At 45.0% G+C, this 67,551-nt stretch overlaps 4 protein-coding genes across 10 annotated transcripts; 2 read left to right on the forward strand and 2 right to left on the reverse strand.

The window, feature by feature from the left end:
• Positions 1-12,558: 12,558 nt before the first annotated feature.
• On the forward strand, positions 12,559-14,650 carry gemin8 (gem (nuclear organelle) associated protein 8). 4 transcript variants are annotated; one of them, XM_056431315.1, is made up of 4 exons: positions 12,565-12,592; positions 12,833-12,905; positions 13,176-13,515; positions 13,643-14,650. In XM_056431315.1, exons 2-4 carry the CDS (start codon positions 12,903-12,905, stop codon positions 13,903-13,905), a joined length of 606 nt encoding a protein of 201 aa, XP_056287290.1. In that variant the 5' UTR covers positions 12,565-12,592; positions 12,833-12,902; the 3' UTR covers positions 13,906-14,650. The 4 variants fall into 4 exon arrangements, with proteins under 4 accessions (XP_056287287.1, XP_056287290.1, XP_056287288.1 ...); XM_056431316.1 differs by having other exon boundaries at positions 12,573-12,592; positions 12,836-12,905; XM_056431312.1 differs by having other exon boundaries at positions 12,559-12,592; positions 12,833-13,515.
• A 7,413-nt stretch (positions 14,651-22,063) lies between these two features.
• Positions 22,064-41,425, forward strand: LOC130204588 (neuronal membrane glycoprotein M6-b-like). The gene is made up of 7 exons (XM_056431416.1): positions 22,064-22,166; positions 36,001-36,187; positions 36,693-36,852; positions 36,958-37,126; positions 38,090-38,163; positions 38,245-38,310; positions 39,177-41,425. Exons 1-7 carry the CDS (start codon positions 22,097-22,099, stop codon positions 39,327-39,329), a joined length of 879 nt encoding a protein of 292 aa, XP_056287391.1. The 5' UTR covers positions 22,064-22,096; the 3' UTR covers positions 39,330-41,425.
• A 500-nt stretch (positions 41,426-41,925) lies between these two features.
• LOC130204589 (ras-related protein Rab-9A-like) lies at positions 41,926-45,278 on the reverse strand. Its single transcript, XM_056431417.1, has 2 exons — positions 45,171-45,278; positions 41,926-43,415 (listed from the first exon to the last, which is right to left on the reverse strand). The coding sequence occupies exon 2, from the start codon at positions 43,372-43,374 to the stop codon at positions 42,772-42,774; it is 603 nt and encodes a 200-aa protein (XP_056287392.1). The 5' UTR covers positions 43,375-43,415; positions 45,171-45,278; the 3' UTR covers positions 41,926-42,771.
• A 1,121-nt stretch (positions 45,279-46,399) lies between these two features.
• LOC130204468 (transcription elongation factor A N-terminal and central domain-containing protein) lies at positions 46,400-50,534 on the reverse strand. 4 transcript variants are annotated; one of them, XM_056431219.1, is made up of 2 exons: positions 47,347-49,785; positions 46,400-46,676 (listed from the first exon to the last, which is right to left on the reverse strand). In XM_056431219.1, exon 1 carries the CDS (start codon positions 48,262-48,264, stop codon positions 47,353-47,355), a length of 912 nt encoding a protein of 303 aa, XP_056287194.1. In that variant the 5' UTR covers positions 48,265-49,785; the 3' UTR covers positions 46,400-46,676; positions 47,347-47,352. The 4 variants fall into 4 exon arrangements, with proteins under 4 accessions (XP_056287194.1, XP_056287193.1, XP_056287195.1 ...); XM_056431218.1 differs by lacking the exon at positions 46,400-46,676 and adding an exon at positions 50,255-50,534 and having other exon boundaries at positions 46,944-49,489; XM_056431220.1 differs by lacking the exon at positions 46,400-46,676 and having other exon boundaries at positions 46,944-48,508; positions 49,386-49,785.
• Between the last annotated feature and the right edge of the window lie 17,017 nt (positions 50,535-67,551).

A 67,551-nucleotide genomic window follows, 5' to 3' on the forward strand; every position in this document is an offset into this window, starting at 1 on the left:
GTAGTCCACTGATGTGGAGCCCATTGATGTAGATATTGAATGATTTCACTCTAGACTTGATAATAGTGAAGCTATTGAAAATTGTTTCCATAAATTATGACAAAATATTCATAATAATTATTCCAAAACCACTTTCTTCAAATTAAAGGTGTAGTCCACTGATGAGGAGCCCATTGATGTAGATATTGAATGATTTCACTCTACACTTGATAACAGTGAAGCTATTGAAAATTGTTTCCATAAATGATGACAAAATATTCATAATAATTATTCAAAAACACATTTCTTCAAAATAAAAGGTGTAGTCCACTGATGTGGAGCCCATTGATGTAGATGTTGAATGATTTCACTCTACACTTGATAATAGTGAAGCTATTGAAAATTGTTTCCATAAATTATGACAAAATATTCATAAAAATTATTCCAAATCTTTTTTCTTCAAAATAAAAGGTGTAGTCCACTGATGTGGAGCCCATTGACGTAGATATTGAATGATTTCACTCTACACCTGATAACAGTGAAGCTATTGAAAATTGTTTCCATAAATGACAAAATATTCATAATAATTATTCAAAAACACATTTCTTCAAAATAAAAGGTGTAGTCCACTGATGTGGAGCCCATTGATGTAGATGTTGAATGATTTCACTCTACACTTGATAACAGTGAAGCTATTGAAAATTGTTTCCATAAATTATGACAAAATATTCATAATAATTATTCCAAATCTTTTTTCTTCAAAATAAAAGGTGTAGTCCACTGATGTGGAGCCCATTGACGTAGATATTGAATAATTTCACTCTACACTTGATAATAGTGAAGCTATTGAAAATTGTTTCCATAAATGATATCAAAATATTCATAAAAATTATTCCAAATCCTTTTTCTCCAAAGTAAGAGGTGTAGTCCTGTGGGGCCCTCAGTAACACTGGACATTGATATTTATTTTATTGTATTTGTATTGTTATTGATTGTTAATTGTGTCATTATTCTCCTGTGTGTATGCATGTGTGTGAGGTTAACAATGGTATGGTCAGGTCAGCTCAGTCAGGTCAGGGTCCTGATGGAAAAAGGAAAAAAAAACCGCTAGTAGTTAGCCAGATAGACAGCCTGCAAGTCTGTCTGCAGTGATGTTGCTGAGTGTTCTGTTTCTGTGCTTTTAGGTCAGTAAACGTGATTAACTATATAAAGGTAGCGACAGGGATCATCGTCAGTAATCCGAATAATATGTGTAGTATGATGTGGAGCCTGCAGTGATGTGATGTGAATGATGTGTCTAACTTGATAATAGTGATGCTAGCATTGAGGAAAGTTGTTTCAGTGAGTTGATATAAACCATTCAAAAACCATACACACCTGGATGTCATATGTCCAAGTGTGCAACAGTCCACTCATGTGGAGCCCATTGATGTAGATGTTGAATGATTTCACTCTACACTTGATAACAGTGAAGCTATTGAAAATTGTTTCCATAAATTATGACAAAATATTCATCATAATTATTCCAAATCATTTTTCTTCAAAGTACGAGGTGTAGTCCACTCATGTGGAGCCCATTGACGTAGATATTGAATGATTTCACTCTACACTTGATAACAGTGAAGCTATTGAAAATTGTTTCCATAAATTATGACAAAATATTCATAAAAATTATTCCAAATCTTTTTTCTTCAAAATAAAAGGTGTAGTCCACTGATGTGGAGCCCATTGACGTAGATATTAAATGATTTCACTCTACACTTGATAATAGTGAAGCTATTGAAAATTGTTTCCATAAATTATGACAAAATATTCATAATAATTATTCCAAATCTTTTTTCTTCAAAGTACGAGGTGTAGTCCACTCATGTGGAGCCCATTGACGTAGATATTGAATGATTTCACTCTACACTTGATAACAGTGAAGCTATTGAAAATTGTTTCCATAAATTATGAAATATAATTCATAATAATTATTTAAGATGAGTTTTTTTCCAAAATAACAGCTGTAGTACAACACATGGTGGCCATTTGACGTACGGTATCAGTTGTGTCAGCCTAGACAATCTTTCAGTGGAGCTATTGAATATTTTTGGAATATGTTTTTCCTGGATTGCTTTTTGCAGACGGTCCCTGGGCTTAGGTCTCACATCTGATCGCACATTGAGACCAACGTTATTTATCGATCTCGAAGACCGGCTTGTTTTGGTAAAATGAAGGTTGTAGCTTGTTGTCGACATCACTCCGGTCACAGACAGGTGTTTTTTGTGTTTTAACTCCGTGTCGTTTGAGAGCTATTGAGCCGGGAAGTCCGAATCTGTGAATTAGCCCAGCGGCATAGTAAAAAATACGAAACCAATTGTTCAAATTGTTCTAAAAGCACCAAAATTGGCACACATGTAGATTAATACATTCTGAACAATTTTGGATATGGAGGCATTCAAGATTCTCCCCGTAGCACATTTGGCGGCCATTTTTTGAAAATGGCCGCTATTTACCATTAGCGTCATTGAATATGTACCATAATTTGTCTTTTTGTGGATGCTAGAGGTGATAAGTGTGCTAGAAGTGATAAGTAGTGTACAATTACACATACTTGTGTGCTTACCAAATAAAATGGCTACCATTTTACAAGAAAAATGAATTTTACTTTGCAGCGGTGGTGGCAGTGATGGCGGCTGCAGTAATAGTATAGTGTTGATAGTCATGGTACTTGTAGTAGTAGCTTGTGGTAACATGGTGGTGTTTTGTGTCTTTGCAGGTGAGGCTTTGATAACCATTCAACTGGTGGTGGATTACAGCAGCAGCAGCAGCACCACCTGACATCAGAGACGCGTTGTTCCAGACTGCAGCCATGGCAAAGAAGTTCCAACTGGTCGATACTTTTGAGCAACGTACTCCCACAACACCTCCTGAGACAAACTGGAAGCTGTGTCTTGTATGTCAAGAGGAGACAACAGAGTCACTTGTGTGCCCAGTACTGTCTAAACGCCGAGACCCTGGGAGTGGATACACGACAATGGCTGCAAACTTGGTCAAGTTTGATGAACTAGGAAAACTGCCAATAACTGTTCAGTTACAGAGACTAGATGAAGGACAAGGTGTTGAGGCGACAATGGTTGCCCACCAGGCCAAGTGGCATAAAACATGTATGCTCCAATACAATAACACAATGCTACAAAGAGCAGAGAAGAGACTCATCGCAAGCAGCTCAGCATTTGGTAGTACTGACAATGTCCCAGGCAAGCGCGCCAGAACACACTTCAGAAGCCACTACCAGCGGCACCTCCTGCTTTTTCTGTGGAAAGTCTGGCACAGAGACCCTACATGAAGTAGCAACCTTCCAGGTGGACACACGCGGAAGTGTGCAGCGCAAGTTGGGGACAATGAACTCATGGCCAGGCTCAGCATGGGTGATATGGTGGCTCTGGAGGCCAAGTACCATTCCAAGTGTTTGTTGGCTCTTTACTATCGTGCAAAGACCACTGTAGAAGCCGAGCAGAAAACTGACCATGAAGGTGTGATGTCAAGAATCGTACTGGCTGAACTGGTCCTGTATATCGAGGAAACCCACCTAGAAGAGGTCACCGCCCAGTCTTCAGACTCGCAGATCTTGCAAAGCTATACACGACAAGAATGGAACAGCTCGGGGTTGCTTTGTGCAAGAAAGTTAATAGCACAAGGCTGAAAGAGCGCCTGTTAGCCCAGTTACCAGGCCTGAGATCCCAGAGCAAAGGCCGAGATGTTCTACTAGCGTTTGATGAAGACATTGGTGAAGCGCTAGGCAAAGCCTGCGAGCAAGACTGTGACACTGAGGCAGTTCACCTTGGCGTGCTGCACAGATAGTTCGGCGATATATGTTTGAAGACACTGACCGATTCCGTGGATCATTCCGGGCGGTTGTCAGGAGGACTCTGTGCCAAATGTACTAGTTGCAATGGTAAATATGGTGCTGGATGGCCCCAGCATCAAGAACCAAAGCCATTCCTCTTGAGACAAGCAGCTCTTTCCATTGCGCAGCTTCTCAAGTTCAACAGTGTCAAGCAAAGTCGGAAACAGGAGGGAGCAACAAGACACAGGAGCCTCCAGCTGTCAGACACAGTACGTCTCAAGAAACTCCTCTTCCAACCTATGTTGGGCTGATGCTGCATGCTGAAACACGCAAGAGAGGACTTGTGGACAAGCTCTTCTCTCTGGGCCTAAGCATCTCATATGACAGAGTCCTCGTCTTTCTGCCCAGATGGGAAACAGCGTGTGTCAGCTGTACCGCATAGAGCAAGTGGTCTGCCCGCCTACCCTGCGTAGCAATGTGTTCACAACTGCGGCTGTGGACAACATTGACCACAACCCAAGTGCCACCACAGCCAAGAATTCATTCCATGGAACAGGAATCTCGCTTTTGCAACACCCAACGTGTGCAGATGAGGGAGTGGATCGTAGCATTGCTCTCACTGGGCGTGATACTGGATCAAAGACGGTTGAGCCTCTACCAGAATATTACACGGATGAACCCCTAGCCAACATTATGATCTGTAGACATTCATAATCCTGGTGACCAGATTTGAAAAGTTCAGAATCATAATTAACATAGTGTGGCAAAATCTACGTTATTGTATTACATGTATGTACTGCAGGATTACACAATACTGAAAGTTATTTTATTGGCAACTGTTTATTGTGTCCTCTTCTTGAAGCCACTTAGATTTGTTCATTTATATTAGATCTATCCATAAATGTATAACTGTAAGTACTGTGCCTAGAGACTGGGCTTTTTGGACTATATAACTACAATCTGACCATACTGTAAACTCCCGTACTCTGTGTATTATTTTGACTACCATTCCATTGCAATTTTGCCAGCAATTTGAAATAAAAAGCAACTTGAGCAATTAAAGTGTGTTCCTGAAATCATGTACTGGTTATTAGAGGTATTATGTCATTGAGTATTGGAATCTTAATCAAATGTCCACTTTTTCCACAAAATGGCGGCCAGTTTGGGGGCCATTTTTGAGAAGATTCATCTAAATATATGTTAAACACTTATTGATGTTAATTCTGATGTAAAAAAAAGGAATTTTGGCCCATCTAGCACCATACTAACGACACATAATGAAGTCTATGTAATGACGCTAATGGTAAATGGCCGCCATATCTTCCACAGGGCTAATCTTGAATGCCTCCATATCCAAAAATGTTTAGAATATATTAATCTACATGTGTGCCAATTTTGGTGCTTTTAGAACAATTTGAACAATTGGTCTGCTATGCCGCAGGACTAAATATCTTTCTAACTTTACTGAACTGTCTTGAAGTGCAGTCTCCTTTTGCGTGAAAGAGATCGAAACCAGGTCGGGCGATCTTTTTATTTTTATTTTTTCGAAAATGTATTTCTTCATACGTGCCTGTGATGCACTGCTCACTTATACAATCGTAATCGCCGAAATGGATATGAACGGTGGCTTGAAGATCTCCAGCAATATGTTTGTGAATGTGTGACGAATCTGGTGAGCGAGACAGAGCCCCGCTGCAGATGTTAAGAGAACACAACGCACGCACGCGTAGGGAAACCAGTAGGTTTGAAAACCAGTAGGGGTGTAACAACGGCTACAGACACAGCGATCACAGCAGTTAGAATGATCCAGTTAGTATAAATGATGGTCTCTCCCTCCTCTAAAACATTGTAAAGAAAAAAACATACGTCAAATAAATCCTCTGCAAGTCGAATGCATTACAATTGATTAAAAACACAATATCTAGAATCACACGTGGGGAGAGCGGGGTAATGTGATACACTTTTTACATTTGCTCCCCTCTAGGCCAGCTTAAATGATATATCAGTAAAACGTACTCATTTCCCATTAATTCAGGATGTTACCTAGCAATGTACGTTATCAGAATGTCTTTTGGACAAAGGGCAGTGAAAATATGATTGTTTCAAAAAAAGTGGTCTTGTGTCTCACTTTACCCCTAAGCTGGGGTAAAGTGAGACAGACCTGAGAAATCAAGGGGGTAAAGTGATCCACTTACTTTTTCCATTTTAAAACTACCATAACAACACATGTTGTAATAGTTACAATCCTGACAGCTAGATTGACAACTACACATTCCAAAACTAATATCGGACTAGTAATAGAATCATGGAGATTAAGATCAATTAAGCACATTTATTTAAACACTTGAAAGTAACTCCGAACAAAATCCTATAGCTACAACAAAATATAATGCAAAATGTTTTAATTAACAATCAAATGACAGCTAGAACCAGTTAGATTAGAACTCATATGCCAGTTCACGGCAATCAACTGGAGCAAGGCCATGGAACTGGTCAGCTCGTTGTTTCAAGTGTTTGCTCCTCCATCTCATCTGTAAATATTCTCTTTGCCTCAGCTACTGCACCCCAGGATACTGATTTTACTTCCCCTTTCTATTTTTCTTTGTAGCACCCCAACACTTTGAATTAGAAAGATGGGGTGGTTGGGTTCATGTCTCCATTATTATTGAGCATGATTTTAGTGATCAATTGGATCGACCATATAGGAAATTACCAAACTGACCCCAGATGACCGCTTTTAGTGAACACCATTTGTTTACTGATATAAATGATATATCCAATAATACAATCAAAACAAACAAAACAATCAAACTAAGAAACCGGATTTCTCCAAACAAATTGATAACATTGATGATGATGGTGATTAATCACTTAATTTACCCCCCCCATTGGGCCCACATACACGCTCACACACACTCACGCTCCCCAACACGTTGCAGGCCTGTTGCAGCTCTTTCCTTCCAGCGCCGTCCTTCTTTCGGGTGCAGTGTCTTTCCGCCGCCGTGTCTTTCTGTCGCAGTGTCTTTCTGCAGCCGTGTCTTTCTGTAGCAGTGTCTTTCTGTCGCAGTGTCTTTCGGGAGCAGTGTCTTCCTGCAGCAGTACGCACCTTCACCCTTCCTTCACCCTTCATCTCTCATCTCTCCCACTCTCTCCTTTCACCTTTTAACTTCTAAACCCCGCCCCCACCAGGTGAGACCAATTGACACCTGTGTGCCCAATCAATCAATCAAGACAAGATATATATTGATCTTTGTGGCTTATTTATATTCTTATTTGTATTTCCCCCCAGGGCTACATCTTTATAAATCTTTCGAGGGTTGTCTTGTCAATATTTCTATCCCTTCCAGCTTTTCTTAAGGACTTACACTACCGTTCAAAAGTTTGGGGTCATCCAGACAATTTCATGTCTTCCATGAAAACTCACTTTTATTTATAAATGAATTGAACATTTCATAGAACATATAGTCAAGACATTGACAAGGTTAGAAATAATGATTAATATTTGAAGTAGTAAGGAAAGCCAGTTGTATAGCTTATATCACCAGCATAACTGTTTTCAGCTGTGCTAACATAATGTCACAAGGGTTTTCTAATCAGACATTAGTCTTCTAAGGCGATAACACAATGTACCATTAGAACACTGGAGTGATCGTTGATGGAAATGGGCCTCTATACACCTCTGGAGACATGTCATTAGAAACCAGACGTTTCACCTAGAATAGTCATTTACCACATTAACAATGTATAGTGTGTATTTTTGATTAATGTTATCTTTATTGAAATAACAGTGCTTTTCTTTTAAAAATAAAGACATTTCTAAGTGACCCCAAACTTTTGAACGGTAGTGCATGTCCTTGCATGACCTCAGCGGCTGCACTCTCCACCTCTGCAAGGGGTGTTTGGCCCCATGTTGTCTTCGGTGTAGTTTCTTGGCATGATGGCTTTTCTACAATGTTTATGATATTACAAATACAACATAATTAATGTAATATTACACTCAAATATCTTTAAGACTAAACTTAACTTGGGGTAAACTGTCTCACTTTACCCCATAACATTTGTCTCACTTTACCCCACAGCCACTATTTTAGAAAAAACAACATATCTTAGCCATTCAGGCTAATCTTCAGCTCGCATCAATCACATGGTTGTATATGTTAGAGGTTCATCGACATGTATGATATATGGTTTTCTACCTAAATCAATTTGTTTTGACACAAAAGTTGATTTAGTTCACAGCAGGAAAATTTACTTTTACATGCAAAAAACTAATTTTTGTGAAAAAACATACTTAACACAGCACCAGCACCACTTCTTTTTCATGGCAAGGGGGGAATGGGAGGGGCTTGAAAACATAATTCTCACATTACCACAAATGGGTTCCTTTGCCTAGATACAGGGGGTGTCTCACATTACCCGATGTCCCACATTACCCCGCTCTCCCTACTACACTGTGGAACCTGCATTTCACATATTCGGACATTATACGCCATAGATACGTTTTACTCTTTAAACAGAGCCTAAAATTAGTCTAATTTCATATATAGAAGTGCAGGTATCACAACATGTTTCTCAATGCAGTGGAAAAAGAACATTTTATAAGCCAAAGTGTGAGAGAGATGCATACAGTTGAAACCTTTACCTTCCACGGTGATACTCAGATGGAGAACATCCGTCCCACCAATATGGGAACACTCACAGGTGTAGTTCCCACTGTCCACTGGTGTCAAACTGGTCAGGTGGAGAAACACAGTGCGGTTCTCCGTCATGAGTGTGAATCTGGGGTCACACCGGTTCTCGAAGCCTTTTCCGTATTCATACAGCAGACGACAGCCTCCCCCGGTCCTCTCCGTGTGGACCTCACACATTATGAGTGAGATGATGTGCTCCGTGGTGTTGTTGCAGATTGGAGTGGCGTCCGCTTCTCTCCCGACGGTTTTCATTTGAATTACTGCAACAACAAAAAAAGAAGGAACAATTTGGGAGACTTATTAAATGCACACTGCAAAACTGTGACGAAAAACCGTACCTTTAGAGGCACAACACAGGCCCGGTGGCAGAAGAAGAAGCCAACACAGTGTCAGCTGTTGCATGATGGCTGCAGACTGTAAGCTGCACTGCGAACCTCACCCTGACCACATTCACCTTGAACCACCTCAAATATCTTCACAGCACGTGAGCTGATGGTGAAGGGGTCCTGGAGAGGAAGTGCAAGACATGGCGGCTCCTGAAATGCAGCGTCCTGGAGCACAGACGCTCACTTTTTATTGTTTATAAAAGCGAAACGTTCCACATAATTCAGATCAGATTCCAGCAGAGCTTCAATAGAAATATGTTATTTAGTTTTGCTGGAGCATAAATATCTAATATCATAAAAATCTTCACCAGGAACAACCCCATCAACAAACTATAGTTCTGCTCGTCGACAAGTTTAAATAACCGTTGTTGTTGTTTTGGGACATGAATAAAACATGAGATTTTATTGAGGGATTAATATTGTCAAAATACTTTCTGGAGTTCAAATGTTTTCATAGATTTCTACTCCCTGAACATCCAAAGTCAGACTACAGGAGGTTAAATCCTGATAATTAATAATAATAATAATAATAATAATGTATTGATTATTATAATCCTATTCTGGAAAAAAAAATAAGTGCTATTTTGTATTTTCTGTGCGCTATTGTACTTTAGGACCCATTTTACAATTCAGGAGAAACACTTTTTATAACTTTTTACTTTATCAATTTCAAGAAAAAAATCTATTAAAATATGTTTGTTGTCAACTAAACTTTTTTGCATTTAGAGCTGAAACAATAAGTTGATTTATTGATCTACAAAAGGTTTGTCAACTATATCAATGGTTGTTTTAGGAATGATTTAGCTCCATTCATTTTAAATAGTTCTTTAATAGTTGTGAAAGTGTCACAATTTTCTGATTTTATTTCTACAGGGTGGTATTAGTACTTTACCGAAGTAAAACATCTGAATACTGCTTATATTCCACAGGACGGTTGTACACTTCTTCTACTGTTGCAAAGTCCACGATGTAAGACGCTCGTCTCACCACCATCTTGGAGGCGGTGTGGTGGCCGAGTGGTTCAGACACCTGCTGCACCACATGAACGTCTCACGTTCGATTCCAGTCACAAACATTTAGATCACGTCTCTCCCTCCCAACACTTCCTGTCTCCATGAGACCTTTACTGTAAAATAAAATGAAAAGGCTTCGGCTAATTGTAAGTGTGTGTGTGTGTGTGTGTATAAATCTATCCACAAGATGCTCCTTAGCTTGTATTGTGCCTGCACATAAGAACTGTAAAATAAAACACTAACCTCTATCAAAACACAAACATTACAATGGCTTATTCAATAAATAAGATGTAAAGCTCCTCAGGAAATATGGAAATACTTTGAGTCCTTTTAAGAGTTAGTCACATTTTATATGATGATGCTTTGTGTTTCTAGGTTTCTTATAATAAGCCGTTCAGACTGAGTGACATAAACTGCCAAAACAACTCATGAAGCCTCCATTTGGTTTTGGTCACATCTGCTTCTCTCACAGGGATTTCCACCACAGTCTCTGTGATTAAAGGAAATTAATCACCGCAAGAAAACGTAAAAAATTCGCATTTATTGGGAATAATAGAAACTCACGAATGCTGAAAAGCATCGCCGTCGTAGAAATAAACGATGTTTTCACTGCACATGTGAAAATGTTTTTCTCAAAGCAGAAGGAAGACAATTGGATGTCAAATCTGACTCTCGAGAACGTGTCGGAGGTCGTACAATGATTTAAAATGTTTACAGAGGTTTGACCCTGATCCAAAGGAAATTACATGAGACCAAAGAGGGATGAACGATTACTTTATTGTTCAAAGCAGCCAGAGACAAACATATAAAAACATCCAAGAAATGCAACCATCAACCGGTGATGCAACTTATGTTGCAGGCCACATTTGAGAAACCTCACAGAAGAAAAAACGTTCCCAAAAGCCGGCTCGGTTGTTCACATGCTCCGCTTGGATGAGCCGGACGACGAGAAGTGGATGAAGACCGTGAAGCCCCACAAAGCGGTCAACACCGTAATCAGGACCAAAGAAACCTTCTGGTTCCAGAGGCTGTGGTTCAACTTCTGCTCCAGGCGACTGCAGCTGTCCGTCACGTGCAGCAGCTGAGAGGAGAAGACCACAGAGGAGTTATGGGGACGTTAGAGGACCGTTGCTGAACACACGACGACGACAGAGCTGGGCATCGAACACGCGACTAACCATGGCGTGGATCCTTTGAGGGTCGATGCCGGTGTTGTAGTTCTTGGTCGTCAGCCTGAAGCCGGGCTTCGCGTCCTGCAGTCTGAAAAGCAACAAAACACGCCGTCTGATTGACACATTGTGACTAAACATTCACACACACATCATCTTCTTCGCTGTTGTTTGCAGTCTGACCTTTGACCAGAAAGCGTCTCCTCCCAGAACTGGACCAGTTCCTGGTTGCCATGAGCGGTACTGGGCTCCATTTCGGCTAAAAACACGACGAGCTTTGACTCGAACGAATACAAAAAAAGTGACCTTTTAAATGTGCGAGGAGTGTGGATGAGTCGAACGCCGTCGGACTGAAGAGGAGGAGGCAGAGACAGGCCTTCACGGGGGACCACAGAGATTCCCACGTCGGTCCCCGGCTGCCGGTCCGGTGCCTCCTGAGACCACTCACAGAAAGAACCAGAGTCAACCGGTCAGAGACTTTGTTACTGGCACAATCAGATTAGATTTCATCTCCGCCTCCTTCAGCATTGTGTTGAATAAGTTAATCACACTTCCCTTACCTTGGGTTACAAGAGGTTGTATTTGTGTTGCATTCATGATTTTAATTGTAAAGAACTTTAAGCTACATATTCCGTGTGAAAAGTGCTCTATACATGGAGATATTATGATTATATCTCATGATCCAGAGTATGTTATGTATCTTTGAAAGAGGAAAGTACAACCGTCTTCATATGAGGTCGTTGTTTACCTGGACAATAATGAAATGGATCAATAGAGCATGAATTTACCACAACGCACGGAGCTATAATTTACACAGCACACTAAGGTATTGTTCAAGGAAGTTATATATACTTCGGATAATCCATTTTCTGGAGAAGAGGACATACTTTTGTGGGAAGGAAATATGTTTTGAAAAGGCGCATCGGTCTTCTTGCATTTCCTCTAAAAGCTTTGAAGCCTCAAGCCAAAGCGTGACCTAGATATACAGTCAAACATGTCTCACAGCACTCAGACACTCTCACAACCCCCTTCCTCAACGATCACAACGTATTTAATTCAAGAGATAAAACCAGAAATATAAATATATGGTGCTTTTGCTAATCTTGGCCTACAAAGAATTTAAAAAATACATTTGAATGAATGAAAAAAAAAGCCTAAAACAATAGAGTAAAAGTGAATCCAAATCACATCAGAAAATAAACCACACTTAGACACAGATTTAGAGAAAGAGATTACATTCCCCGTTGACCCTCATGGCACGTCGTACACGTCTGCTACCTTAGAACACATTACCATAAATCAGATTAAAATAAAAAAAGGGCAATAAAACAAGGTATTGAATTTATACTCCCATTTATTCCACCTTTATAATAACGCCGGTTTCACTCTTTCAAGCTATTTCCAAAGTGTCCACCAGGTGGCGCCACTTAGCCGGAGTGTATTCGACTGTAGCGCAAAGGCTGCTGGGAAATCATTGTTTCAGGAAGCAACATGAGCCGCTAGCCAAGTTGAACTCAAGCAGGTACATGTTTGCGAAATATAGGCTTCCAGCATGGAAATACAATATATGTTATATATATATATTAACTGTAATTGTAATCGCATGATGCCTCTGGTGGTTCCTGGCGTCCATTTTGGTTTTTAGACCTTTAGCTCAAGCAATGTTTTAAAGTCGCTTTGTAACATACCAGAAACAGATATTGTTAAATTTGACTCTCCATTAGTTGTGTTGTTAATATTTATCCGTTATCTTTCACATTAGCAGGTTTGCTGGTGGATTAACGTGAGAAAATTCAAAAGAAAGATTCACGCAACTGCAAGCGTCTTCAATCATGGTAAGGCAGCCGAGAAGGACCAATCTTACCGTCTTTACATCATTTTAAGGTGTTCTCGGCAAAGTTAAGTATTTATATTCCATAATGACTGCAAATAAAAACTGACACATGCCCCCTCTTGTATGTGCAGCGCATTAAATAATATTTTGTCTTTTTTAACTACAAGTTAAGTGTGGGAAAATGCCCCGTTTTTCTAAATTGAACTGGCTGATTTCTTATGAAAACACTTAAACTAAAAACAACAACTGTATGCATCTGTCTCATCTGCAGGAGGACATAAGCACCGTGATGTCCTGGTTCTCCAGCCCCGTGTACAGCCGCTACTGGCAGCACTACCAGCAGGCGATGGCCTGGAACCAGAGACACAGGCGAGCCTACGCTAAAGCCATGGAGGCGGGCCGCGGCCACACATACGGCCCGGAGCAGAGTGGCGGCAGCCAGCGGCAGCGCTACGCGGACTGGAACGCAAGGGAGGAGGAGGATGACGAAGACGGAGAGGACGAGGAGAGCAGCTCGGACAGTGAGATCGAGTGTGACATCAGCAACATGGAGATCAGCGAGGAGCTTCGACAGTACTTCGCCCAGACCGAGAAACACAAAGAGGAGCTGAGTAAGAGCAACACTTCCATCTCCATCAGTGCATCAAGGAAATGAGCTTTTCTTCGTGAAGCTGACTTGGACTGCCTGCTTTGTGGCAGACAATAATACTAAAATGTTCCATTTTCCCGTCCTTGCAGAGAAGCAGCAGCAGTTGGAGGCCGAGCTGCACGGCAGCTACGTGCCGGCCGACCAGGACCTTCGCGGCGTCTCCTGGCAAAGCAGCGCGACGGCTCCTCCCTCGGACCGACCCGGCGAGCGGCGCGGGGCGGAGATGAAGAAGCTGTATGGCAAAGACGCGGCCAAGATCCTGGCCATGGAGGCGGCCATGCAGCTCAATTTCGACAGGAAGTGCGACCTCAAGCAGCCCAAGTACTGGCCCGTCATCCCACTGAAACTTTGAGCGGCTGCAAACCGGCTGTTTTGGGGAGGAAAGCCCTCCTCTGATCTCCCGGTGTCACCGCAGCTTCGACGCCTCATGGATTGTGGCTGATGTAGAACTAATGTTGTGGGTTAGCTGAGGGTTACAAGTTATTTTAAGCGCGTGGGGAAAAAAGTTGCACAAATTAGCTGAGCTGAGCTCGGCCAGTCGCGAGTGAGATCTTTGATGCTACCCACAGTGCCGAGACACTGCGTCGTCCTTCCAGCATCGTTTGGGCGAAAGAATAAAAAAGGAGTGTCGACGGAGGTCGAGAGGTGCAGAACCTTCTGTTTTCCCTCTCGCTCGGCGATGTCACGGCCTGCAGGAGCTCCTCTGATGTCGACTCAGTTCAACCACAAAAACATGTTCGGCCCTCTTCCTCCTCTGTTCCAGTGGAGGAGCGTTCCCGCATGCCGGCGGCTGATATTCCACTTTGATGATTCTCTTTTATCTCGTGTTTCACCCCCCCCCCCCCCCTCTCCTCCTTTTTTAAGACTGAAGGATGTATATTTTAATATTAATTCTGTTGACAATAAAGTGTTTTCTTGTTGGATTCAAACTGCGGTGTCAGTGGCGATGTCTTATTGTTCCTCTTTTTGTGATCAGTCTGGCTCTTGATTCATATTAATACCACTTTTAGGCATTTAAGCTGCATTTCTACACTCAAAGTGTTGTGTTTTTATTAAATTAGCTTGCACTTGATTAAAGCAGTGGAGATGGAGGCTGACTCATTTTTATTTCATTCATTTGAGATCAATTTAATTCACATTATTGGTTTGCTAGAGTACACATTGCAGGAAACATCACAGTCCTACTAATGAACTAAGTGATCACGTGATTATCAGAGGAACATTGAATAAATGAAAACACCTCTAACTAGAGTTATGTTTAGGAGCCTCTAAATATTAAAATGTAGTGTTTATTTTCAGAATTTTACTCCCTTCCTCTTCATTCCATAGCGCTTGGGGGACAAATGAGGACTAAAATGAAGCCTGATCCATTTCTGGACTCGACTATGACGTCACCCCATCACGGGACGTCCAGTTGTTTCTAGCCCCCTTCCAGACAACCTGTGGACTTCATCTGGACCAACGGGAACATGAGTAGGCGACCTGTTTACTGACTTGTGTCTCAACAGAAGAGGAAGTGAATTGTTGTTGTTGTTGTTATTGCTTTGGTGTGTGTCCGAGCGCACTTGTTCTGCGCGTGATGCAGCGCGTGTTTGGCTCTAATGTGCATGTCTGCTCCTCAGTTTAAAGACTGAAAGGAAACGTGCTAACTTTCACTTTCACTCCGAGGTCCTTGCAGGCTGTGTTTCTCCATTCGTCGAGAACAGCGTGTCTCTTTGGAGGAGCTCATCTCCTAACTGCTAGTGTTGGACATCATGGGGCAGTTACACGTCTGCGCGCCATTGCGCGCTCGTGCACGCTCTTCTGTAGCCGTGTGTGTGTGAGAGAGAGAGTGAGTCCCTCTTTATGTGGTTGGCTCCTTCAACACTGATGAATGTCAAACTGTGCAAGCAGCAGAAAAATCCCTTTTGTTCCTGTGGATGGAAAATAAAATGTGTGTGTGTGTGTGTGTGTTTCTTGACACTGTACAGATCATTGAATTAACGCTTTTAAAGCCCAGGGGCTGAAGATTTCACTATTTATTGCATACATTTCCCAGGCTTTTATTGACGCTTGATAACTTTTAAATATGAGTTTTACCTGAAAATCTAAAAAAAAATGTTTGTTTTTCGGGATATTTTCAGCCAAACGTCACCTCCTGGAGCTGCAACGTGAGCTTGGCTGCTTTATCCTTCCCACTCAACTCCTCATGAGAGTTGATGCTGATTGGATAAAGAGGGAGTGATCCCACTGCCTCACTGTGGATTAAAAAGGCTCGAGGCTAGGCTGCAGGAAGGTGCACGTATCTTTGTTTTTATATAAGCTTTGTTCAATCAGGTGACATCATGTCTCTTTGTGGAAGACATACATGAGAGTTAAGCAGGAGGAACAAGAAAATATCAGGAACATTTAGATAAAAAGTCCCAAATTAAAAGTTTGAACGTGTTGCCTCTTAGTTTTGTGTATTTATTAAATGATTTTGGTATATTCTAAACTACAATATGTTCAGTTTGATGTGTTTTTTTAACCTCCGTGGCACCGTATGATATCTAGAAAGTTGAAATATTCACGGTGTAAAGATTAAACCAGAGCAGGGAAGGACGCACGAACCAAAGGTCTCACTCTGACGTGTGTAAACAGTATAAAGTGGATGTTGACATGAGAAGCAGAGCAGGACAAACCAAACGGCCCGAGAAGCTGAATATAAAAGCAGGTATAAAACCTCTGGTGGAGCTCACGGGAGAGAGAAGGTCGGGGTGGTCTCCGCTGGTTTCCACTCTCCTATTCACAACATCTGTTTCCAATAAGTCGGCCGGCTTGTTTTCAGACCATGAGAAGTGGAGGACAGGCCGGATGGAGTCGAGGGACATGATTTACTGCGATGGGCAAACCAGAGCCACCTCTCTCCTCTCTCGGCTCCCCTTGTTGCGCCTGTTATTCCCCCAAAACTGCTACTTTAGTCTCATCATCCCGTCTTTCATCTGCATCTGCTCCTCTCATTGTCTTTAACCCTCTTCTTTTCATCCCCTTTTTCCTCTCCTCCCCCCCCTCCTCCTCGGTGAATTCGCTCTTTGTGCACGCTGCAGTTTCCGTCTCGGTGGATATTTGAAACTCGTCTCCTCTTGCGTCGATCTGCAGGACGAATGCCGAGCGCAAGCAGCCGTCGAGCGGAGACACTTCCCCGGCTGCAGATATGAGAGGGTTGTTTTATTCTGGAGGAATAAAGTATCACTCGGGCTGGAGAAGAACACTTAAGCTGCAGCAATGGTGTCATAATAACTGAATACAAGGCATAAGTATTGTGTTTTCTGTCTTATTGAGGTTACAAGTTGCTGAAAGCTCATATTTTTTAGGCGGATACAAAAAATCTGCTTGTATTAGATCCTAAATTTGGCTTCCAATAGTTAAAAACTGCCCGATTCAGCATATTCAAAGTGTGTTATGTGATGCTTATAGAATACAGGAAATGAGCACACTGAATTAAACAAATCATGTCTCCTTCAAATTCACAGCTGCAGAGCACATGTTCAGCTTTAACATTAATTATGAGGAGTTGACAAGGGCTGAGTGTTTTGTGATTTGTGAATGAAGGAAAGAGAAAGAGAGGACATGAAGTTATGGATGAGTGAACAGGGCTGAGTAAGGACAGGTAGACGATCCGACACGTTTACTCTGTTGCAACAGCTGATGAGCTGCAATAAGTTGGTGGTAGTTTTGAAAAGGTTTTGAAAGGTCTTTTCTAGTTTGAGTTCCACATATTTGCGTGTTGCTGTTGATTCAGCCTGAAGAGACTTTTAAATATGTCTCACTCCCAACCCCAATATTTGCTTTTCATATTTAGTCTTCCTTGTGCCGAGCGTTTTAATCTCAGCCCGACGGGCGACTCCGATGCGTCGGAATCGGTCGTCGTCGAGAGGGCCCGTTGCCATGGCGACGCGGCGACGCACAAAGCTCCGAGGCGGGCGTCATCTCAAATCCAACAGTCGTACATCTGATCACACGAGACCACACGGGCAAAAGGAAAAATACAAATATATATATATATTTATTTATATATATTCACACACAGGCATGCATCTGCCTGGAGTGATGAGGATGATGAAGAACCTACCCTGCTTCGCCTCCCCTCCACACAGTGACTCACGGTGTGTCTTATTCTATCTGCTGCGGTTCAGTACAGTAGGTCACCGGTGCAACAGTTCCTGAGTCACATGACTCAACAAACAATTATGTGTGTGGCCTCGGGGTAGGGTATGTGTGTGTGTGTGTATCCTTGGGGCGGTGTGTGTGTGTGTGTGTGCAGTTGTTGGCATGACGATGACAACACAGCATCCTGTGGAGCAGACTGAGGACCGAATCTGGGCCAGCGGGATTAGCGGCTCGTCGGATAAATTGCCGGGCGAGGGGGCGATGGAGGGGGATGGGCACGTGTCTATGTGTGTGTGTGTGTGTGTGTGTGTAGAGGTGAGTATAGGTTAATCCATACGCACTGATAGGAGTCCGATATTGTAAATAAGATGAGACGCTCCTGCCCCTTATTCCAGGAGACGGCGCCGAGCGTTCTCTTTGTGTTTGCACACGTTCGTTAATGAGTTGCACATCCAAGCAACACTTTTGCAATCACATGCAAATCCAGTGCACCCAGAGGTGCAGGTGTCTCGGGCGGCACAGACGATGACGGAGCAGGATGGGATTCGTTTGCATGGATTTGCATTGAAGTTGCTCTCGTGACTCAACTGTGGGAGAAAGGCGGAAAGAGGGGAAGAGGTGGCGCATCGGTTCGGAATATTCCTTTAAAACGCACAAAATAAGTGTGTTTTTTTTAACGCTGATGCATTTAAATTGAGCGTTGGAGATGGACTAACCTTCGTCAGCGAGCGACGGTTCTGTACAGGGATGAGAGGGAAGCGTCTCCTTGGCGACCGAGGGGCGGCTGTGCGAAACTGGGTCATCACCACCAGCCGCAGATTAAGGGCCCGGATCTGAACACGCTCACGTTCCCCAAAGATCACACACAGACACTGACACAAACGCACTATTGCTGCAGAGCATCGAGAGGAACTCTTCAGGTGAGAGTCGGGAAAACGCTCGGGTGCTTCGGCCTGGCCGTCCGCCAAAGGTTTCCCTTTTAGAAGGGAGCCAGGAGCTCATTAAAATAGCAAGGATTAGACTGAAGCAGCAGCGGGAGGCTCATACAGCCGTCGCTGAGACAATGTGTGTGTGTGTGTGTGTGTGTGTGTGTGTGTGTGTGTGTGTGTGTGTGTGTGTGTGTGTGTGTGTGTACCAGCTTCTGTAGTATGTGTACGCTTGCCCAAGGGATGCCCTGTTTCCAGCTCTACTGATAACACACTGTTTGACTCATGGGGGCGGATAGAAACACGCCGGGTCCGACCCGGAAGTTGTTTATCTACACAAGCAACAACTCTTACATTCTCAACCCGAAAATAACACAACAATCATCGAGCAGAACACACACGGGGCGCGTGACTCTGACGCAGGGTCGACTCCCCCTCGACCTCCGACCCCTACGCGAGCGACAAGCGCCTCTCGGCAGACAGCGGTGGGGCGACCGATCCCGGAGGTCACGGGGAGGTCAACCTCTGGGATCAGAGCTCGAGACAAAAGAGATGCGTAATGGTGGCGAGCAGCAGGAAAGAGAGACGGCGTTCTTATATATTTACACCCCATCACGGCGGCGGCGTTAGACGTCTCCATGGCAACAGCAGAGCCAGCATCACTCTCCGAGATCAGAGCATTATATGTGGAGGACGTGACCATCGCGGGAGCTCGTGTCTGGAACACCTTTTGAAACTGAAGTTTAAAATCGATTTGAAGCCGCTCCTCGCCGAGGTGTCCAGAGACGCCCGTGACCTCCTTTTCTCTTCTTCTCCTCCTTCGTCTCCTTGCTGCGATGTCCTCATTACTCAGGGACGACCGCATTTGGCCGCCACTATCTCTCTTCTCTGTCTCGCTGTAATGAGGGAAGACGGGCATTCGACAGGCTCTCCGTCTAACGGACGCCAAGAGTTGTGGAGGCAGATAAGAACGCCGGGCAGGAGCTCTGTGTGAAGCCGAGGTCGGGCCGAGCTCACGGCTTCAGACACACTGCTCAGGGATGAAAGTGTTCCTAAAGGGGATTATATGTGAACCTGGACTCCCACCCACAAACACACTCACACACTTGATACAAAGGGCTGCAGGGAGAGGAATCATTTTATAAATGTGGCACAGATATGTGCTGATTTAGATATTTAACGCTACAAGCGAAGTCAACATCAAACCAGCTCTGCAGCAATGTGTTGCGTTGTGTGCGTCGGCACAGCTGCTTGTTGTCGACCCTTCAGTCTCTCGCTGAGGAGATAAGTGGGAGAGAACGAAAGATACATCATTTATTTCCACGAAAAATGCAGATTTCTTCTCCTTTGGTAATGCTGCACGACAACATGTGTCTGATAAGAGTCAGGCGACGACTATGTCTTTTCATTATTGATGTATTCTGAGTGTGTGTGTGTGTGTGTGTGAGATGGTGAAGACTGCCAAGGAGCACTGTATCTCACGATCTTCATCAGTGTGACCCAGAGAGAGATTATAGGGGTTTCTGGGAGAAAAATGGAATTTAAAATGAACCCTTAAAGCCTAATAACTGACTGTGTGTTTGTTTGTGTGTGAGAATCTAGCAGGTCTCACGCCGCTACCCGTGGGTTTCCCCCAAAACCTCCAAGGATCAGCCAGGCACCACAAGGTTTCGTTGAACGACATATTTTATTTGTCAGCACACAACGCACAGCAGACCGCAAAACCTGCGCCTCTGCTCACTCCTCCTGCTCCACCCTCAACTGGGAGCTTTTATGAGGGCGGCCTCGGCTGCTGACTGATTGCCAATCACCAGCAGCCGAAGCCAAATTAGAGACAGCTGCCACAGAGAATAAGTCATTTTAAAAAAAAATGACGACATGACGTTTTCACCTGCCTTATTCTTCTTTACCTACAAGGACAGCGTCTCCGACATTTACATGAAACTGCCTTTGTTTGTCTCGTCTGTGAGTCGGCCTCCGGGTGACGGCTCCACACAATTACCCTCGACTTGTCCTCCTCAGTGTTTCATAGAGACCGACTTTGGTTCACTCATGCAGCTGATCAGGTTTCCTTGTGGCTCAATATCAGAGAGCCATTCAAATGTCAGAAAGCCAGCGCGATGGGTGCTGACTGGGTGTTTATTACAGCCCTTGTGGGGTCACCTTTGTCTGCTGTGTGTGTTGTGTGTGTGTGAGTGTGTGTGCGTGTGTGTGTGATTGTGGGTGATTCTGGGACTGTTGTGTGGGATGAGCTTTGTCTGAAACAGGGCCACGTGGGCCCGATTTAAAACCTCATTTAAGAGGATTCAAGGCAGATGGCGTCCCATTGTTTTTGGACATAAACACACCCCGCCCACTTTGAACCGGGGACTCACCTTGCTTGGTTTCTCATTGGATTACGGCACTCAGCCAATCAGCATCCTGGTCGGCAAACAAAGAGCCCCCTCTTAAATAAAGCCAGACACGTAGCTCTTTAGCATATAAGAAGCTCTGATTGGTCAAAGGTGATCCAATCAAAGTCAAATCAATTCAAGTGGAGCAGTTTTTTCTTCAAGGGGAAACAAGGGAAGTGTATTGAAGAAGTAATAGGGGTGTAATAACCACTAGAAACATGTCACAAGGCTATAGGAAACTGAGCATCCTCCTCTGTGTGTTTATTCTAATGGGAATAATATCTGAACAGCATCGGAACTGGCTTGTTTTGACTTAAACATCCTCACTGCTGATTGGATGCTGAAAGAATACATCTCAAAGTGTTGATCGGTGTTGCACGGACCATTTTGACGTGGGACAGAAAACTAAAGAACGCAATGAGTCCTTTTATCTCACAATCTCTTCAAGCACACTATGTTTTATTTCCCTCCCTTCGCCTTCTATCTTCCCTCTCTGACTCTCTCAACTCACCAGATGGAGAGTGGGCGGTGAGTGTGTGGTTGTGTGTGTTCATGCATGCATGGTTACTCATGAGTTTGCATATTTAGATGTCCTGTACCATTTTTCTTCATATCCTCCTCTGCTTCACCAAAGCAAAGCATGATGAACCACATCAGTGCTTTTCACCTGCAGACCAGCAGACACGAGGAAGCCATCAATGACACAAAATGACAGGAATGAAGTGAATGAGCATCATTTTCTCCAGTCAAGAGAGGGGTTAGGGGCAAACAGAAACGCTATCTGGCATCATTTGGGGCTGCTAATCCCGCATGTGCGAAATAAATCCAATCGGACAGTGCCTTTGCATCATGAAACTGGATTGTTAATATAGATAGAGAGACAGGGCTAAGTTTTAACGGGGAGGAGGCGAGAGAGAGAGAGAGAGAGAGAGAGAGAGAGAGAGAGAGAGAGAGAGAGAGAGAGAGAGAGAGAGAGAGAGAGAGAGAGAGAGAGAGAGAGAGAGAGAGAGAGAGAGAGAGAGTCACCAGGATAGGCTCCACCATCCACAGACTGTAAGGTACAAGTGCCACAAGGAGACTATCTTCCTCTATAATAATGGATGGGACAAAGCCGGCCATGGAGTCCAACGCGGAGGAGACTCAGGAGGAGGGACAAGACAGCAAAGGTACGCTCAGTCAGCCGCTGACATTTGCGCGTTTTCCCCCTTCTTTTCCTTCTGGAGACATTCGCGTCTGCGCCAGTCTGAGCGGTTTAACCTACTTGCAATGGCTTCTCGCTTGTACGCGAGACAATAGCGATGCTTCCCCCCACCCCACCCCCTCCACACACACACACACACACCTCCCTCGCTCCCCCGCCCTCTGGCCTCTCACCTATTCCAGGGCGATTTGGAAAGCGTTAAACGGTCTCTCTGCTGCGGATGACCGAGATTATTCCCGCAATCCCGAGCGCAATTTGCCTTATTTCCGCGTTATTTTGGCGCCATCAAAAGGGGGATTTGAAGGCATGGTGGGTGGGAGGGGGGGGGGGGTTGAGGCGCGGTGGAAACTGCACACTCTGGTTTTATGGTGCATGCATGAAAGCCCAATTTGCTTGTAGATTGCTGCGCCATAATGTGCACATCGCTCTGCCGACTGAGCGGCTGATAACGCGGAGGCGCAGGCGTTGCATCGTTTCCCCCCGCCAGGTTGTGGAGGAGCAACATGCAGCTTCGCGCTCCTCCCGCCGCAGCCGCGTCGATCAATATCAGCCAAGTGGCCAGTGGACGCGCGGCGGCGCGGCGGCGCGGCGGCGCGGTGGAGGCTGCGAGAAGAAAGCGAGCAGCGGTGCTCTCGGCTCGCCATTGATGGATGTGCCCACCAGTTACAACCGCGCAGACATGTTAATAGAGCCTCTGGTGCACACATGCACTGCTCTGTGTGTCCATGCAACACGCTCCTTGAAGCACGATGCTGAGTGTGCATGAAAACATAATGTAGATGTAAGTAGTGTTTCGTGCACACCAAAAAAAAAACAGCCTTGAAATAATCGATTTCATCCAATCAAACTGTTGCTCTCTCTGCACAGTGTGTGAGTGGATGTGATTTGTTTTCATTGTGGCTTGGTAGTAAAATGTCATCCTTGGGTTTGGCGTTGTTAGTTTATCACTATCATCTTGAATATGAACACATCCCCCACCGTGTGTTGCTCTTCTTCTGATGCATAATACAGAAGATGAATGTTCACGCTGGGAGATGTTCAGCCAGCGTCTCACTCAGGGCTGCAGCTCCTCTGCTGTTCGCCTTGTTGCTGTAGAGAGGTGGGTAGTTGATATCAGAGTGCATGGGCCTAGGGGGGTGGGGGGCTTTACACAAACACACACACCTTAGCAACATCCAGTGTTTCTCCTGCTTTAGTCCTCCTTATACTGCAGTCTTTCTCCAGTTGCATGTGGGTAGTTGGGTTAAAATGAAGGGGTTGTGTTTGAAAATATTTTTCTTCCGGTGATTTAACATCATGACAATTTTAGGGGAGGAAATATTCAAATTTGTTGCTTGAACGTTACAAAAAGTAACCATTTTGCAAGCAAGTATAAAATAAATGTTAATATTTTGGTGGGAGACAGTCAGATTTGGGCTCCAGTATTCCAAAATGTTGCTATTTTTGAAGCAACTAGAAAGAAACGTTACTATTTTGTCGGCAAATGTTCATATTGGCTCCATCCAGGATGACAAAATGTTGCTATTTTTTAATTTAAAAAAACAATTTTGGGGGAAATGTTCACATTTTTAGCTCCACCTTTACAAAATATAAACATTTCTCGAGGAAATATTCTGATTTTTAGCTCAAGTATAATTTTTTGGAAAAGTAGGAGATTTGCAGATTTACCAAACACAAATTACTATCTCAATCTTACATGTGTTTGTGGCCGTGCCACAGTAGTATCGCTGGGTCACAGTCTGAGACGGATACGGTGCAGAAGAGTGGGCTGTGTTTTAAAAAGACATTACATCATCCTCTCCGGAGGCGATGCTGCTACACACAGGCCAGTGTCCAACGAGAGCCTTCATGATGCAGCTTCAATTGGCGGAGTGGGGGAATCTGTTTGAATTCCCCGAGGACAGATGAGCAGGAGGGCGGCCATATTTATAGTTAGTAATTAACTATTTTGAATTCCTTAATCACCTTTTTAAGTTGGAGGAGTGGAATTATCACCCAGCTCAACATCTCCGGCCTGGACGGCTCGAGGTGGGATGTTGCGCAACAGTCTCCCCACAAACACACACACACACACACAAGCAAAACCCAAATAGACTGGGTTGGAGGATGGCCTATTTGTCGGTGTAATCATTTGTGTGTGCCTCTGACATCTGGAATGTGACCATAAGCTTACAGCATCCGTTAAGAGGCTGTAAGTGCGCGGGGGGGGGCGAGCCGAAGCGCGCCAGAGATTCATCACCTGCTGCGCTTCAGCACGTTTCTTGGTTTCCGGAGGCAGAAGTTTTCGGAATAAATGCTCATATTTTATTTCTCCGTTGGAAATGATCCCGTTTTGGATTTACTGCAACATCTGAGCTCGTTCTTGTCTGGAGTATTTAAATGTGTAAAGCCAAGTGGAGCCAGATGTATCAGCTTCGTGCAAAATTTGTCAACCTCAAAGTCGTTTTTATAAGGTGTTGAGGCTAAAATGCAAAGGATTGGGTTTTAAAGCTGCACTGATGAATAATGTGTCTCCTTTTAATTGGCTTATAAAAATTACATAAATATGCCCAGCAATATATGGACCAAGAAACACGATATTTTAGTCGAACAATGGCTAAAATGTGTGTCATTACACAATTTGACCACCAATTTGTATTAATATTATTAATATATAATATGTATGCATTAACGGGGTAGTTTCAAACTTTTGGGGTTTCTGTGAAAACGACAGCGTTCAGGTTATGTCTCGTTTGTTTAAACCACAATTATTAGCAAAATCTTTCATAAAGAAATATAAACTGAGTCCCTTCTCGCTACACAAGTGTGATTTAATGCAACTTTATAACTGTACATCATCAGGTACGAGATATAAAGAGCATGTTGATTAGCTGTAAACAGTCTATGTTCTTGATTGCATCATATGGAGCTGAAAAGTAATTACAAACTGTAAAGTGAGCACAGAACACCGGCCGGGTTTGTAATCCGAGCGGTGTCTGCTGGTGCGGAGTGATCTTTTTGCTTGATTGCGTCCTATAATCTCTAATCTGTGAGTCTGTGGAGGTAAACGCCGCGCTCGGGACTCGGATAACGAGACATCAGCTCCACTCTCCGAGGTACACGATTATATCTGATTTCATGAGTATGCGACGGTTTGATCAGAGAAAGTAGAAACCCATGTGACCTTTTGAATATTTTAAACTGTAATGTGGCCCCTGAATTGGCTCTCAAAGCAGTTTGCTGAGTGCATTTCAAGGTCCTCTTCGTTTGCCCTTCGTTCCAAATGAAAATGCTGTTAACATTGCTGCCATCCTTTGTGTGTGTGTGTGTGTGTGGGGGGGTGGGGGGGGGTCTCTTGCATAACGCGTCGCCAGCTTTGCTTATGATGTTCAGATCAAGAGCGTAAAAGACGACATCATCGTCTGGAGGGGTGCAGGTGTCCTGCGTCGCTGCAGCCTCCGAAGCACAAAGAGAGTTCCTCTTCGTCAGCCGTTCACGGTTGTCTTTTTTTTCAGACAAAATATCCGTGAGGATATTAAGATTCTGTGCCGTAGAGGTAATGAAAACATGTCTCCCGCCGTGTTTAAAACCAAGTAAAGGAGAGCAATAGTTTGGGGAACACGCTTTTTGGCTTCCTTGCTAGGAATTTGATGAGAGGATTGGCACCAGTTGCTCGGCAACCAGCCCTAGAAATAGAAACAAATATTTTTCATACGTATTACAGACAATATATGGTAACTGGACTGAGCCATGCTAGCTGTTTCCCCCTGCTTCCAGTCTTTATGCTAAGCTAAGCTAACCAGTTACAAACAGACATAAGTGTTTGCCTCTAAAATAGCTTTGAGTCGCGATGCTCGGTTTCACATGTACACTCTAAAAAGCCCAACTTCAAATTTGTTGTCCTAACACATTTTTTTAAGTTGAGTCAACAAATGCCTTTGAAAAAAGTTGAACGAACTCAAAATGTCAATTTCATTAATAAAGAGTGGAATCCACTTAACATGTTAAGTTGAGAAAACTTAATATTGTGGTTTGGGCATCTGCTGAGGTAACTAAGGCCACTGCGCATGTATGTCAGTAAACACACACACATATGTATATATATATATATATAAATACATATATATATGTAAATACATATGTATAAATACATATATATATACTACTTTAATCTTATATTTTAAATAATATAAAAATATTTTCTTTAGCCCCTGTTTAAAATACATTGGTTTTTGATACCATTGTTTGTTTATTATATTTAGATACCTTAGTTTTTCAGATTTCATTTGATTGACGTCTACTTTTTATACCTAAATCTTAATCTTAACCTGCTGAATGTCTGTCTGTTCACAATAAATGTTCAATAAAGAGAGAGAGAGAGAGAGAAAACCGCCAACCGCCGTAAAAGCAGAAGAAGAGAGAAGAATATCCGTCTACCACTTTTTCGTGCCGGTCCACGCCACCTTAAGTGTTTCTGCAGAATGCCGTATACGTCCAGCACAACTTTTTAACATTTTAAGTTAAAAGTAAGTTCTCTCAACAAAACATTTTAAGTTAAAAGTAAGTTCTCTCAACAAAACATTTCTCAACAAAAAATGTTAAGTGCTGTTGATGTATGTTTTACATCTACAAGAACACACAATTTAAAGGGCGGCTGTAGCTCAGTGGGGTAACAGGGCCGTCCTGCAACCCCAAGGTTGTAGGTTCGATCCCCGCTCTCCCCATTAGTTGCAAGTCGAAGTGTCCTTGAGCAAGGCACTGAACCCCCAGCTGCTTCCCGGGCGCATCACTGCAGACCACTGCTCCTTAATAACTAAGGATGGGTTAAATGCAGAGAACTAATTTCCCCTTGGGGATTAATAAAAGTGTATATATTTTTTTTAAATTAAGTTTCTCCAATTTAATATTTTAAGTATTCTGAACTTAAGTACATGAGTAGATGTAACTATCAAATGCAATATTTTAAGTCGTGTTAACTTTAATACATAAGTATGTCTGAATAGTAATGTTACGTTTGACAAACTTAAGATATCACTTTGAGTGAACTTATCATAAGTTGACACAACACATTAGCCCTTAGTTGAGTGAACTCAAAAAGGCTTTGCAGCTGGTTGCCTCACTTTTTAAAGTTGACTCAACTTTTTTTCTTTTAGAGTGTACACGCCTGCAGTGATTGGTTGTGAAGACGGTTTACTGGGTCACTGCTTCAAGAACATATCTAGTTCATGTCTGGTTCGCTCATTATTTGATTGGATTTGTTGCTTAGAGCTGAAACAATGAGTTGATTAATAATGTAATATGTACCCAACCTCCAAATGTGAAGCAGGAAATATAGTAAAACCCTTTTTGTCGCACAAAAGTAGAAAAAGTGTTCTAATTTTTGCTCTTTGGATTGAAAAACTGGATATTTAAAAAATATATTTGGGTCTCCAAAGCAAATAATCATAACAGAATATTGAATATCGTTGGGATTTGAACTGTGGTCAGACAAAATGAGCAGATAAGATTTTTCCTCTGATTCTTCCTCTGGAAAATGTGATGGTGATGTTTCACTATTTCCTGACATTTTATCCGACATAAAACCAAATTAACCACGTGGGCTCGACCCAGTGCATGGAGTACTTTAAATAAAATAATAAAGCCTGACATTTAGTCTGTGCTACTGATAAATATATAATATATAAATATATAACACCGGTCCTCCATCTTGACCTACAAGCATAACTTGTGTTGTGTTAACATTTTAAATCCTTAATGGATCATTGCTGCCGGTGTCATAAATAAATAATGTTGTGGCGGTCGAACTGAAAACATGCGCTGTAAATTACCGACACGTACACTACCGTTCAAAAGTTTGGGATCACTTAGAAATGACTTTATTTTTCAAAGAAAAGCACTGTTTTTTCAATAAAGATAACATTAAATTAATCAGAAATACACCCTCTACATTGTTAATGTGGTAAATGACTATTCTAGGTGGAAGTGTCTGGTTTCTAATGAAATATCTCCAGAGGTGTATAGAGGCCCTTTTACAGCAACTATCACTCCAGTGTTCTGATGGTACATTGTGTTTGCTAATCGCCTTAGAAGACTAATGTCTGATTAGAAAACCCGTGCAATTATGTTAGCACAGCTGAAAACAGTTATGCTGGTGATATAAGCTATACAACTGGTCTTCCTTTGAGCTTGAAGTTTGTAGAACAAAATTAATACTTCAAATATTAATCATTATTTCTAACCTTGTCAATGTCTTGACTACATTTTATATTCATTTGATAAATAAAAGTGTGATTTTTCATGGAAGACACGAAATTGTCTGGGTGATCCCAAACTTTTGAACGGTAGTGTATTTATACAATATTCCTCACCAAGTGTACAGTAAATATGATAATACGGTGGTGACTTCTGCTGTGAACTTGTTAACCGCTTTCGGTTTTATTATGCCTGGTAATCCACTTTACTGCCACACACACACACACACACACCCTCAGAAGCTTCTTTAAGAAGTGAGAGGTAGCATGAAGTCACTTTAAATCAGCTGTGTTGTGATAACTTTAGAAAATGCATCACCGTAACCTACACACACACACACACACACACTCAAATTAAAGTAGATATATGGATGATCTTTGGTGACTTTTTAATTTGCTTTATTTTTCGGCCACTTAAATGTTCAACGGACCAAAGTATCAGATTGTTTGCTCACTATTTTCCCACTTTTAATGTCAGTCCAGGACCAGAGCGTTCTCCCACCAGTGGGAGAGCTGACAGGAATAGCAGCTGATATGTGGACTAACCATCCTTGTGCTGCTGCTTCTCCCTCACACACACCCACACACACTCAAATGTGTACACTTGCAGTTACTGGCAGCCGTCTCCTACTTGTCTTTGTTACACATAACCACCTCTCACTTCGGCTCCCTCCAGTTTTTATCTCTCTCCGTGGTAGTTTTTCAAACGCGACATAAAAAAGGCTCCCACACAACAGACATGTTTCCAACATGGCGTCTCCTTCAAGAAGCTCCACGGAAAAACTTCATTTTTCATTTTCCTACAAAGTCCTGCAAGAACATGATCCCGTCTTCCTTCAGTCCTGGACTAAACAAATCCTTTCTGCAGGTGTGGTCCAGGTCCAACGTCATATCCAGTAACTCTCTTCGGGTTTGCATGCAAGGATTTTTTAAAAACGGCAGAACTGAAATGTTGCACCCCTTTTAAAACATTATTTACACTCGTGAATCTGCCATTGCCCGCTCTGAAAACACTAAAGCGTCTTCCTCCGCCTGCAGAGCTCACTTTTTGATTGATTCGTTGCACATTAAACCCGCCACAATCTGCCTTTTTGTTTCCTCTCATCTCGTCTCCTCGGCTATTTTCTGTCTTTTTCTGATTCCTGAGCTCATCTCTTCTCCCCCCACACACACACACACACACACAAAGACACTCATACACAAACACACTCATACACACAGCCTTCGCCTATTCTCCTCTCGCCCTGGAGGTGTGTGAGGTTGAGGGAGCATGTGAAAGCCATCACACAGGGAGAGGCTCATGTGTTCCTCATTTGAAGCCATTTGCCCAAAGCCTGCTGTCGGCCTCCATCTGGATATGAGTGTGTGTGTGTGTGTGTGTGTGTGTGTGTACTTGTCTTTGTTTACGTGTCAGTGATCAGGAGTGGTTCAGGGGAAAGTCTGCGTCCGTTGCATCTATTTCGGTGTGCACATATGTCGTGTTCCTATTCAGTCCCCACACATTCATATTTAAATGAACTTCTCCACTCGAACGTTCATAAAACAAATGTCAGAATGAAAGAACTTTAGCTGAATAATAATCAGTGTTGGGCAAGTTACTGAAAATTAGTAATTAGTTACAGTTACTAGTTACTTCTTTTAAAAGTAATTTAATTACTTTACTAGTTACTGTATATCAAAAGTAATTAGTTACTAGGGAAAGTAACTTTTAAGTTACTTTTATGTCTGCTTTTTTAATGTAATGAACAGTACTGAACAGTCAAACTCAATAAACATATGTTGTAGACCTATTTATTGCAATCAACAGGGCAACAGGCCTTCAAATCAAGCAGTAGTACAAAAGTCCCTTTTAATACTTAACTTAATACAAAATAACTGTCTCAGTCATTTAACAGTGTTTTTTTTACCACATTAGGCCCAATGAAATAAAAGTGATTGGCCTACAGTATTAATACGAATTAAAAGAGAAAACAAAGGTGCCTTGAGGTGCTGCATATAATTGAGGGGGGGGGGGGTGCTAGTGAGAGTGTGCTCACCTGTGCGCGGATGTGTCGGCGTGTACGTGCTGATCTGGAGTCAGTTTGCTAGGATTTGGGCATAAATAAATTATTTCATTTAAAATATGGATTTTTATTTAAAGATAGTCATGTAATTTGCATGCAAAATAGGTCTACCCGAACCAGCGGACAAAAAATTCAACCAGCGGCAACACTTCAAAAGTAGCCCAATTCCGCGGGAAAACCGCGGACCTGGCAACACTGGAAGTGGCTGTCAATCACAGTGTGGCACCGTGCGTGCTGGTCGAGGGGGCGTGCCTGTGATTGGCGGAGCCCTGAGTGCATTGAGCAAGAGGGTGTTACGGATGAATGTGTTAATTCATCTAGCTCTAGTTCATCTACGAGTCCACGCTTCTCAAAGGTGACGATTTGCTGCTTTTCTCTTTTATATCACAGCAGATTTAATATCTTTGGCTTTGGTGTGACAGAAACGAGACGCGGGGAATCTTCCGGGAATTATTACACGCATTTTCTTTGACTATGATATGAGAAAAAAAGCCTGAAATAACCACAAAGCCCCGTGAAGCAACAGATTACAAACATTTGGAAACGGAAGCACAAGCTCCTCCCACGATGCGTTCGCCATCCAACGGCTCATCTGTGTCTGAACCCCGGGTGTACGAATAGCAGCGCGTCCCTGAGCGATGCCAAGCTCCTCTGGCCTCCCTCCATCACCCACCGATGCCCCAATCATCTGCTCCTCTCATCCACGGCCCGACGCCGATTAAGCGCATCGTGTGTGACATCGATGAGTGGCGGTCGTAGAGTTGAGTTATAAACACTCAGCCCCGTATTCCTCTTGAAATTGGTCTCTTATCTCCCCGATGGATGGCGAGTGTTCATAATAAAGACCTGTGTGTCGGCGTGGAGCCCTGAGGCTGCTGCAAAGTCCATCTCCATAATCACACACAGCCACTTCTTTGACATCCCAGGGAGAGGGACTTTACAGCCAAGTCGGTTGCGTCACCAGCCGAGTCCATTCAGTGCTGGCCAGAGGAGCCATTTAACATTTTTGGTGGAACAAGACTCAAACTGACGGCGCTCTCCGAGCACTATTTTGCTGCAGAAAATAAAGACATGCTCGTGATAAGTCACTATCTTATCACGTTACGTATAAGAGGAAGTGTCAGTCCTACTTCCTACAAGCTGATTATGTCACGGGTTTCGAGGAGTGAGGCTCAGGAGCAGAGGAAAGACAGACTTCAGTTTAAAGAGAAACAAAACTCTCTTTACTGGGAGAAGAGTTTCAACAAAAAAGCCTGTCGGCAAGAGAAACACTTATTTTTCATCTCAGACGCAGCCTTCCATCATCCTTTCATCTCTTTCTGCTTCACCTCTCTCTCTCGCTCTCTCTCTCTCTCTCTGAAGTCCTCCTCAACTCGCCCTCAATGCACTGTGAGGAAATTGCCCCATAATGAATACAGCACTTCTAGATTGGACTACAGCTGCAGGCAGGGAGCAGACCGGCCGCTGAAATATTCACAGATGCCCTGTGCGGACAGACAGTTGGCGATAATCACGCGGCGCCACTGGGTCGTAGAGTTTATAGCAAATTATTACGACTCTCGGTGTCATCTTCTCTCAGTGTCTATTTAAATCGAAGTTATCTTCGAGATAACAGATGAAAACTGCTGCTGAAAGAGAATAATAGTTATTTTTCACGCATATTTGCATGTGCAAACTTGTAATGTGACAATGATGTCACATGTGTTTGAAGGAATTATTTCATGTCGGGTGACAGGTGATTGACGGGATGCGGAGAATAATTACAGAGGACCTCAGCAAACAGACATACTCTGTGCAGCCAATCAGAGAGCCTGACATGTTCTCTTGTCCAATGGGATGTCTTGGAATGAAAGGCCCTTTTGTGTTCACTGTGTGGGCTATTGTGCTGCTGTCGAGGGTGTGTTTTTTTTTTAATCACACAGACTTCTACTTTGTGCAGAAAGACGCAAAACATATGGGGACCTTGGACCTTCAATAACTTCCTGTAGTTGTGTAATGTTGCATAAGGCCGCCCCGTCATCAAATACAGAAGAAGATTTAAACTCTGTGCGTCTATAAACTGTATTTTTATATTAATAGTGGATGACTAATGCGAATACACACAGAATTGCTTTCAGATCCTGCAGTTCTCGGGTTAACTGAGCTTTCTTTGCGTCTTTCAGCTTCAACTCCACTCATTTAGAGTCAAACAGACCGTAAAGCAGGGGATGCTTAGGGGCGGGGCTACAAGCTGATTGACAGGTCTCTACCACGGGGTTGTCCGTGTTTTGATCTTAACGTTTTTGCAAAAGTTATGAAAGTTATCGTCACATTTCGGTCGCCCAAATCGACAAAGCATCCCCTCAGGGTGAACACTTCCTCTTAATCTTTTCCTCTCCTCCATCTATCTCTCTTTCATGTCAAACAAAAGAATATCTGTCTGTCGTACTTCTTAAACCCTTAAGAGCAGATTATGGATAACTTTGCATCTTCCTCTTTCCATATTCCTCCTCATCACCTCGGTTGTTGAATTTTCGGTTCATATACCACTCGCGGTCTAGTGTTCTTTCGTTGTTGTTTTCTTTAATCAAGGTTGCATCACTCCGCATCGATGCATGTGTGCATGCGTGAAGCGTCTGCGTACGACTCCACGCCGTCGCTGAACTGGGTCGTGGGTAACAAGTTGCTATGGCAACTGCTATTTGCCGGCCCCGGGGCTAAGCGCCATTTCTCTTTTCCTGCTTACACCGTCTCTCTCTCTCTCTGTTCTTTTTTCTGTTCTTCCTCGCTCGCTGCGCGTCTCTCTTCAACTCCTTCTCCTCTTCCCTTGCGCCGCTCTCTCTCTCTATCGATCTCTGGCTCTTCGTCTTCCTCTCCGCTCACCTCTCTCGTACACACCGTCGTTCCTCCTCACTCGTTCTTAATCTGCCTCTCTTCCTCTCGTCTCAGTGAAACACAAACACGGAGCGAGCATCGATCCGCCCAACTCGCTCAGCTACGAATTGAGAAATCCTAATTTGAACAGCGGGGACATTTTCGTGGTTTTCGTCCTGCAGGATACACACACACACACACACACACACACACACACACACACACACATCAGTGGAAAAACAAGCTTTTACAATTTAAAAGCGCAGCTCAGTTTTCTCAGACGTTCCCAAATCTGCAACCTGTGGAGTGTTCCCGAAGCGATACATCATCCCGGGCGCGCGGCGGTGGAGATGGCGTACGGCGCGGCATCGCAACGGGAGCGCGACGTATCGCCTGGGCGATTAACTCCAGCTGGTTCACTGTAAGAGCAGCGTGGGCACGCCGCCATATTTCATCGAGAGAGAGCGGCGAAGAGGTCGGCGAGATGCAGCGAGGTATAAACCCAGAGCGACGGGCCGGGCCTCGGTGTGCCCTCCTAAATTGTGCTCTAATGAATAGTCCATTGATTTCCATTAGGGCCGGAGCTGACCACTCCGGCCTGTCTGTTTCCCATTAGCAGCACTTTATAAAGTGAGGCTGACAAACGGTCGTACAGCCACAGGCGGACCGGATGAGAGAACCCCCCCCCCCCCCCCCTCGGTGCTTAAAGGAAACCTGGGACTTCATGAGGGGGCCGGAGAGAAGATGGAGTTAACAGCAGGAATTATATGCGCTTTAAATATCAGTCGAGGGCTCTAAAACTGAAAAGTCTGTGGAAACAGATGGAGCAAATGGACTCCTTCCCACCTGGAAATTCTTGATTTGCATTTTAAAAAGCAGGATTACCACATAGCACGGGGGGGGGGGGGGGGGGTTCTCTTCTCTGAATAACAGCTACAGGAAGGCTAACATGTTAAATTACATGGGGAGATTGATCTTTCATAGCAGGATGGAGCAGAGCAGCTTTTAAACAGCCTCCCGGTCCTCATGGTATCGACCAGTGAGTCCATTGCAGCCCCCCCCCCCCCCCCACACACACACACACACACACACCGAGGCCTGCTTCTCGGCTCAGATTTTAGAGCCATCCAGCCTCCTCAGCTCCACCTCTCCATCAGCCCGCTCCCTTCATTAACATTAATAGGATTTGGATCTGTTATGCAACGAGCCTCCGCTTCGTTACGCAACGTCTTCAGGACGGGTGGCAGGAGGAGGGCAGCTGCATCGTAGATTTATTTTATTCACTCGTACATGAAGCGGAGGGGTTGTCATGTGCCGGCTCACAACCTCACACTGAGGTCAGAAACCTCAACAAGACTGTTGGATTATGAGAGAAAGAAATAAATGCATATATGATTCCATATAGAAACAGAGAAGCTTTACAAATTATTCATGACAGTTTATGTAAATAACCAGCTGCTTCGTAATAACCATAAGACGGAGACTTGTGAAATCTGGTTATAAAAGCATTATTGCTGCCAATCACGTGAATATAATGTATATAAAGGAGTGAGTCATAATTATCACAGTGCCCACGATTCTTGAAGGCGACGTATTTGAGGCCCTCAGCCTTCTTCGTTCAGCTGTCACTCACCTTTCGACTGCAGTCCGAGGGGCTGACCTCACTCGACTCTTTTAAACTACAACGTGTAACGCTTTGAGCCCGAAGGTCGATTGTGTATTCTGGGCTTTACAAGCACGTTCAGATTTCTGAACATAAATTAATGATACTTCGGTGTTGCCAATTGAAGCAGGTTGTCATGGAAACAACAAAGTGGCACACACAAGACTAATTTCGTTCATTTTTTTTTCTTCTTCTTTTTCCTCCCAGAGTAACTTCATGCTTTGCCAGAGGAGCTATTTTTACCGTCTATTATATAAGATGCAACGCGTGTGCTCAGTGCAACGCGTTATCGTTCCTTCATCCTCTCGCCGGGATGCGTCCCGAGCCGTTAATGGGGAAACACATTTACTAATTCATCACCATCATCGCTCTGTAGAGACACGCTCAAGCGCGAGGGGATGATTGCACGTCGTTCGTCATCATTTTGAAGTTGTGAAAAAGGAGAAAGATGAGAATGCAATGCAAGCTGCGCGAGGACACTTTGAGCCTCTTTCTGTTTCTCGTGGCCTATTTTATATCGTTTGCATTACATTTTGACCAATTATAAATGAAAACACCCGTCTTATTCCCTCTTTCAACACTAAAGACACCTTCAGTATTTTAGAATCGCGACTCGCAACCGGAAAAAAAACACCTCTCTGGTGCCCTGACGGATGTCTTTTATTTTAAAATAATAGATTTAGCTTGTCAGTTAATCATGAATCAAATGAAGAAGAAAGAAAAAAAAGGCGTTTGAGAGGTTCGTTTTGAGATAAAAGGGAGATTTCGCCATTTCTTGAGCAGAGTACGATGTGAGCATGTAGCACAGCATCTATTATTTCGTAAGCTCCGAGCAGCTGTGAAAGAGGCCGTGATTAGCCGCTTGGAGCGCCTGACGGGGAGAAGTGTTGTCGCTGTTTGCTGACAGCATAAAGCATTTCTTTCGAGCCATAACAGCGAGTTACGCCACAGCCGGCATCATAACGCCGCTCTCTCTGTCTCCCCCTGCAGGATGCTTCGAGTGCTGCATCAAGTGTCTGGGCGGGGTGCCCTACGCCTCGCTGGTGGCCACCATCCTCTGCTTCTCCGGCGTGGCCCTGTTCTGCGGCTGCGGCCACGTGGCACTGACCGGCACCCTGACAATGCTGGAAAACCACTTCTCTAGGGTGGCCACGGACCACGCCACCCTCGCCACGGTGTAAGTCCTCGGTGGGGTTCAGTCGGGGTTGGCGTGACGACAGCGGACATGTCACATGCAGACTATAACAAGACTTAACAAGGCACGGTGAATCATTGATGGAGACCGTTCATAGTTTGAGGAGAAAGCCTTGAAGCTGCGCCACCCACATGATCCGCCATGATCTGTGAATTAATTTAGCACCTTTCAAACTCATACAATTCAAAGGGAATTACAAATCATTGACACAAAGGACACAAATGGAGAGATACTAAAGAGACTTATGGCCGTCATATTATGTTCAGAAAATAACAAATAAAATACAACACTGAATAAATAAAAATATGTATATATATACTTAAACCACCACAGCATAAAAACACTGTATAGAATCAGACTAAATAATATGCAATAATAATTAAAACCATGCAATTATGACGGCTGGATAAAAGCCTGACTGATGACATGTGTGCATATCCAGAAACCTATTCCGAACGCGGTCCTTTCTCTCCTCCCCCGCGCTCAGCATCGAGATCCTTCAGGACATCATCTACGGCGTCGCCTCCTTCTTCTTCGTCTACGCCATCGTCCTGCTGGCCGAGGGCTTTTACACCACCAGCGCCATCAAGAAGGAGCTGCAGAGCGACTTCAAGACCACCGTCTGCGGCCGCTGCATCACCGCCTTCGTACGTCTGCGCGCTCGCCAACAGCTGCTGCAGATCCCCGCAGCCACTGACCCCCATGCACACTCCGTTGACACACTATAAATGTCTCCTTCCCTCCCTCCTCAGTTCATGTTCCTGACCTACGTCCTCGCTCTGGCCTTCCTCGCTATCTTCGGCTTCTCGGCGATCCCGGTGTTCCTCTTCTTCAACATGTGGAATACCTGCGCTGCCATGAAGTCTCCGGACGGCAACATCACCTCGCCCGACTCCATCTGTGTGGACGTGAGGCAGTACGGTGGGTGGTGCCACCGACGTCCTGCGATTCTCAATATTATCGCAAAAAATGTGAAACTCTTGAAATGGCACCAAAAAAAATCTTCAAAAATACGGTTTTATAAATACGCTAAGTGGTTATGGTTAGAAGAAAAGAAATCATGATTTGGAGTAAAGTGAGAACGGAATAACTAAATGTAAGTCCTGTGTGTTACCCATCATGCACCCTCAACCTCACACACACACACCACGTGTCCGTGGTTTGCAGAAACACACAATGCAAACATTTTCTCCTGTAAAGACGACTTCCCTGACATTTTGTTCATATCATGAATCATAATATCCCCCCGCTTAAAGAAAGAATATATATATTTGCTGCCAAACCATAATTATAGAGGCGTAAAAAAAAGATTCAGATCGCAGGTTTCAAAGTTTAGGAAAAATTCCTCTGAGCAAGGCAAGCGAGCTCAAAACATGCCGGCAATAACACACATAGCAAAAATATATATATATATATAAACCCTTTGCAAACTAACCTAACAGGCTTTACTCTCCTCCATGCACCCTAAACATCACACGTCCAAGTCCGGTTTAAATCTCCTTTCCTCTAAAGGAAGAGGTCATAAGATAAAGAGGACTGAGGGCGTGGCTGATGGAGCGCGTGGCGCTCTGCGGTCATCGCGTATCAGTTTGATCCGTGGGGTCCGTGACCCACATTTGAAGGACAGCTGGCCCGTGAACAAAGTAGGACGAGCATCACATCTGCTTCACTGGCTTCACTCCACTGCATGAAATATTCACCCCAATTACTGGCAGCCATTAAATTATTATCGGAGTGAAGGGCTTTCTGATGACTTCCCGGTTTTATCTCATTTCGTGTGGGGAAATATTAATATTTCGATCACACGGCCTCGGGGGAGGAGAGACCTTGTCTCCTAGTCTCTTGTCTCGACTCCTCTGACTTTTCATCCCTCTGATCCTAAAGGTATAATTCCCTGGAACGCCACCCCGGGAAAAGCTTGCGGAGCCACACTGGGAGACATCTGCAACACCAGCGAGGTGAGAGGAAGCCGACCTTTCCTTTTTATAATCTGGTGCCTCCTTTCCTTCCCTCTCTGACTGTTTCCTTCCCTTCCACAGTTCTACCTGTCCTACCACCTCTACATCGTCGCGTTCGCCGGCGCCGGCGCCACCGTCATCGCCCTGGTAAGCCCGCCCGCCGCGTTCCCGGCTGATAACGGCACGTTGCCATGGCGCGTTTGCCCGTTGCCGTGGCAACCCCCGCCTCTCACACGCTTGTCGGCGTGCCGTCCTACGGAGTTGAAGTACAGCCCCGCGGCCTTGGCTCTGCTGCGCGAGTGTGTGTAGACAAGGTCAGCGTTTTTCCTGTGTGGAGGCGGGCGGCCTCGTTTTAAGTCCCGGGAAACGGGAGATGCTAAAAAAAGAAGAAGAAGAAGCAGATGTTGCTTCGGATGATCTGAAATGCCCTCACTGTACGATGAGGTTCCCCAGATATCTTATCGAGTAGGTGGGAGGAGATAATTAAATGTCTTTGTGTGTTTAAATCTTTTGTTTTAGGTCATTTTCATCCGTCGGGGGATTTCACCGGTTTCTTTTACGCTCAAATTAAAACCTGAATTGTGTGAAACATGACACATTTAATTTGCCGTTATCTTCTCCATTCAAAAACTCTTCATCAGAGCTGATTTGAGTGCCGCTTTCCCTAGAATCGGCTCAAATGACTCAATCGGGGACGCTAAAAGACAGCACAGAAAATAACGACTGTCTTCTCATTGTCCCACAATGCATTGCAAAGAAGAAACGGAGCTCGCAGACGCAAAATATTAAAATAATAAGTGGATAGCGGTGAAACCAACCAAAAAAAAGATATATAGTTCTTGTTTTGTTTTTCTGGAGCTGTTTCACAATCATCCAATCATTTCCAGCTGCTCCACCATTTCTTGTGCGCACTGCATTGTGGGTAAGCAGTTTCCATCCATGGCACTTTTTGCCTCACGGAGATGGGCCGCCTCTGCACACTGTTTCCTGTAACTGTCGGTCTCTCTCTTCAGATCCACTACCTGATGATTTTGGGGGCCAACTGGGCCTACCTGAAGAGCGCCGTGTCCACGCACGAGTACCAGGACATCAAGACCAAGGACGACCAGGACCTGGAGGCCGAGGCGCGCTCCAAGGAGGGCCAGAACTCGTCCTCCTACTCATAGGGACAAGCGCTCCTCTCACGCCGCCGCCACCCATCCCCTCCCCCACCACCCCTCACCCCGCAACACCCCCACCCCACTTCTCCTCCGTTGAAAACAAACCACCTCGGTCACTTTCGGTAGCCCGGACGGAGGCAGATGCCTCAGAGCGCGAGGGCCGGTACATCCTCGCGCGTGCTTTTTTTGGGGGGGGGGGGGCTCGTGAACGCGGCCCGGCTGCGACGGCCTCGCGCCCCGATCACAGCCTCTCGACACAAGAGCTCCTAAAAAAAACAAGAAAGAAAAGAAAAAAAACATTGTTCACTGTCTGCTTCGGGCAGCGGCCAACTTCCTCAGTTTTTTGGTGTTTTATATGCATATATATGAATATGAATATATTGTGCGAATGTGTACGAATGTTTTTTTGTTTTTTTTAATGCTCTCTGAAAAGTATGCCAGGTTCTGTTACGATCTTCTTGCGCTCATTATTTTCTTTTTTTCTTCCCTCCTTCACTTTCTTCTCCATTTTTGACTTTTTATTGCTAATGCTCGATACGTTGTTGCACTATTACCGAACAAAAAAGAATAAGGGAGAATCCCTCAAACACACAAATGCCCCCCACCCCCCTGTGATGGAAACATATAGACTAAAATCATGTGGTATCAAGGATTATTCTCCATCTACATGATCAGAGTTTATCTTTCTGCGAAGGTATTCAGCATTTATTAGAGACCAGAGGTGGAGCAAACTTTTATTTATTTATTTGCTTTCATGTCAAGGGTCCGGAGTGTGATGTAACTCTTGGCAAGAACGTGACTAAGTGTGTATCGTGGTCTTTTAACACACACACACACACACACTCGCACACACACCTCAGGTATCAAACCAAAATTGGACTTTAGCCAGTTGTGTTCTTCAACCATCTAAACATGAACCAGATTTTAATTACACATTAAAAAAAATTTAAAAAAGGTTTCTATAATTTTTCTAAAATTCCTCCTTTTTGTGAATGAAGTTTACCTGTAAATATCCGAAACGCCGCGAAGGATCTCGGTTCACGCCGCCTCTCGGACACGTGGAGATCACGATCAGTGCTCCGCCACGTTCTTCTTCTATTGCTTTTCTTTCTTTCTTTTCTCTTCCACAGATATGTGTAAATGTACCCTTTGAGATATGTGTTTAGCACTCAAATACTAGTTCTGTATTTGATATAATAATTGTAATGTAACATTTTAAATATGTCGTGAGAGGGATACAGTGCAGTTATGCTATGACACGATGGGTTAAGGTGCTTGTGACGTATACATAAATTTAAAAAAAATACAAAAAATAGATTTTTAATGTTTTATCAGTTTTAGCCAGTTGAATTATTGTGATTCAGTAATTATGATTTCATGGAACTTGTTTGTGCTATTTTATTTCTTGTTGACCGACTCAAACTGAAGTCACCTTTCTTTTTCTTTTTTAATTGTTGGCGCCACGCCTCTCTCATGAGCCACAGAGACTGTTTTGGATGTTTACACTCTGAATAAAACTAGTCAGGAATTTTCATACGTTCATTTTATAAGACAGATTTTGTTGAATAATCATGGGCTACATATTCTATATTGATTATCACCGGTTAGATTACCCTCAAATAAAAATACCACTGAAGAAGACAACAAATTTGAAGTTTGATGAGATGAAGCATGTCAGTATCGTCCATGTGTGCAGCTGTCTACTCTGTATAAAAAAGGACTATATTGCCATGTGTGTTATGTTTGATATATATTCGTGCTTTGCCACCGGGTTGATGTAAAAGGCAAACTTCAAATTCCTATAAGACGATGCGTGTCAGGGTGTTGTCGTTTCCTCGTTATTTGCATGAAGGAGACAAGACTGTGTCTTTGCAGTTTTTCAGGTGATGTGTAGTCAATCGATACAAATATGGTAGGCAGTGTTTGCCCCCTTCCACGCCCCCCTTTTCTAAAGAAATCTCCATTGTACTTTGATGGCATTGTGGTCCCTTGTAGGTGTTTATGGTTTGATTTTTTAAAAGTTGGAAATAGTTCTATGACTCCTATATAGTGATGATTTTTGTAACCTTCTCTAGTAAAACCGATATTTTTTCTTATCGTGACGCCGTTGTCTCTCGCCTCGTTCTTGTGTGTACTCCCTGTTTATGGTAACAAACATGTAGAGCTGGATCTATACCTATTATTTATTTGAGTTAAAATCAAAATTTTTCATTACACCCAAAGATATGTAATAAATAAACTCATATCAGACAGGGAAGGTCAAGTATTCCTCCCATGCAAGAAGAAAGTTTTCTTAAATCAATCCTTAAAAACATAAAATAATGTGTTTATACATCTCAACATCAAGCAGTTACCAAATGAATTGTAACGCTACTAAATACATTTTAAAAGATCCACCATTTCTAAAGGTTGGAAGTGTTTGTGTGACGTCATCAAGAAGCAACAGGTGAAGCTAATTGACTTAATTGCCAAACGACTGTCTTTAGCTTCACGATGAAGCCAACGTGAGGCCAACAAACTTCTGATACGAGGGCCCCCTCTTGTGGACAAAGAGGGCACTGTATTTACATTTTTAAAAGTGAACACAAGACAGATTTTCCAGTTTCTTTTTTGGATGCCTTTTTATTTCCAGGGCGTTATTTGTCTTTAAAAAAAAAAAAAAAAAAGAGTCAAAATCATTGCGACAGAACAGAAGAGTTTTTTTTTTTTAAACCTCTAAATCAAGTCATGTGATTGCATCCGTTTTATTCCATCTAAAGTAGTCGATATCATGAATGTATACTTTCTTATCTGTAGCTGTAATTGCATTAAGCACATATATGTTAGGTGCCTTCACAATGATAGACTTCAAACAGTGATAACTTAGACTTAGTTGTTTTCTCATGGTAGTTTTGTTGAGACTTAACAATAATTTTGAGGCTTACAATCTGTATCAGAATCACGATATTTTAGCCGTAAACGTGGTCGTTTCTGCTTCTCGGAGGCAGAAAATAATCTTCCTACTTCTCCTTTTGTGGTCTAAAACTTATAACCACAGCTTTATCAGTGACGTCAAACTCTTTTTTTGACCTTTGGCATGTTGCGTGTTGAGGAAACCCCAAACAACCACCACAGGACTTCAACCTTCAGGTTTCCACTTAAGTGGACGTCCAATAACACCCAGGTCCTCACTGACCCCAAAGTAATCTATGAAAAGGGTCAGAATTATCATTCCATTAACTGCTTGGTATAAATTAACCATCATATTCCTAAAAAGGACCATCAGAGCTGGGACATGATGGGTGAAGAGCTTTGTGTCCCCGGTGGGGTGAGAACACTGAATATTGGCACAAACGTTGTGTCACTTTTGGTGCACACAAATAAATATCCCGACCCCGTCCACGCGTTCCTCCGAGGGCTTCAGAAGCGCTGCACGAGCACCCGCCGGGAGTCACGTCGAGCCCTGGGCTCAGCAGCAGGTGGAGTCGGGGTGACTCTTCCTCTGCAGGTCCACCGTGTTGTTGTGGATGAGGTGATCCGCTCGGTCGTCCGACGCCAGGGTGCGCCGCACCGCCTCCTCGAAGGCCGACGCCACATTGGTGGCGTCCTTGGCGCTCGTCTCGAAGTACGGGTGGCCGCCGTTCTCGCGGCACCACTGCCGAGCGTCCTCCCCCGAAACCTGCCGCTCCGCCACGTCCAGCTTGTTGCCCAGCACCACGAAGGGGAAGCCGTCCGGCTCCTTCACGTCGGCGTAATACGTGAACTCCTTCTTCCAGTTGGCCAGGTTGCTGAAGCTCTGCCCGTCGTCCACGCTGAAGGTGAGCAGGCAGCAGTCGGAGCCGCGGTAGAACGGCGTGCGGAGGCTGCGGAAGCGCTCCTGGCCCGCCGTGTCCCAGATCTGCAGGGTGACGTGGCGGCCGTCCACCTCCAGCTCCCTGTTGAGGAACTCCACGCCGATGGTGTGGAAGAGGTGCGAGTCGAACTTGTTGGTGACGTAGCGGTTCATGAGCGACGACTTGCCAACTCCGCCGTCGCCCAGGAGGATGACCTTCAGGAGGGTCGACTTTGACATCGCGGAGCCGCTCGGGGGGAAAGAAGAGAAAGTAGTTCCACCTGAGGAGCACAATAGCATCCTATAACGGGCACTCGGTAGAGCGCATACCTTCGCATATCACAAGATTGGGCATTGAATTATGAACATTTTGGCATTAGTTGCATGCCAATTGGATAGAAATTGACCGCGCTATGGTAAAAAGAAGATTTTGACCTTTTCATGACCTTGACCTTTGACCCGATCGATCCCAAAATCGAATCAAATGGTCCCCGGATAATAACCAATCATCCCACCAAATTTCATGCGATTCAGTTTCATACTTTTTTAGTTATGCGAGTAACACGCATACAAATAAATAAATACATGGCGATCAAAACATAACCTTCCGCATTTTCAATGCGAAGGTAACCAGCAGGCAGTGCTCGGAATCTTTCAGTGTGTCGGTAGAACTACAAACTTTATTGCTTTTTTACCTTCGGCCACACAGATAAAGTTGTGCTTGAGATAACAGCTCACCGCCTCTCTGGAAGTACAGCTCACTTGTCGCCTCACACCCGGACTGCAAGGAGGACCGATTACATCTCGGATTAACGCTAATCCTCTTAAAAACAGCCACGACCGACTCACGGCACGACGCGATTGATGAATTTCCTGCCCTGTGTGTGTGTGTGTGTGTGTGTAATACGTTATGCATGGTGTGATACACACTGTACATCACATGGACGCTGATCACAGGACCAGTGAGTCGTCCACAAGGGCTTCAACGTATTACGAAAAATAATTTGCCGTTAAATGAGGTCACGTCTCATTTTGTCAGCGAACTGGAAGAGAGAGAGATAACTTTACTTTTTAAGAGGTTCACCCACTCAGAGGCTCGGCTGCAAAGAGAAGAGACTTACGGGGGTTTAAGCACATGTTTTAAAATCAGCTACTACACGTGTGCACGCTTAACAGAGCATCCTTCCACCCACATAGCAGAAATCCGTCGGAGCAAAGTGGGAAATCCCAGCGAGGAGGAGCTTTGTTAAAGTTTAAGTTTAAGTATATGAAAAACTAATTACTTAGTTTGAGCCATCAAACGAAAACACACCAAATATATTTATACAATGAACATAGTTGGAGATAAAATGTAGTCTAGGTGTGTGTATTACACCTATTATAATATGTATTGGCCTCGTGCACTGCTCGTTAGGAGAAGTCAGGACACGAGTGACCCGCACACTGTCACGTGACCTGGAAGCCGTTTCAGCTCAAGGGCCTACACTAAAGGACGCCTTTGTCTCGAGACCCTTAAAACACAGACTGCACTAATGTCGTTTCTTCTGGAGAAATATTAACATTTTATTATTAAGTGCAATGAGAATGCACACACATTTCTTAAGAGCAGTTCACGGTAGGCTACAGTTAACCTTAGAAATGTCGAGTGATTAAGTGAGGAACATTTGTACTCTTATAATAAGGATTACATCATTATAAAAGTTAAATATGTTTTGGAGGTTCTAGATATTGTTAGTCAACCCACGCCCACTTTATCTTCCACTACTTGCATTACAATGTTAAGCTGCATTAAAGAGCATGATATGATAAAATACAATCTCGTTGACAAGGTTGGATAATAAAACATGCTTACTTGTGTTCAGTTGTCAATATTTCGAGAACATTTTGGAGAGAATGGACGCTCCGCAATAAACTGCACTGTCCGCTAATGGAAGCCTAAGCCTTTGCACGCTCGCGACTTCACCGGCCGATCAAAACGTTAATAAATCACCATTTCAGACGCTTAAATTAACGTGTTTCCTTCTCGGTAACCGTACCTGTCGGCGTGGCGGTCGCAGCCCGGCTTCTGTGTTTATATCCCCCAGCTCCACCCGGGCAGGGTGCTGCTGTCAGCCGGTGTCATGGCGCTCCGGTGCCCCGCTGCTCTGGCCCCTCCAGCCGCTGATGAGGCTCACATGACCCGGGAGCGTCACGCCTCCTCATCATGCGCTCTGCTGGATGTGGTTAGTAGGCCCACCTTTTTTATTTCACTTGTCTGTTCCCTTTATTTTACACGCGTGAGAACAGATTTATGAAAGCATATTCATTTTTAATTGTGGAGAATGTATAAACCTGCATTAAGGTTATTAAAGCAGTGGTCCCTCACATGGGGGTTAGGAGTTCCTTACATGAAAGGTCACGAGATCAGACAACTAAAGGTATAAGAAAGAAAAATATGTAAATGTGACACACAATTATGTGAATTTTTCTATCTCACTTTTGAATTTTTTTTCCTGAGAAAACACAACAGGACACTTCAGACACTAGAATAAATACATATTTGTTTTGAGGGACCACAGGACAACAATGTAGGGAACCACTTGGTTAAAGGACCTGACAGCCTCCTGCTAACTATTGGGAAATTAACCTGCTAAATGAATGCATTTCTGCGGGTTTAATGTTGGTTAAGAGGCCCAAACATTGTGTGTGTGCGAGCGACAGAACATATAAATGATTGGACGGGCCAACCAGACTTTAAGGGTGGCGTCTGTCACCCAACACGGCCCTCTGGAGATAGGGAGCGAGAGAAGAGCCACAGTGCTGAGATACAGCAACACTCCCACTGTATCTGCCCGATGAGATGTTGCAGCTTCATATCTGACAACCACGAAAAAAGGAGGATTTAAGTATTTTTGGACACCCCGACTGCCACAAAGACTAGATAAGGTTGTGTATGTGCAGGCCTCGCTCACTATCAGCTCAGAAATTGAAAGATAGTATTTAAAAAGAAGAGATGACAGTTTATTTAAACTCCTCGGCCCGTAGGCAAAGGCCCGGCGATGGGACTCCCCGATGACGTGTAAACCAGTCGTTGTGCCACGTCGACTGAGTGAAGGACCATGGGATATCCACCAGATTACTGACTCACATGCCCACTGTGTTCCGAGGTCACATGCCTCCACATGAATGGGATGCTGGGGGAAGCGAGGTGCATGTTTTATTCTCCTCCTTTTAGAAGGAGTTTAAACATCCAGAACCATCGGGACTCGCGATAAGTGCAAAAAAATACACTTTCTCCCTTTAATGTTGCACATTAGTGAGGTCAAAGGTCAACACCGGAGTGGCTTTCCATCATTTCTACGACCAGAACATGTTCACTTATGAAAGAGGCTCCTGGAAAAGCAGTTAGCTGCTGGAAGTATAGATTCACTGGAGGAGACAGGAAATGAGTCGGCGGTAGGAAGAGGACGAGAGCTTCTTCATGGTGGTTTCAGACGGCAGCTGCAGCGGCCCGTCTTCTTCCGCCCGACGGGGGCTTCTTGTTACGGATTTAATGGAGAATCCTAAAAAAAAAAGGTATTGTTTAAACCGCAAGTATGCACTCCATCCTCCGAGAATGCTCCGTCCTTTGTTTCCACTGGGCATTCCTCCCACATTCCTTCCGTTTCAGTGTTGCAGAGAATACTTTTTACTGCCCACTTTAATACTTACATTTAAACTCAAACTTGTTTTGACATTTAACGAAGTTTTCTCAATCCAGACGAGAAACGGACACTTTTAAAACGAGTTGAAAAACACATTCGCAATGACACACGACAGTAGAACAAAGATTAAACCGGCAACAATAGAAGTTTATGTCATGTTAATAAGAAATAAATACATACAAATGACAAAAGTGAACTGTTGGTCTAACAAAATAAATAATTTGATGAATTCATTGAATAACTAAACAATGTAAGCCCCTCCTCCTCTGCTCTTCCAAAAGCCAACAAATCATTATTAGTATTTGAATAAAGGATTATCATGTTGATATTCATAATTAGCAATTCAAATGTCAGAAATAATTTTAAAAGCTTTCCAGAAGGCAGTTTGGTGTCTTCAAATATCTTGTTTTACTCAACCAACCCACATGTATTTAGTCTACTATCATAAATATTCTCATATGAATGATATTCTTGCTGCCCATTGTGATTGACGAATCGATGAATCGACATTTAATGATGGATCTGAGACCTGTGTTTAGAGGCAGACCCAGCCGCTGTGGTACCACTGCTGCCCACACCCGCTGCAGGTCATGAACGTCATGGCGTCCTCGTCGGGGCCGCTCTGCCTCACCCACGCGGGCAAGAAAAGGGCCCCCCTGGACACCTGCGTCACCCTACAGTCTGACCCGCCGCATCTTTTGCAGCGGACCTTCTGCGTCCGCGTCCCTTCCAGGCCCCGGGGAAGCTGCCTCTCGCTCACGCCCCGGGACGAGTACTCCTCCCTGAGCTGCCGGAGCTCTGCGCCGGCCATCTCCTCTGCGGACATCCGGGCGAAGGCCTCCGGGGACAACACGCCGCTCAGGAGGCCCCGCCGCAGATGCCGGTTTTTGGGATTCCTCAAGTTGGCCACCTTGCTCCTCACGCAGGCTTTGTATTTGACGGATTTGTGCAGGTCGTGGACGTGCCGCTCGATGTCGGCGGCCAGCTCGGCGGCTTTGACTCCGTCGGGAGGTTCGGGGCGGAGGGCAGCGAGAAGGAGCTGGACGCATTTGGATCTTACTGATGAGAGACGACAGGACGCAGAGGAAGGAAGTCCATCTTCTGCTTCCCCCTGCTCGGAGACTCCTGCGTCCTCGGCCTCCTCTGGAGGAGGCCCCCTCTGTGAGAGCTCAGGGTCCTCTGTGACGTTCACACCTCGGGCGTCTTCTTCGCCGTACTGCCTCTTCCACTTGGACAACAAGCTCTTCGCCGTCTTCCTCACGCCGTCATCCGAGCAGCTTTTCAGGAGCCCGTGGAGACGGTGAACTACGTCTGTCGTCTCCAGCTGCTCCGCCGTGACGGGAGCCTTGTCGAGGTCCCCGAGGAGGGTCAACGCCTTCCCAAAGCTCCCGTCTGCATTGGATCTCTCTATCTGCTCAGCACAGTGGACTATAGCCATTGCATCCATGGCGGCTGCAAGAAGAAAGAAAGGACACTTAAACAATAAATATATCAAACCAAATACACAATAAATGTACAGTTTGCACCATTCAGCATGTATAAGTATTGCTTTCTGTGTGTGTTTACCGGCTGTCTCTCATGGATTGCTGCTACTCCGCAACAGCAGGAAGCCTGGAAACGTCAACAAGGGAGCCGCCATGTTGGATTTGTCTTGAAAACCGGAAGTTGCCTGAATTCACCTCTAGGTGGTGCTGTAACCTCACAGAATTGCACGCTCGTGAGAGGTTTGGGCGAGTTTGTCATACGTTTCTAATGAAGTAACTAAATATGCATGAAGCTGAGCATTTATGACACCTCTTGTTTTATTATTATTAGATTTCTCTTTTCTTTTCGTCCTGAATCCTGCAAGTCGTACTTTGCAGTGTGTTAAATCTGTTATTGTGTCACAATAACAGGGCCTGGCAGTCGTGGCGTGGCTCGTCTCAAATCTACTGCAAGATGAGCTCTTTAACTTATTTATTTAACTTATAGCTTATTTAACTCTGTGCATTTGGCTTTTCAGGTTATTGCCTCTTCGGATGGCTGTGTATTCATTTCCACAACCCTTTTCTATACGCCGACAATAACAACAAAGCTGGATTAACATCTGTGTGAAAGCGTAGGGAGAAGCGAGGGGGAAGCATTCCCATAAATCTGTATGATTATGACGATTGTTTTTTCGGGAAGGATGTGATGCCGTTCGAGGATTTGTGCTCCGTGCAGAACACATGCAGGGCTCACATACCAACAGCCAAAGAAGAGTGGATGGCGTCGCATAACAAGATGAGCCAGACCTGCTCAGCTGTTGCGCAATTATGTGTTATGAAGGAGGGAGATGAATGAGAGCGTCGGATAATTCATGGTTGTGGAGCTTAGACAAGAAAGGTTTCCACAACAGTGGAGTGGCCGAGTGAGCGGGTAATGTCTTCAGGGCCAGTTTCATCTGTGTGTTGCACATGTATTCAATTATCATTTGGGATCAACGTGGCAACAATTTAGGGATAGGGTGGAAAGTATTTTTGCCTGAAATGAATGATTTCTATTTTCATACAGTGCCTTAGGAGAGATTTCACCCTCAATGACACTTACATTAATTATTCTGTCTTCTAAGGATGTATTATCCTCACACCTGTCGTGACGTGTTTGATGGACTTGACATAAAGAGCTGGAGTCCCTTGGCAAGGCTCCACTGACTGTGAATGAAAAGATGGCGGCCTTTGAGTACATGAACCACACATACTTTTTATAATAAAATAAATCAATCAATCAAAGTTCACTCCCGTCAAAATGCACACGTTATTATTCATGCAAATATCGCTCCCTGACATATAAATAGCAGAGGGCCTTTATGTAATCTGAGGTATGACATCACCCTGGTGATCTCATCTTTAAAATGTGCTCTCAAGATTGATGCAGCAGGGGACAATGGCGGTGGAGGCCCCCCGAGGGAACGCACAGCTTCAGGCTCTCAAGTTTTCAAACTGCAGCTTTAAAAAGCGGGAGCCTCCAGGAGGCTTTTAGCGACATTAATATTTAACTTTTGGTTCCGAACACAAGTGTGCTGGCTGAAGGAGTTTTCCTGCCAGTGTCTCCGGTGATGTGTAACATTGGTGCAAGCTTTCGTTTGTGTTGTTGTTGTTGTCTTTTTTGATGGACTCAGGGTCACCAAACTCGAACTGTGTGTTGCTTCTATCTATGTGTGTGTGTGTGTGTGTGTGTGTGTGTGTGTGGAGATGGGTGGAGTCCAGCTGGGCCTCCAGTGAGTAGAGGTAAACAATATCCTCTTTCGGCAGCCGACACACAACCCCCACCCCCCCGGCCTTTTGTTTCTCCAACCGCACACGACTGGAATACCCAGAAAAAAAGACGCACAGGGCTCCTCGGATCTTATCAAGTCATTCCACTGAGGCCTGTTGTGCCCTTGCGCTCCTTCATCGTCTGTGGGAGTGGAATTTTACCAGCAGGCCCCCGGCCGTGGCGTTCATTCGTCAACGGGTGGCGCTCTCTGCGCTGGGCTGCTTTCACTGGAGCTGTGTGTGAAGGAGTGGAGTCCTGCTGCATCACATCCTGCTTTTGTTGTCTCCGCCTCTCGTGCAGACCACCACACACTTGATGGCGTGTTCGCATGAGCACACACACACACACACACACAAACACACTAACCCCCTTGAGAAGCCCCGAGGAAGAGGGCAGCCTCTCTTGTTAAAGTGATTAGTTTCTTCATGGGCAGACATTCATGACAACATGGTCGGTCCCTGAGAGACCCCCCCCCCCCACACACTACCTGAAAACACCCCCAATGTACACAATTATACAGCACAAGTGTGTGTGTGTGTGTTCCTCCTGTTGTGTGTTCGCATCAAGCAAAACAAAAGAATAAAAGGTGTTCACAAAGATGGCGAGATCACGAGACAGCCCCCTCAAGCTCAATAACATTTCATATTACGATTGAAGAACTGTACACAGATCACAGAGGGGGGGGGGGGATGAATGTGTATTAATTACATTTTCGCTGAGATGAAGGTCTTTCATGGGAGAGTAGAACACTTTCCCATCACACTGAACGTCTTCATTTCCTCTATCACTTCGGCATCAGAACAAACATTTAATTCAAAGTTAAGACGTTTTCATTGGCTCACACCATCACCTCCCATTATTAATGATGCAACAACCAAAGAATATTGTATTGCACAAATGAAGCAAGCTAAATACAACATGGTATCTCGTGAGCAGCAGCTGGTAAGTATTTATATGCAGATGGTTTATAGAGATATGATACGAGACAGAGACAGCTAGAGGTTGTGGTTTTCATGCTGTGGGAGGAAAATCAACTTGTATTTTGCATCTGAGCTTTATTTTCTTGACAGGTTTGTGTGTGTGCGTGAGAGTTTGTGTGTGATGGAAAGGGGGGAGGGGCTACCCCTGACCCATCTCACACACACACACCCATCATGACCTTGAGGGTGATGACAGATGACTGAAGTGGCCCTTTTCTCTCTCTCTCTCTTTTTGCATTTCCTTTCTTCTGCTCTGCCTGACGCTCTGAAAGGTTTCTGCGGTTCTGCAGACAAAGTGTCACCATCTCTATCTCGTACTTATTGACGTTCTCTCACTACCTCAGGCAGGAAACGAGGCCTCGCCACAAACCTGCAACCACAAACACTATAGCGACTGCTACGTCTGTTCTGGTTCATCATAATATTGCCCTTTTTCTTTCTTTCTGCTTCTGGTGAAGCTTTTGCGAAAGTCAGAAATAATATGAAAGTGATATCAGCGTGTTTGTGGTTTTCACCAAAGTCACAAGCTTCTCGTGATGTGACGCAACACTTTGTTTTGAACAAACAAGCTGTGTGAACACGTTGCACCAAACGGAAAATATGAGCATTGATTTCAATACTTTGATCACACTCTGAAGGACGTGGCGGACCACTCCTGCGTGGTTACAACCATATGTTCCCTCTGATGACTGAATACACACACACACACACACACACAGTGGACACATGCTCGGCCTTACCGCCACACCGGGTTAAAAATAACCACATCCGCCTCCCACGGCGCTCACAGTTGTGCAGCATCACTGGATGACGGGCCGCTCCTTAATCTGTGAGCGCCACCAAATAACTCCAAACAAGAGTCCTTCAGTACGATCCCCCCCCGTAACGCAAGGATCTGTGGGTAAAAAATATCCGGCGCTCTCACCTGTTCAACTGACTGATGGTGCGTTTTAATGCTAATGAATTAAGGTTTATATTTGTAACAGAGAGATGGTGTTTTTTCTTCTTTTCTTAAATATACATCGTCAATCTGTAAATAGACAGTATCATCTTTACCTTCGCATTGAAAATGCGGAAGGTTATGTTTTGATCGCCGTGTATTTATTTATTTATTTGTATGCGTGTTATTCGCATAACACAAAAAGTATTAAACCGAATCGCATGGAATTCGGTGGGATGATTGGTTATTATCCGGGGACCATTTGATTAGATTTTGGGATCGATCGGGTCAAAGGTCAAAGGTCAATGTCATGAAAAGGTCAAACTCTTTTTACCATAGCACGGTCAATTTCGATCCAATTGGCATGCAACTAATGCCAAAATGTTCATAATTCAATGCCCAATCTTGTGATATGCGAAGGTATACGCTCTACCGAGTGCCTGTTCTAGTTTAAAATATGTTTTACTGGTTGCAGTTTAATCGCTTTTTTTGGGATCGTTTACCATCAATTCTTATTGCGAATGTGTTTTTACGCTTTTTACTTCTCTCTAACTAGTGTTAGTGAAGCTCGAAGCCGACCTTCAGGAGATGTGGGCCAATCACAACCCGGAATCCATGTGGACGTCCAGCTCGGAGACGTTCAAACAGAACGTCCCTCCTCATCGTAAAGAGCCGAGGCCTCTCAGTCACAGAGTTCAAACAGGTGTGTTCAAGTCCCTTGAAGATAAGTGTGTTTGTCTTCAGGGCGTCGCCCCGTGTGGACACGACCGCAGGAATAGAAGGCGTTTGTCTCGTGTGGCCGTATCTTCTCTATAAATGAAGCAGAAGACAGATATAGTATCATCGTTGGGATCAGCTTTGATCTCCGTTCCTCTGAGACGATTCTCAGGCTGCTAAAGAGAAAGAGACGACGAGCATCTCCGTCCCGTACAACGATCAAAACGTGCACATGCATTGTGGACTTTTTGGACAGAGACTGTCCTTTTTTACATTTTGAGCCTCCCCCTCTCTCACTTCTCTGCATCATTAAGTCTGAACTGCACATATCCCACAGTTGAGACTGAAATAGTGCCTGCGTGGAGGACATAAAAGTACAAAAAAAGAAGTGAGAAAGCGTTTGGGATGAAGTGTGTTTTCAGACACAAGCAGTGGAAATGCACACACACACACACACACATACACACACGCACACACATTTTCTGCAGCCATGTGTTTGTGTGTTCGCTCTCACAAATGCCTGCATGCGTCATGTGGCGAAGACGTTAGCAGCCAATGGAGAGCGGGAGTCACCACCTCGCCCTTTCGTTCTCTTTTTCATTGTAAAGTAATGAATAGAGACGCACGCTGCACACAAACACACAAACACACAAACACACACACTGTCTGGTTTGAGATCAGAACGCTGCAAAGAGATTATAGGTGTCAAAGAAGAAAGGTGCGATCACACCGACAGTTCTTCGGTCCGAACTAGAATATAAACACAGAATAATCCGCTTTTTTTTGCATTCAGTTCCCTCAGCTCCAAAGCTGCAGAGAAAAAGCTCAACTTAGAAGCGACAACTCTGTCCGGTACGACCATCGCGTGTGTGAACTGACATTAATGAATATTACTGCTGACCCTTTCGGCATGAAAAAGATAAATATGATGTCTTATGAAAGCTAATTCAATCTATCATTACCTTGCAATTACCACTCGTAACCACAGGGGGCGCGGTCCAGCAGAAGTCATGTTTATCGGACTTCGAAGTGGCTTGCATCGTTACGTGCTAAGCTTCAGAGCACGGCAACCTTGATACCCACGAAACATCCCCACGTCGTCTTTGTGAGTGACGTTGGCATGAAGCTCAAAGTATCTCAGTCTTGTAGAACTAGAAGGGGAAAAGGCTGCAAGTGCAGAGGTCAAGTCAACACCTCCAAGCACGCTCGGTATGAACACACACACCTGGACATCGCAACATGTGTGATGACAGGCTGGCTGCTCTCCTCCGGTCCTGGTGCTTCTGCAAATAGTTGACCTCTGACCTGCCCGACATGTGGAATCTGAGACAGTCAGATGGTGACCTAAAGCTTGAGAGAGAGGATGAAAGCTGCTCTCTCAGGGAGGTTAGACATGATGAACACACATGTCCACACTCTCAGTGGGGACATCTGAAGACTCGTGCAGGCCGTGCTCTTTTCATTCCCCGTGGGCTTTCAATGGCAGACCTTTTTTACTCGCTCGATCGGAGGTAAACCCCCACGCTGCCTCTCACTTCCTCGCTTTGAGCCATCATGTAGCATCAGTCCAAAAAGGGGAACTTTAAAGTAAGAGAAACACACACAGACAATGCGCTGGCACACGGCTCAGAGGAAGTGACACTAAACAGGAAGATGGAGAGCCGTCGTGTTGTCCAGCATCGAGGATCGGGAGCTTGTTTTACTTAAACTCAAGTGGAAAGTTGCTAAAATAGGGAAACCTTCTCATGCATATTGCTCAGGGGCTTTTATTTTGACTTTACCTTGAAATTAAATCAAATTAAATTGATTTTCATTGATAACAAGTGACACAATTTCATAAATTGTGCAGAAAATTGTGATTTTAGCGGGCGGGTCTCTTCACAATAATCTATAAAAGCACCAAAGCGTGATTTATTTAACAAACAATAAACCTTCTGTGGGCACCGGTTACTTCCCATGCTCCCAACCTCTAACAAAGCAAAGACACATGGACTCCATTTGCCAGCAGTTACATCAGCAGCTGAGAACTAGTCGATGACCATTTTAGGCCTTTTTTGGATTCTTGGTCTAAACATACCAAAAGAAGATTACTAGATACTGACAGCTGTGGCCAGTGTGTGAGAGAAGGGAATGTTTTACTCTGGTGGAGTGGGTCACAATCTCGCCCTCATCTACCTCAAAGAGGTTACATAACAACGATCATGTGAAAGTGAAAAAAAGGCAGGAGAGAGAGAGAGAGAGAGAAGGAAGGACATCGATGATGTCATGCATTTCATCGTAAATGAAGGGGATCGAGAGAGCGAGGAAAACTCACTCACGTCACACTTTTTATCTCTCTCATTCTTGTAGATGTCGAAACAATGAGCGACAGCTGCGACGCAGACCTTCAAACTCCTGCAAATCTTCAGCGATCTGACCTTATTTGGCATCGTAGGAATGGAAAAAAGGGAAGGAAGGAAGGAAGGAGGCAAGGGTCAAAATTCCACATGAGGTTTTTATCAAACCAATGTTGTCTGCTACAAAAGCGGTTCAACAATATCTAAAGGCTTTCAGGTCAGCCACTGAAGCCTTGAGTCTCTACTTTGAATACACTAAGACCTGCTTCTCAACATATGAAAGCTGAATGCAACACGTTGGAGGACAAACACACATCCAAAGTAGCCTTGGAGCATCGTGGAGAGGTTTCTTTGTGTCGACCTCCGAGCACAAACAGTTCATTTTGACACATAAAGACACATTCAGCCGCTCGCATCTGACAAAACAACCAACAGGAAGCAGAACAGACACCTCCTTGTCTGCTCTGCGCTCGCCGGTTTCAGAAATAGTCGCCCCCGTCGTTATCAAGCCAGGGTCACACTTCCTGTCTTTCTGCTGCTCGAATTCACGCAGGGGATTCTGGGTAAGGGACTGGAGGTTACAGGAGGCCTCGACCAACCCCCCTCTCAACTTTCTCCACCCACCTCAGGAAGTCAGCGCTCCGACTTCCTCCTTGGCAAAAGCAAATGCAGAAGTGGCGATGGTGTAGGTTGGAGGAAGGTCGCTCTCAGTTCTCCATCTGAAGCTTCTCCACGTCCTCTATCGTCCCCGTTATCAGCGATCACAAGTAAAGGGCTATTCCACACACAAGTACTCTGAACCGCTTCAGATCAAATAATCCAGTTAGTTCTCCTTTTGTGAACCAAAGAGGTTTTTTAAAATTTCTTATAGTAGTTAAGAGGAAATGGTTAATTAAGTAGGAAATACAACTAAATGCTGATGAGATATGGGGGAGAAAAGAGGTGGGACCCTGCTGGCTGGCGTCGCCTAAACACACCATTCCTCCCACATTCCTGACACAATGGCTGCTCTCTGTACCTTCAGCTCAGGGAAGTGTGATGGAGAAAATACAAAATAAAACACTTGGTGTGGTAGCATACTGTCCGTGCCATGTGAAGGTTGTCTGACTGGTTCCAGTGAAACAGAGGAAGGGGCCGGCCCACATTCTTTAGAGTTGACCTCATGCTACTAGAATACCTGCCCCAAAAAACAAAAAGACAGGAGATGTAAATCCCCCAAAAAATAGCTGATACTCTGGGATAGATTATTTGTTGCGACACTTGCCGCATGTTTCTTTTCCTCAGCCACATGGTTCACATTCAAAGTGTGTGAAGAATGAACGGAGAGGAAAAAAACTAAATCCACGAGCAGCTTGGACCTTTCTGCAAACAAGATAAACACATATACATATTTTACATTTAGCGCGAAGAGGGAACTGTTTACTCCTGACTTTCTTCCTTTTCTCTGAAAGACGCCGTTACTGTCATCACAGCTTCGATTACCGGAGATAACGGGCCGGATCGGGGAACGCTCATTCGTGTCCAAATATGGTTGCACGCTGGCAAAATGAGGTAAGAGCGACAGATTTGAGGCTCTGTCTGTGTGTGTGAGTGTGTGTGTGTGTGTGTGTGTTCCATGTGGACATCCCAGGGGAAAAAAGCTTGTTTTTGGACGCCCACGCCGTGAAAACAAGCCAACGGACCCAGCGTGGAGCCCAGGTGGAGATCCAAAGCGGGGACAGTTCCCACCTGCTGTGCACAAACAGACATCTTGTCTCCAGGAAGTCTCTTGCAGATACATTTTTCTTCCCCTTACTATACCTGCCACAGTCTATTCATCAGCCCGATGTAAGTGCACACACACACACACACACACACACACAGACACACACGCACACAACAAAGGCCGCTAATGAGCAGGAATGCCCACAGATCATTGAAACAGCACGACAGCCATCGCCGCAGGGGGGCGGCTCCTCTTATTGGTCGGCTGCTCTTATTGGTCGGCGGTTGTTCGCAACTAACAGTGCCCCCCCCCACCCGTACTCAGACAATGGCGAGCCCGGCTCTTCAAAGAAAAGGGACGGCGGGCAGAGCGGGTGATGTTTCGGAGGGGAAACTTTCTGGAGAGGACCCACCTAACATATGTGGAAAGAGCGTCGGGGCAGTTCACTTGCATCTCGAGATAAAACGTTGCACACGTGTCGTCGTTTTAAAGGCCGCTTCCTGCCACGGTTTCATCGGGACCATGGCCCAAGACTTACATCGAATGGGGGGACACACAAAACTGTATTTCTCTGTGGGCAAATGGCAATTTAAAGGTAGTAAAATAAGCCCCATTAACATCACAGTCTCTGTGCTACAGGCATGCAGACATATCCAGAGGACCAGAGCAGCGTGCTGGAGAATAGGCTTCACATCAACGTCAGCACAGGACTCTATTAGACAATTTATTGCCATCATGGTGTTACTTTCCACATATTTATACATTCTGGGCATCTGCGCGTGGAGTGCCTCACAGGGTCAAAAAAAACACGATGGTCATTCACAGCATCCCGAACATCCAGAGATGTAGACGTCACTCCTCGTTTAATAATTTAAACGGAACAGAAGCGCTTCCAGTGATATTCCCATCTGCTGCGGCAGGAATGCGCAACAGGACACGTTGGCTCGGGGAGGAGGAATGTTGGCAATTATGGCTGGTCTGGCTGTGTGTGTGTGTGTGTGTGTGTGTGTGTGTGTGTGTGTGTTTCATTCCTGCTAGATGCAGAGATTACATCGAACAAATGTGCTGCTTCTAAGTGTGACAGTGGGACCGGCCTGCACAGATGCATCCCAGGTGGATTATGGGTAAAATTGGAAAGTTGCATTTAGGGCACTTCATCCATCTGTCTGTCTGTGTGTCTGTCAGCACTTTTGGATATTATTACAAGAAACAAAGAGAGAAACGATGAGATTAATCTGCATTTGTGCAGCAGATTTTGAGTGAAAATATTAGCGATTGATGAGAGACGATTATATAAGATAAGTCTGCTGGCTCAAAGGCTGACTGTGACACATAATATATATATATATATATATATATATATATATATATATATATATATATATATATATATTGGGCCCTTTGTGTCATGATTTCTACCATGACCTTTTTTAAAGCAGCTCAGAAACGTTCACCTGAAGCGGCAGACCTGTGCATGTTTGCCCCCCAATCTTACAAACTGCAGACACACACACACACACACACACATGCACACACACGGCCGGTGAAACACAAGGCTGAGAGCGAGGCCCCCTGGGAATGAAGCAAATCAGCGGATCAGCTCGTGTGGGTCGCCGCCATCGATTTTTCTCGAGCCATCTGCTCCCTTTTTGGCCCCGGCCAGCGTTTCCATGACAACGCCAGTGTTGATAAATGGAGGAGAGTTTTGTATTTAAGTCTGCAATCTGTTCACGTTGTGAAGTCAATTCTGCCGCCTCCTTTGGGTGTCTATTAAGACGGCGGATGCTGACACGAGCCGTAATCCCGGATCAGCGTTTTCACAACAGAGGCCATAACTCGCTGTTATTGTCGGCATCTTTTTATTTTTTAATAAAGTTTCAAAGGAGGCATGGAAGTCACCGAAATATGATTTAAAGACAACCCGCTGTGATTCTGTTGAAAGGTAAACCACAGAATGAGTTAAGCAAACTAAACACCGCCGCTCTGGTTCCCATGACAACAGGTCTGGGATGAGATCCTCTTTCTTGTGACCTTTTTTTACTTCTCACATTCGGCCCTCCGTCCACTCCCACTCGTGTTCAGCGGCTTTTGTTTACAGCCGAAACCTCGACGGTGCCGCAAACCGTGTCCCGCGCGTCACAGCGGAGGTATTTGCGGGGCGTTACATAGACATCACACCGCCGTGTGCATTGTACCGTTGACTTGATAAATACGCTTTGTGGCAGGGTTTGAAATGCTGTCAGACGTGTGTGTGGTTAGAAGATGGGATGTTTGTCATAAACATTTGTCTATTTGTAGTTTATATACAGAGATCAATTATCTGGTGATGTGGATTCTGTAGACGGCATTGCCCTGGCATCCAACACCACTGTAAAGAATCTTGGCGTTATCTTTGATCGGGACTTGTCCTTTAACTAGGACTGCATTCTTTCATCTAAAATCAGGCACATCTTGTCTCAAAAGATGCAGAAAAATTGGTTCACCGTTCGTTTACTCGAGACTGGATTACTGCAACTCCTTATTATCAGGCTGCTCTAATAAACAGTTGATCCAGAATGCAAACTAAGAAAAGAGATCACATCACTCCTGCACTAGCTGCTCTGCACTGGCTCCCAGTAAAATCAAGAATCACTTTTAAAATTCTTCTCTTAACCTACAAAGCCTTGATTGGTGATGCACCATCATATCTTAAGGAGCTTGTAGTACCATATTGCCCCACTGGAGAGCGCTCACTAAATAAAGTAGAATGGGAGCCAGAGCCTTTAGTTATCAAGCTCCTCTTTATGGAACCAGCTTCCAATTTCAGTCAGGAGGCGCACACACAGTCACCGTTTAAGTAGACGGGAGGCAGACACAGTCACCTGCTTAAGAGTAGACTAGACCTTCCTCTTTGACAGAGCTTATAGTTAGGGCTGAATCAGGTTTGCCCTGGTCCAGCCCCTGATATGCTGCATATAGGGGCTTATAGCGGGGGGGACGCTTAGGATTGCAGTTTTTCTCTCCTTAAGGATGAATTTTCATCTCTCAATCACACGTTACTAACTCTGCTTTCTCCCGGAGTCCTTTTGACTCCGTCTCATGGGGGTCGCGGACCCTATATGACACATATAATCTATCTGCCTGATGGATCATTGAGGTCTGGGTGTAAATTTCTGCTGCCTGACACGCCACTGTCCTGTTGAGACTCCGCCCACTGTGAGACTCGCCCACTCCTCCTCCGCCATCTGCCTGATGGATCGTGGAGTCTCCATCGTGGAATAATATATGAACTATTCATACACACTGTCTCTGTCATTATTATTTTTTTGTTATTTGTCCTTCTGTTCTCATTACATATACATCTATTGCATCTGTCCATCCTGAGAGGGATCCTCCTCTCTTGCTCTCCTGGATGTCTATGTGTACAGATTGTAAAGCACTCCGAGACAAATTTGTAATTTGTGAAATTGGGCTATACAAATAAACTGAATTGAAACTGAATTGAATATGATAAAATTAGGGATTTCACCTGTTTCATTATATTTAAATGTGCAGCCCTTACAGGGTGTGATTTGATTAGATCTGTATTATAAATATGAACAGCCACTATTTATTCAAACCAGGTCCCGTATGTTTTGCATGTGTACGTTCAATATTAAAATATAATATATATAATACATGTATACATTTTATCCTAATTAACCTAAGAAGCTTCAGCCAGGGGACAGTTTTCTTCCGTGAGAGTGGTATATAACTCTGGTGATTGTACTTCTACGTCAGCAAAGTAACGCTTAGTCATGAGTTATATAAGATCCAGCCTGAGGACTCACACACACACACACACACACACTCTCTGCTTGAGTTTGACAGGACCTCCACGTCTGTAGGTTCTGGCATCCCTCTCCTCTCTCTGCTCAGCATGTTGTCCGGGTGCATCAGTGTGTTTGCGTTGACACTCTGGTGGGTGTCGGGGGGGAGAGCGCTGCCAGTGAAGACACATGCCTCGTCTTCATTACGTTCAGTAGCGCCAGCGCCAGGTGACTCCTGACAAAGCTCAACATAGAATAACTTTTTAGAGAATACAACAAATGCAGCGTTGCGATCAGACGTGATCTTCAACTCTGAGGCCCCGAAGCTTCCGTAAAAAAAAAAATCTGAAACATTAAAGCATCCTGAGCTCTTGCATTGTGTCTTTTCTATTGAGAGTAATGAAGGGTGGTCTGGGGGGGGGTAATGAAGAGCTGATGGAGGCGGCATCTTCAGGTTCCACTTGACCGCCATCTAATCCCAGCTGGAATGTGACTCGGTTTTCCCTTTTAGTTTGCCCACGTTAGCTCAAAGTTGACTTTAAATCTCCATTTAGCTGTTTATCTTTGTTCCTTTAACAAGACGCACGTGACCTCAAAGGCAGTGTGTACTCTGGGTTCACCAAGTGGCTGTTTTCTGAGTTAAGGGGCTGACAGATCCACTTTGTTTGGCTGAGTCTGGAGCAGCTTTCTCTCTGTGTTCCCGTGAGTATCGGACTGAATATGGGGGCAGCAACTCGGATTGTTCTTTTGTTGTACATATAACACTCGCGATGGGATAAGACCTCCCGAGCTCCACCGCCCGCGTCTCGGTTCCTCCTGCTCTTTATACGGAAGAGATACGCACACACACACACACAGAGATTACAGCTGGGGTTGATTGATCATCATCGCTAGTTGATGCCGATTAGACCTCATCTCGGCACTGTTCCTTGAACCCCCCCCCCCCCCCCTCCACTGCATCCATTCTGCACTCCTCAGAAATGCATACGAGAGAACAGCTCCGGAGTCTGTGGGCCTGGTCCCACCTGGACAGTGGAATATTGCATCCGTGAGCTCTTTAGCTACAGGAAATCACAACCTCTGCAGGAAGTCTCGCTACGTCACAAAGCCCGCGGCACCGCATGAGATCATCTGCTTTGTTTCGGTGTGTGTGTGTGTGTGTGTTTTTTTTTTTGTGGTCAGTGTTGTTGAAGACGACCCCCCCCCCCCCCCCCCGCCCGCCCGCCGCTCTCGTGTTTGAGAATATTTGTTATGGAAAGAGAAGGGATCGAGGGTGGGCCGGTTTCTGGGAAGTCACCCCGCTCTGACCTTTCGAGGAGGAGAAGCTGGGGGGATGGGGGGGGGGGGTCTACGCCTCCTCCTAAACCCTGCCTCCATGGTTCTCCTGGTAATCCTCTGCTGTTTAGTCTCAGGTTTCTCACCCCAGCTGAAGGCCTCAGCCTGGAGACACGCTCCCTTTTAATCAAATGAAAACAAGGGGCAGACCGAGGGGGGATTCACTCGGTCGGCTCTCGCCGATGAATATTTTGGCTGCGGGACGTTTTTATTTGACATGTAATCGCAGCTTTTTTTCAGGCTTCACTCTGCTGCTTCTTTTAGAGCGAAATTATAAACAAAGGAATGTTTTTAAAACAATTGTTTAGGCCCTCGGGGGGAAATATCCTCCAACCATCTTGCTCAACGTGTTCACAGCTGGCATTCCCTCCTCTCCCACACAAGTTATTTCCGCCTACATCCAAGCGAGCTCCGAACTACATGGGAATGCCAATCCGTGGCGTAACAGATGGGATGAAGCCTCGGTTTTCCACCATCTAAACATTTACAATCTCACGAGAGCGACGTCAGAAAGATGAGGCGTGTGTCTGGGTTCGTCACGTCTACTCTGACTTTTATTAAACACAAATCAGCTGTTTTTCTGAAGAAACGAGACGTGTGGTCGCAGGCCTATTCCTGCACCTGTTCCCTGAGCCACTCCCCCCACACACCTCCACAGCTGATCCCAACTACACCCAGCCCCCACTGTGCTTTATTCAAATATACCTCATCAAGACACGGTGACTATTCCAATCAGCACACGAGCAAATGACGCCATGACTGTTGTGGTTCCCGTCTTGGCGGCGCGCCTCTACGCTGGGGCGCTGGCAGCTTTTTTCTTTACGGAGGCCCAGAATGGGGCACGGGGGAACAATAGGGAGGGTGGGTGGCGTTTTTGGAGCCGGGCCCACGGGTTGCCGGAGCGAGTCATGTGCCAGGTCTGGAGACAAAGGGGGGGGGGGGAGTCGGTGCTCATCTGGGGCCGGAGTCCAGTCCAACTGGGCCGGGTGGAGGTGGGGAGGGGAGCGAGGGAATGCAGGCACACGACTGACTAATAAAGCCTTTATTTCAGGAGGTGGGGGGGCCTCAACGGACAAAAAGGAAACACAAGGACCGGCTGTCTCCCCCCGCAAAGACGGAGAGGCATCTGGGATTCTATTCACCCGGCAACGGCTCAAATATTCAAACCGAGCCATTCGGGGTTTCACAGCAGCTTGCTGGAAGTCCATTTAGCTGATTTACAGTATAAGCAGCGTTCACATGTGTTGTTCTCCGTGGAGCCTCATTGCTCCTCTCTCATTGGATCTTCTTCTTTTTCAGTCGTGTGTAAACTCTTCACATTTCGTCCCTCTGGCTGGTTTTCATGGGAACTCTCTACAACCGGTCTCCCCGCAAAAACCTCCGCGATACATTCATCCAGACCTCAGATTGTGCGCAGCAAAGCCAGAGCACCCGAAAACAGGAAGAGCAACCAGCTCCTCGACTTCCTCGTGCGGCTGCAACAGAAGAGTTTCAGTCCAGCGGGTTTCATTTTGGAGGACAGAACCTGCAGAGGCCCGAGACCTCGTTTCTTATCACAAAACACTTGATTATCGACAATAATCTGCCGCCTCACATACACACTAACGCCATGTTAATCTCCGCAGATTACCAGCCTTGATAACAGTCTCCGACTGTGCTTTTATAATTGAGATTAGGACGTATACTGTTAATCAGGGCGTGTTATCTGTATTGATTGGGTGACCTATATTGCTGACACACTATCGGTGAGTCACGGTCTGGGAACTTTCTTCTTTCTTTTAATCATTGCATGGTGACAGTTAGTCATCTCTTGCGCAACTGTTGCTAATTTAGATTTCCCGAGCGGCGGGTCGCACGATCTGCACGTAAAAATGAACGGAGGGCACCTCGGTCAAGTTTCCACATTAGTTTCCCCCTCGGACACTCGGCCTTCCTCCCCGCGGAGGGAGCGTCAATCCTCTCCGTGGGAACACATTGCGTGACAAGCGTTCGTCGTTTAGCAGCGAGTATCAAACTGCACATCATTTGAGCACGTCTGTTGCCATGGAGACAGTTTATAGACCTGACAGCAGTGTAAACATCGCTCACATCCTGTTGACATGGTCTTCTAGATGTGTTGGAAATGTATTTTGTTGAAGAACATTTGATTTTCGCATGATCGTACAGCACGAGTTGCACCAAATGAGTCCATTATATTTAACCTTGAAGACACGTTGCACCTTCCTCCTGCTTCTTGACTCGGCTCTCCTCTGAGATTATACAGCCTGTGACATTTCAACATGCAGGCGGAACTCCTCCGTCTCTGTGAAACGTCGCTACCGAAAGCGGCCGGCACAGAAATAACCGATACAGTGCAAGAGGAAGTAAAGTGCAGCCAGAGTTCCCTTTTTTTTGGACAGAGCGAGCACACAAAAGACCTTATTCATAAAAGAAGAAGAAGAAAAAAAGAAACAGTGTTGGAAAGGCATGCTGGGATATTCAGGAGGCCGGAGCAGATTTTGGTGGCGATCTGGGGTTCAAGTGGGGTAAAAAAACCCTGAAGATTCTGAAGTGGACCACGTCTCACTGATCATGCTCCAGGTTCAGTGTGGGGCTTTTGGTTGCTGAGACATGCGAAATGGACTCCAAATCAATTTTGCAAACTGCTGCGATGACAACAAATCTCATAGTCGGTTGATCCCTGTCGGGAAATTGGATTCCCAGCGGGGGTCAAAAGGTCAGTCTCAGCGATGCGGGAGATTTAAAGAGATTCAACCTGTTTCTCAAGGAATAAACGGGGTCTTGAACGCGGGAGAGATCTCCTTACAACACCACGATGTCTTCACGCGACTATTGTGGTTGTTGAAGCCTCTGATGCTTCCATTAGCCAGAGGGACAATGGGTTGTGTCCAGCAGCACTTATTTCATTCCGATAACACGCATGTTTTGCCAAAGTAAGCGGTCTCAGTTTGAACGCTCACTTCCTTTCGTCGAGACAAAACAACACGTGGTTCGAAATTCCTCGAATGCTTGAGACTGGTAGATAGAAAATCTGTGTCCTGCACGCCTGTGGTAACGTCCTTGACTGTGCTGGATTGTTGACAGCAAAGGTCGCGGCGAGATCCAGCTGAATACAACATTTTGGGCGATTGTGAGACAAGAGAACAAGTCAAACTGATTCATCTGAAGGAGCTTTTTTTCCAGTTTGCTTCTTAAAAACGAGCAAAAGCTTTCACGAACGTCCGACTGACGGAGCCACGAGTTTGTCGTTACGTCTCTATGCGCACGCCCCGAGCGTCCAGATGTCAATAAATCTCGGAAGGAAGCTAAACTTTCCGCTAACGAGGGTAAAATCAGCTCTCCCGGTTTTAAAATATCCTGGCATTCGTGAGCGCGTCTGTGTTTGGGTCTGTGGGCGTGGACGCAGGTGTGTGTGTGTGAGTGTGTGTGTGTGTGTGTGTGGGGTGCTGTATGCAGTTTAACACGGCGGATCCACAGTTTTGCCTTTCTTATGCCCAACAGACATATTGGGGTGTTCATAATGCATCCTTAGACCCATCTATATCTTTTTACAGCGTATTCCCTAGACTTTGGGGATAAGGATGTAATGATGTTTCCACTCACAGGGACTCGTGCACGCTCCCACGTGCACGCTCCCAGCCTCTGGAGGATGGCAGGAGTCCAGCTGGCAGCGCGCCGCTTTGCTGTTGTTGATACGACCGTGACACACTGTAACTCAAGCGGCGTGCCAGCAGGTCGTTATCGCCGCTGACCCGACCTCGCCCCACGCACAGAATAGAAAATAAACACCGCGTGGAACAACCGTGACACACGAGATGAAGTGGATTCAGGGTGCAGTGTGGACCGGAGCCGCGTGGCGCCCGTCTGTGAGATCCCTCTGTCGCAACGACAGCTGATACAACTGTGCACCAGCAACTCACACACTCATTAGGGCCTGCAGCGATTGCATCCCGCGAGGCCTTGGAGCAACTCTGCGACTCACATGTGATGCAACGGCGTGAGGAAGCGTCATTGAAGGCAGCCAGGGGGGCTGTAATCAAGCAGCTCTCTGCTGAGACCCCCGGGGTGCTTAACCCTCATGATCAACGCTTCTTTCAACCACAACTCACAGTTTTTGAATCAAGGTTTCCTTCTCCTTTTAGTCCATCCTTAGCAGCGTGTATCTACACAGGGAGGTCTCGTTCTAATGGTTCTCCTTTCAGGAAATTAGAGACGGTTCATGTATTTACCTTCGCATTGAAAATGCGGAAGGTAATGTTTTGATCGCCGTGTATTTATTTATTTATTTATTTATTTATTTGTATGCGTGTTATTCGCTTAAGTAAAAAAGTATGAAACCGAATCGCATGAAATTTGGTGGGATGATTGGTTATTATCCGGGGACCATTTGATTAGATTTTGGGATCGATCGGGTCAAAGGTCAAGGTCAAGGTCATGAAAAAGGTCAAAATCTTCTTGAATTGCATGAAATTTGGTGGGATGATTGGTTATTATCCGGAGACCATTTGATTAGATTTTGGGATCGATCGGGTCAAAGGTCAAGGTCATGAAAAAAGTCAACATCTTCTTTTTACCATAGCGCGGTCAATTTATATCCAATTGGCATGCAACTAATGCCAAAATGTTCATAATTCAATGCCCAATCTTGTGATATGCGAAGGTATGCACTCTACCGAGTGCCCATTCTAGTTTTCCTATAGATTCTTCATTGACGTATTTTCCACATGGACTGGGATATCTTCTAGTTTCTGCCAAATAAAGCCGCAAGGTAAAAAAAAAAAACACATCTGTTGCTATCAAGGGGATTCTGCCGAGCATTAAACGCAGAGAGTGCCAGGTGTCGTCTCCTGTGAGGAGGAGTAAGAGGGGATGCAGAGAAAGAGAGAGAGAGAGAGTCCCGAGGCATGCAGCGTCTCTTCTGCTCGGAAGGAAATGTCACGGCTGTCTCTCTGCGTCAGCCCTCAGGAGAGCGGCCGCTGAGAGCTTCTCTGTGTTCTTGGACCTCGTGGATGCGAGTGTCCACATCTGCCCACTGGATCGTGTGTGATCGTACGCGTGCGCCCGGCTGCAGAGGTCACGCTCTCTTCCGCCGAGGTTCTCCGGACCGTCTCGTCAAGTCGCCCTGAGTGGACGTGACACTCCGCTCCTCTGTCTGAGCGTCGATTGTGCGCGACTAATGCATTCACAAGCGACCCGGAGCAGCATTTAGAGCGCATCGATCAGGGCCCATCTGGGGCCTCGCTAATAGAGCATGTCTGGGATAATCAACCCGAGCTATAGACAGGCAGCCGGCCGCTGTACCGTGGGACCACGCCCGCTCTCCGCACCACTGACTCTTAACCGGCTGGATGGTGTCAGTAGCGGTAACTCAACTGTCCAACGGACTCTCGCCGATCCACAGAACGTGATGTAACGGTTCTTGATGCAACAGGAGAGCGAGCGCCGACTCCGGAGGTGGCGTTGAGCCTCTTTCTTCCAGCTGTAAGGTCATAAGGTCTATTTCAGAGCACTTTTTTTCTTTGTTCACAAACGTGCTCTAAAAAGTGAGTTCCTGCTTCCTCCGGATGCCGAGCGGCACTTCTCTGTAAACACATTGCACGGAGAGGACATGAGTGGCGTCCTACTGGACGTGAGCGAGGGTCGACATCGAGTACTTT

Source organism: Pseudoliparis swirei, chromosome 14 (genome assembly GCF_029220125.1).
Source record: "Pseudoliparis swirei isolate HS2019 ecotype Mariana Trench chromosome 14, NWPU_hadal_v1, whole genome shotgun sequence".
In the NCBI taxonomy this organism is placed as follows: domain Eukaryota; kingdom Metazoa; phylum Chordata; class Actinopteri; order Perciformes; family Liparidae; genus Pseudoliparis; species Pseudoliparis swirei.

Bases quoted from the DNA above. Each gene is read 5' to 3' on its own strand.
- LOC130204468 (XM_056431219.1), bottom strand. From the start codon at position 48,264: ATGGATGCAATGGCTATAGTCCACTGTGCTGAGCAGATAGAGAGATCC.
- LOC130204588 (XM_056431416.1), top strand. From the start codon at position 22,097: ATGGATGGGACAAAGCCGGCCATGGAGTCCAACGCGGAGGAGACTCAG. The intron at 37,127-38,089 runs GTGGGTGGTGCC...CTGATCCTAAAG, and splicing joins TGTGGACGTGAGGCAGTACG to GTATAATTCCCTGGAACGCC. The intron at 38,311-39,176 runs GTAAGCCCGCCC...CTCTCTCTTCAG, and splicing joins GCGCCACCGTCATCGCCCTG to ATCCACTACCTGATGATTTT.
- LOC130204589 (XM_056431417.1), bottom strand. From the start codon at position 43,374: ATGTCAAAGTCGACCCTCCTGAAGGTCATCCTCCTGGGCGACGGCGGA.
- gemin8 (XM_056431312.1), top strand. From the start codon at position 13,155: ATGCATCTGTCTCATCTGCAGGAGGACATAAGCACCGTGATGTCCTGG. The intron at 13,516-13,642 runs GTAAGAGCAACA...CCGTCCTTGCAG, and splicing joins GAAACACAAAGAGGAGCTGA to AGAAGCAGCAGCAGTTGGAG.